Source organism: Juglans regia, chromosome 11, assembly GCF_001411555.2.
Source record: "Juglans regia cultivar Chandler chromosome 11, Walnut 2.0, whole genome shotgun sequence".
Lineage (NCBI taxonomy): Eukaryota > Viridiplantae > Streptophyta > Magnoliopsida > Fagales > Juglandaceae > Juglans > Juglans regia.
The window spans coordinates 27,929,160-27,985,641 of NC_049911.1; the positions used below are offsets into that span (position 1 = coordinate 27,929,160).

At 35.4% G+C, this 56,482-nt stretch overlaps 3 protein-coding genes across 8 annotated transcripts; 1 reads left to right on the forward strand and 2 right to left on the reverse strand.

The window, feature by feature from the left end:
* Positions 1-3,980: 3,980 nt before the first annotated feature.
* LOC108984517 (alcohol dehydrogenase-like 7) lies at positions 3,981-22,233 on the reverse strand. Of its 2 annotated transcripts, none has more exons than XM_035682667.1 (10): positions 22,051-22,205; positions 21,816-21,952; positions 21,663-21,709; positions 19,424-19,749; positions 19,184-19,266; positions 19,013-19,088; positions 18,684-18,748; positions 17,548-17,643; positions 17,099-17,263; positions 3,981-5,124 (listed from the first exon to the last, which is right to left on the reverse strand). In XM_035682667.1, the coding sequence occupies exons 1-10, from the start codon at positions 22,100-22,102 to the stop codon at positions 5,008-5,010; spliced, it is 1,164 nt and encodes a 387-aa protein (XP_035538560.1). In that variant the 5' UTR covers positions 22,103-22,205; the 3' UTR covers positions 3,981-5,007. The 2 variants fall into 2 exon arrangements, with proteins under 2 accessions (XP_035538560.1, XP_018812046.2); XM_018956501.2 differs by lacking the exon at positions 3,981-5,124 and adding an exon at positions 15,870-16,166 and having other exon boundaries at positions 22,051-22,233.
* Positions 5,504-14,621, reverse strand: LOC109021289 (alcohol dehydrogenase-like 7). 3 transcript variants are annotated; one of them, XM_035682683.1, is made up of 7 exons: positions 14,071-14,167; positions 13,910-13,961; positions 6,801-6,876; positions 6,472-6,536; positions 6,142-6,237; positions 5,787-5,898; positions 5,507-5,594 (listed from the first exon to the last, which is right to left on the reverse strand). In XM_035682683.1, exons 2-6 carry the CDS (start codon positions 13,958-13,960, stop codon positions 5,830-5,832), a joined length of 357 nt encoding a protein of 118 aa, XP_035538576.1. In that variant the 5' UTR covers position 13,961; positions 14,071-14,167; the 3' UTR covers positions 5,507-5,594; positions 5,787-5,829. The 3 variants fall into 3 exon arrangements, 2 of the variants coding, with proteins under 2 accessions (XP_035538575.1, XP_035538576.1); XM_035682682.1 differs by having other exon boundaries at positions 5,504-5,898; XR_001995032.2 differs by lacking the exons at positions 5,507-5,594; positions 5,787-5,898; positions 6,142-6,237; positions 6,472-6,536; positions 6,801-6,876 and adding exons at positions 12,308-12,741; positions 14,309-14,621 and having other exon boundaries at positions 14,071-14,207.
* A 5,228-nt stretch (positions 22,234-27,461) lies between the features above and the next one.
* LOC108984515 (large proline-rich protein BAG6-like) lies at positions 27,462-51,249 on the forward strand. Of its 3 annotated transcripts, none has more exons than XM_018956498.2 (18): positions 27,462-27,660; positions 28,915-29,059; positions 29,169-29,286; positions 29,769-29,876; positions 29,986-30,104; positions 30,260-30,343; positions 31,207-31,395; positions 31,478-31,547; positions 31,625-31,779; positions 33,606-33,770; positions 33,850-33,921; positions 34,155-34,275; positions 34,407-34,724; positions 34,837-34,997; positions 35,082-35,231; positions 49,379-49,972; positions 50,586-50,741; positions 50,908-51,249. In XM_018956498.2, the coding sequence occupies exons 2-18, from the start codon at positions 28,931-28,933 to the stop codon at positions 50,977-50,979; spliced, it is 2,781 nt and encodes a 926-aa protein (XP_018812043.1). In that variant the 5' UTR covers positions 27,462-27,660; positions 28,915-28,930; the 3' UTR covers positions 50,980-51,249. The 3 variants fall into 3 exon arrangements, with proteins under 3 accessions (XP_018812043.1, XP_035538544.1, XP_018812044.1); XM_035682651.1 differs by having other exon boundaries at positions 27,493-27,660; positions 31,225-31,395; XM_018956499.2 differs by having other exon boundaries at positions 27,493-27,660; positions 29,769-29,867.
* Positions 51,250-56,482: the final 5,233 nt, after the last annotated feature.

Below are 56,482 nucleotides of genomic sequence, written 5' to 3' on the forward strand. Positions count from 1 at the left end.
TGTTATTTGTGGAAGAATGAAAGGAATCGGTAGATTTCTTCCGTTTTCATGACTGAGTTTGATCCATATATCGTTCGAACGATGTTGTATTTGTTCAAACGATAGGAACTCAAATGTTGAACGTTTGATCGGTTCACCGTACGTTCAAATCGAATTTAATTTCTGCATTCGAACGTATATGATTCACATTCAAATGGTGATGTAAAAATTATAATGTTTGAACAGGTATGAATTCGATCAAACGGTATAACAAAAAACAATTTCTCATTGTTTTAATTAGTATATGATTTTGTGAATATTTATGTATTATATTTTATAACTGTTGAATATATATTTTATTTTTAAATTTCAGGTTGATAATATCTTATATGGGCCATAAGCATGGTAGACCAAGACAACCTTCCATCAAAATAGTTCGAGAGAGGACTATTTTATTAGAGCTTTAGGTGAAATTTTTTTACTTTCAGACTCTTATCTGAGAGGGTCATTTCTTGACATCAGTCTTCAATGATCGTGGTTAGACACCAATCCTCAATCAGAAGGACGAAGCATGAGACCTCGTGTCTTATATTGACATCGTCTCTGAGTTCTATAAAGAGGTCAGTAGTACCAGCCCAAACAACGGAGGGGCATACACAATTTTTATCCGAGAAGGTTCAGCTATATTTTTAGCGGACATACTCGCTGATTTTATTGATATTCCTATACTGCACACTGCATATCCGAACGTGGTGCCTAGAAAGTCTCCAGCTTCAGGTGATGGGGAGACGACTGAGGACGAGGGATCAACCTTATATAGATGAACTCAATGCCCTCGTTAATCATTAGGTGAAGGAGTTGATTATTGGTCCAGATGCTCCTCTATATGATAGAATGAAGAACATCAAACAGAGATATCTATATGCTTTCTTCAAGATCATGAACTTGATCATCGCCAACAATATTGATCATTGGCAACACAAGATAGAGGTTGGCATGGATCGGACGAAGTTTATGATACGCATTACTCGTGGCATTCCTATCAACCTAGTGGGTTATATATTCGATAGGATTCGATCAAAGGCCTGGTACATTATAACGAATATATTGCCATTCGAGATCCTGATCACCCAATTTCTGCTACATGCCAGGGTCGTGCCAGACATTACCGAGCATGTCCAGGGGCCAATGAGACCAATCAACAACTCCACCCAGTCACGAAGCACGAGACACTCGAGACTAATTCATCTTTGTGGTCCTATTCCAGACCTGGTCGATACTCAGAGAGATGGACACTTGGGAGATCATGGTGTATCGGCCGGTGAGATATTCACGCAGGTTGAGGCATCACGCATAACTACTTGTGAGGAGATGACTAATATAGTGCATGCAGAGATCAACAGACAAATATCAACGGTGATCAATGCGGTGCATACGGAGATCTGTACTACCACGTCTGACTTATGTACTAAGATTAATGCTAACGTTTATGACTTATGTATAGAGATTGATGTCAAGTCCTTGACTCAGGTCACGATTAGTACTCAACTGACACATCTAAAGACACACAGAGCTGCAGTCGAATATGTGTGCAGAGAGTTGAGATCTCAGTAGTTTATACTTTTTATTTACATTTCTTTTGTTTTTCGTATAGATAATATTTTGTGTTTTGTAAATTTAATTTAATTATGATTTAAATATTTTTGTCTCTTCTAAATTAATTATTGATTTATATTATTCATATTATTTAATTGCTAACTTTTATATAAATTAAATATTTATCCATAATTAAGTAAGATATTTTGTTTCCATCAATAATTGTAAAAATTTCGTAACCATTCGAACGTTTCTAATATTCGTTTGAACACTTTACTTTACGTTCAAATATTGATTAATTTATTAGTTTGAACGGTATAGTAATATGTTCGAATGTCAAGTCAATGTCCTGCTTAATTTATTGACTTAACCTGCCAATTTTCCGCTCGTTCATATATAATATGTGTTCAAACATTGATTATTTTTTACGTTCAAACATGATATATGTTGTTAGAAAGGTAAGTTACTGTCCCGCTAAATTTATTGACTTAATTCGTCAATTTCTTGTTCAATCATATATAATATCTGTTCGAATATTGATTAACCTTGACGTTCGAACGTTATTGTATGTTGTTCGAACGGTAAGTCAATGTCCTGCTAAATTTTGTCACTTAACGTGCCAAATTATCGTTCGACTATATATAATTTCCGTTCGAATGTTTATTTTATTGTGTTCGAACGTTTTTTGTAGATGTTAGAATGGCAAACACCTTTTATTATTTTTTAGGAATGAAATTTGAATTTTGTCCCTACATCTAATTTTTTTTTATAATTTTCATTTCATCACAAACAAAAATCTTACAAAAAACGAATTTTTATTGTAGTGATTCGTAACTTTATAATCTATTATTTTATGTCATGTTTATATATTTATTTAAATTATTTATCTTTTAATAATTATACATGCCAGCTTTGGCGTATCGATGAAGGTGCTCGTGATGATTATGCTTTCGACCCACTTTTATGCCAGATTTTTCTCAATGAATAATAGTAAAAGCAAATTAAGCAAGGTTATGCAAAACAAGTGGCCAATAAATTAAGTTGGATAAGGTCATGCCGACACATCAACGTCGTCGATAGACATGTTTATATATATATATCTGATGCTGAAATTTGATCAAGTTAAGATAATCATCGATAAAGATCTGAGAGTTATTGTAAGGCTTTTATTCTTTTCTAACGTATGCAATTGGTCCGTAATTTGGATGTTTCAATTTTCGTGGTATGCATTGCAATACAAGCTGAACTACTATTTCGACTTTACGTTTCGATGTGACATGGCATGTGCCTTTCAGTCTGTATAACGACTCTTTACAGCCCCCCCGTTCATTCAACTTGAAAGTGGTGTCGCATCCGCCACTGATTGGCAGCCAAATTCCGTCTATCGGACGATGAGAAATGATTTTTTTTTAGCTTTGCTACACAACCTCCAATACACTTTACACTCCACACTTTTTTAAATTTTTAATATTTTTTTTTAATTTTTTTTTAGTTTATTCTTTTTAAATTATTTCAAATTTTTTATTTATTATTCATATAATAAATATTTAATAAAAAAAATAATAAAAATTAAAAATAATGTGGAGTGTGGAGGTTGTATGAATAGTAAGAAGTTGAGTAGATTTTTTGATTTTTTTTACAGTTAATAAGTGTCTAAATATTATGTAATTATTTTATGAATAAATATAAAATTTATATAAAATAATAATAATTTTTTAATAATAAATTTTATTTATTTTTAAATAATTTTAAGTATTCTACGATTACATGTCACTTTTTCGTACCATTGGAGGATAAGCCCATGTCAATGTGATAGCTAGCCACTAAAGATGTTAATTACCTAATATTTTATGAAAAATATTAGTTTGTCCTTTTCGTATATTTAAATTTTTTTAAAAATTGTTTTATTTAATAATTAAGAAATTAATTTTTAGTATATTGATATTTTATTTATTTATTTTTTAAATATTTAAATATATTAAAAAATATGAAAATAAAAAAATAAGAATATAAGTTTATATTAGGCGACACGCCAAACAGTCATTACTCGGCAACAGTGACTCATATTTTATTAACATACTGTACACACGATTAATAGAAGTTTTCATTATCAAAATCTCTGTAAATAGAGAATTCTAAAATTAATATAAAATTAAATTTAGGGTCAAACTCTTTGATCCAAAAGCAACCTTGACTGATAAAATTGGCGAAAAGATAATAATTAGTACACCAAAAATAGAGTTATGCTAAAAAAAACTTAAGCGAATTCAAATCGAGCGTTCATCCTTTGAATGAAAATTCAAATCATTCCTTAAATGAAGGAATAGTTAATAGACAATGTCGGAGAAAGAGATCTCTTTCCTTAAATAGGGATAACTTGCCTAATATTTAAAGGGTCATTTTGGATTAAAATTGAAAGAGCAGAGAAAAATCAGACAGACAAGGAAAGCTTTGAACAATAATAATATTGAAGAAAGACAGAAGATGGCGGTAGCCGGTCAAAAACAGTTGTTGATCATTGCCCTTGTTCTGCTCGTTTTGGTTGCATTCCCTACAGAGGCCAGAAAGTTGGGTGGAAGCGGTTCTTTCTTTCAAGATTTTCATTTTGGTCGTATAAGAATGCTGTCCGAAGGTGCTCATGTCACCTCATATCAGAATTATCATATTCCTAGAATTCCTCTCTCTCCTCCCCCACCTCCTCAGGCCTCAGGAGGGCATTGATCTTCATGAGATTATTATCGGCTAACTTGTTCCTTATTCCAAAACGAAAAAATAAAAGACAATGAAGGGAATTGTTTCAACATTTAAGGAACAATATATATTAAATAGAAGATTGTAATAATTATGGTCATGTTGTGAAGTGTCAACAGTCTAATAATCGTTTTTGTGTTTTTTTTTTTGAGGGTGGGGGGGCATCTTTTTGTACTGTTGTTATAAATCTATGAAAGGTTGAATAAGAAAATATGAACAATTCCGATAGAAAGTTGTGTGATTTTGGGTTTTATTTTAATCTATGCCTCAAGGTCTAAAAGCCCATCCGTGGCCATAGTTACTATATATACAGAACCATACAAACTTCAGACATTGTCAGCATACATCCGAGAATTCAACAAGTCAGCTAAATGGAAATTAGATGACAATAGTTTGTATGGATTAGCAACCTTAATGGGGAAATCCAGTGCATTTGCAGTATCATAGAGAAGCATTCAGTATTTAGTTTTGTAACATTCTTGCAGAAAATAGAAAGTATCCAATGTTTAAGACAGCTGTTATTTGATCAAACTCTGAAACAAGCACACTGCTGCATTTGAATTCAGCAAAAGATATAACACCATGGTAAATGTAGAACTTCTTTATTGTTTCTGCCATCGTCGGAGGAGGAGGACCGGACCTTACCATAATCAAATTCCAAAAATTCCAGGGAAGCTTTACTTATTTGTCCATCCAAATTACACAACGAAGACTCTTTCCTTGAATGAGTAGATCAAAAGCTTTGTTGATGTCGTCAAACTTTACCTCGTGTGTTATAAATTCATCCAGCTGCAGTTCCTGATGTATTTTTTGTTTTGAGAAAAAAAAGAGAAAGAAATAAGAGAAATTTAAAACAAGAAAAAAGAAAAGAAAATCATCTTTATACTTATTTTTGCTCTATACCGCCTCAAAGGCTCAGACACAGCCAGGTGGTCAAACCTAATTATAAAGTTAATAAAAGAAAAGTAATGATCATGCTCTCCAGAGATACAAATAAAAATAAATATAGAGAGAGAGAGAGAGAGAGCCAAAAAATGGAATTGTGCATTAATTTATGAGCTAATTGACATTATCAAAGATAGACACGTTAACAGGTCAATCACCTTGTCCAAATAACGTTTGATAAGGATGGGAATATCAGTTTTAGCTTTGATTCCTCCAAATAAGCATCCCTTGAGGCTTTTACCACTATAAAGGACATCATAAGAGCTCAGGCTCAATGTTGACCCAGGCTTGTCCGCTCCTAAAACGATTGTCTTTCCCCAACCCTGGTACACAATTAGAGCAAGTTCTTGGGTTGAATTCTACTTAATATTATGTCACAAATTACTGTTTAGTCCACCATAGTTAACACAAACAGAGCAAGCATATTCCAAACATTTGAAGGAAAGAGGAAAGTAGGGCAGCAGGCATGTAGTACACAATCAATCGCCCAATTGAATGATTTTGATGCACTCCACCTTCTTGTGCTTGAGTTTTCTCTTCAAAACACCATAACTTTGACTAATGATCAGATAAGCACCATACTGCATGAACTTTATTCAGACTTGTGCTCAAGTCTACCAAGCTTATCTGTTCATCCACCCCACCCATGAATTAATTTCTTATAATGGGTAAAAGATCAATTTTGATCAGCACAATTCGAGCTACCCTGGTTTGTCTTGATTAAGTGAAGCAGTCACACAGTATCTCTATGATGGAGAGCAGATTCTTGAATTGAAATTCAAATGCAGAAAGACATCCAACAGAAGGTATGTTAATGATGCATCTACAACAGCATGCTAGTGTTTTTGTGTGCGTGTGAAAGAGAGAGACCTTTCGGCAGGAGGCATATGCTTCCTGCACCAAGGATGCCAATCCAACACATTCAAAGCAATAGTCTGCACCCCCACCAGTTATCTCCTTGATCACCTGTCGAATGAAACAAAAATGAACTGCAATATATTAATAACAGGAGTATGTAATTCATGAGCACTTCTGCCTTGAGTACATTGTCAACCCACCAAAAACATAATAACAAGTGTAAGAATAATTTATCTAAAGATGAATGATAAACATAAGTATAAAACTCAACAATAGAGTCCTTAAACAACTCTAAGAGCTAACTTGGCTCAATAGAGTCCTTAAACAACCATAAGAGCTAACCTGGCTCACAGTTTTATTTCCACAGTCTCCAGCATTGACAAATTCTGTGACTCCAAATTTTTTTCCTGCATTAACAAACCGTGTCATCAAACCCATGCCATCTAATGATTTGATTATGAAAGAAAATTATTTTTACTGGTATATTAATCGACTTTTGGTTAATCTGAGTCTCTGACTAATAGCTGACTAGAAACATGAACAACCTTAGTTGAATCAGCTTGACAGATAATATGAAGCATATGCATTTTACATAGAACACAGATGCTCCTTACTTCATTAAGATGATTCCAGAGTTCAATATTACTGTAGCTCAAATAGAATGCACTCACCAACTTCAAACTTATCTGGGTTCAAATCCACACCAATAATTTTAGTAGCTCCACATAGTCTGGCTCCTTCTGCAACCTAGAACATCAACTTATAACAATGAGCTTTTCCCCACTGCCTACCAAAGAGAAATACAAGAACAATTGTGATAAACACAAGCAGAGTCCCTTTTGTCTTAAAAGGAACTCAGTAACTTCGAAACAAACCCAGTCAAGAAATTTTCAAGAATCGGAGATATAAGTATCAAGAATAACAACAAGAAGTAAATCAACAAGAAATAATAAAAGAATAAAGAATAAGAAATACAAACAGAGATTACGTGGTTCGGCCCTAATGGCCTACATCCACGGCAGGAACAGCCTCAGAGATCATTCTTTATTGAGCAATCTTCAAAAGCCAATGTATATACACAGATCAAGCTAATACTGAGCCAAATACAAGCCTCAACACAGCTTTCATTTCTCCCTCAGCAAAACCCTAGCTTATCTCTCATTCTGTACAAAGCTCTCTGTCTCACTCGAAACGGCAGAAAACAAATTGCTCAAAGTGTAAAATTCCGTAACCCTAACACGGCTAAGAGTCATATATATATGTACTCAAGAGATGGCAGCACGTGTCTTTGATCCAACGGCTGTTATACCAAGAGTCAGAAGGCCAAAGGTTGCTCACGTGTGAAGCACATGTTCTCGCCTCTGTATATCAATATAAGTGCCACTGCTTATCACCAGGTGTCCCACCTTTTAATATCATGCATATACAAGGTGTTAGAGTAATACAGAGGGATGGAAAAAATAATTGACACAATATTCACAATTCTCCACTTTGACAATATTATACCCATCACTTCTATCCTACTCTCATCTTGGTTGTTCCTGCAATGTCCCTCTATTAGGGACCCTTAACAGTCTGCATGTTAATTAAGTTCAGACAGTGTCTGAACTTTGCCATTGGTAGGGATTTAGTCATCATGTCTGAGGGATTTTCCTCAGTTGGGATCTTTTCCACTCCAACTTCCCTAGACTCAATTACATCCCTTACAAAATGAAGTCTAATATCTATATGCTTAGTCCTTTCATGATATACTTGGTTTTTAGCCAAATATATTGAACTTTGGTTATCACAATGTACAATAATATTTTCTTTAAAAATATCTAATTCATGTGATATACCATTTAGCCATATGGCTTCCTTTATAGCCTCTGTCAAAGCTATATACTCAGCCTCAGTAGTTGACAAGGCCACAACAGATTGTAAGTTTGACTTCCAACTAATAGCCCCCCCATATGCAGTAAAAACATATCCTGTTAAAGATTTCCTGGTATCCACATTACCAGCATAATCAACATCTACAAAACCCTCCAACTCACAACCTTTTTTAACATTTGATCCATATTTCAAGCCCAAATTAATAGTTCTAGAAATATACCTTAATAACCATTTAATGGCTTGACAGTGTGCCTTACCAGGATTACTCATAAACCTACTAACAACACTGATAGCATATGTAAGATCTGGTCTTGTACAAACCATTGCATACATCACACTTCCCACCATGCTAGCATAAGGAATTTGTTGCATAAATTCTATTTCTGATTCTAATTATGGGGCCTGACTAGTGGACAACTTGTAATGCTGACCTAGAGGTGTGCTTGCAGGTTTAACTTGGTCCATACCAAATCTTTTTAGAATTTTTAAGAAATAATTCTTCTGAGATAGGTACAAACATCCCTTTGACCTATCTCTTATAATATCCATTCCTAAATTTCTACTAGCAGGTCCTAGTTCCTTCATATCAAATTCAGATTTCAACATACACTTAGCCTGTTTGATTAAATCAGGGTTTTTACAAGCCGCTAACATATCATCTACATACAGTAAAATTTATAATAATGTTCCATTAACATCTTTATAGTAAACACAACTGTCATAACAGCTTCTTTTAAAATCATTTTCAAGCATGTAATTATCAAATCTTTTATACCATTGTCTAGGAGATTGTTTTAGACCATATAAAGATTTTTTTAAGTAAACAAACTTGATTAGAGTTAATGTCTTTTATAAACCCTCCAGGGGGTTGCATGTAAGTAACCTCTTCTAATTCTCCATGTAAAAAAGCAGTTTTTACATCCAGTTGTTCTAAGTGCAGGTCATGATATGCAATGTAAGACAGAAGCAATCTAATGGAACTATGCTTAACCACATGAGAGAATATCTCATTAAAATCTATTCTCTCTCTTTGAGTGAAACCTTTAGCCACTAGCCTTGCCTTGAACCTAGTACCTTCTACCCCTGGTATGCCTTCCTTTCTTTTAAAGATCCACTTGGATCCCACTAGCCTAACCCCATTAGGTTTAGTAACTAGTTCCCAAGTTTTGTTTTTATTAAGAGACTCCATTTCATCATGCATAGCAAGTATCCACTTAGTGGCATCCTTGCTAGAGATAGCCTCTTTATAGGTTCTTGGTTCTTGATAAACAACCTCATCCGCAACAGTCAAAGTAAAAGCTGTAAATTCAGCTTGACCATACCTTAGAGGTGGTTTTATAATCCTTTTCTTTCTGTCTCTTACCAAAATGTAAGAGTCAGAACTTGGTTTATCTAAGTCCTCTGAAATAGAGTCCTCAAAGTTACTGTTTTGCCCAGTATTAGGATCTGTTGAGTTGTTTGCTCTCTCCACCTCAAAATGTACATTTTCCCCAGTGATACTAGGTCTTTGATCTACCTCTACCTTAGGTACTCGAGCCATTTGTGATTCATTAAAGATCACATCCCTGCTGATAATGCACTTATGTCTACCAGGTTCATCAAGCCACAATTTGTACCCCTTAAGAGCACCAGTTATGGGCTCAACAAAGCTAAATTATAGCTAAAGAATAGCTAAAGTGCAAGATAATGTGCTACAATTGGCTCAACAAATCAACAGTGATTTTAACTTCAAGTTAAATCACTAGCCAAATTTGTTGAGCCAAAGGAACTAGCCAAATAATTCTTTTAGACTAAAATATTCACTTGAGTTGAAGTGAATAAAATTATTGAAGAAATGTTTTGTTTTATAGTGGAATAATATAGCCGTTGAAGAAATATAGCTGCTGGAGAAATATAAGTTAAAAAAATATATCCGTTGAAGAAATGTAGTCATTGGAATAATATGAACGTTAGAAAATTAATAGGTAGTTTTTTAATAATGAATAAATATTTAAATTACAATTATAACTAAAATAAATGAAAAGTTCAAAATCAATATTTTATTAGAATAGTGAAAGATTTGTTGAGCCTGTTATTTGATGATGATGAAAAATGACTAGCTAAATTTGTAAAAGTGAATTTCTTAGTCAAATTTTGACTAAAGTTTGTTGAGGCCATAACTAATGCTATAACACCCTCAGGGTACCCCACAAAAATACACTTAAAAGCCCTAGGGTCTAACTTATCTTTTTTTAGTGTGTATAAGTTGTACACCCAAAAATTCTAAGATAATCATAACTAGGTGGTTTTCCAGTCCACATTTCTTATGGTGTTTTAAAACCTATGGCAAAAGATGGACACCTATTAATTAAGTGGACTGTTGTAGCAGAAGCTTCAGCCCAGAAAGTTTTAGGTAACCCAACATTAGATAAGATACATCTCACTCTCTCTAGAATTGTCATATTCATCCTTTCTGCAAGACCATTCTGTTGGGAGTTTCCCTCACAGTTTTGTGTCTTAGAATCCCCTCCTTTTGACAGAAAATATTAAACTTTGTTGACAAAAACTCTAACCCATTATCAGTTCTTAGGATTTTTAGTTTTCTGTCTACCTGATTCTCAACTAAGTCATCAATGATGAAAAGGAAATAATTCCTTCCACCATGAGAGGCTACTTTAGAAGGTCCCCAAAGGTTAGAGTGTACATAATCAAATGTCTGAGTAGTCATATGAGTTGCCCTTTTAAAACTAATCATTTTAGCCTTTCCATAGACACAGTCTTCACAGAAAGGTAAATTGTTCAGGCCAGCATCAATCAACAAGCCTCGTTTGTGTAATTCTGAAAGTCCTCTTTGACTAACATGCCCTAACCTCCTGTGCCAAAGCACAGATTTATTTTCAATGGCATTCTGCACAGGGGATGCTTCCCCTACAATGGTTTTTCCAACTAGAGTATAAAGGCCATTTTTAATTACCCCTTTCATAATTGTAAATGAACCTTTAGTAACTTTAAGGACCCCTGCTTCAAACTTAAAAGAATAACCTGAATTATCAAGTGTGCCAAGAGAAATCAAATTTCTCTTTAAGTCAGGTATAAATCTGACCTCCCTCAAAAGTCTCTCCATCCAATCATGTAATTTTAGTCTTATACACCTAATTCCCATGATTTTACAGGATTTATTATTCCCTAGAATTACATGTCCACCATCTAAATCAGAAAAGGTTTCAAACCAGTCCCTATTGGGACACATGTGAAAAGAGCAACCAGAATCTAAAATCCACTCTTTTCCAGACCCTACCTCATATACATTTAGTACCTCAGCACTTTCATACCCATCTAACACCATTGCCACATCCCCATCCTCTTTATTTTTGTTACCAGCCTGAGTTTTTCTATCAAGACAATCTCTTTTGAAATGTCCTTCTTTGTAACATAGAAAACATTTTAATTGTTTTCCTTTTGACTTAGACCTTCCTTTCTTAAAATCTAATTTATTTTTCTTGCCTCTCTTTTCTGGTCTTCCTCTAACAGACAAGCCCTCACCATGTTCTCGTTTGGTATCTTCTTGATTTTGTAATTCCTTAGCATGAAGAACAGACTGCACTTCATCTAGAGATAGAGTATCTCTACCATACATCATGGGTCTCCTTAAGATTCTGGTATGATGAGTCCAAAGAACTCAGCAAGAGGATTGCTTGATCCTCATCCTCCACCTTAATATCAATATTAGCTAGGTCTAATATAATTTTGTTAAAAGATGTTCCCCTATTTGGGTTCCAGGAGTCATCTTAAGAGTATATAACCTAATTTTCTTACAAAGTCTGTTAGCCAGGGATTTTGTCATATAGAGATGTTCTAGCTTAAGCCAAATACCAGCGGCAGTTTCCTCACTTGCTACTTCCCTCAATACTTTATCTCTTAAAGACAAAATAAGAACACTGTGGGCCTTTTGGAGAATGTCCTTTTGGACTTCTCCCTTTCCTTCCTCTTTCAAGGAAGAGCCCATTTTTTCATAGGTGAGAGCATCCTGTAAGCCCTGTTGGACTAACAGAGCTCTCATCTTTATTCTCCATAATCCGAAGTCATTAAGCCCTGTAAATTTCTCAACATCAAATTTCGTGGTCCCCATTTAACCTAAGCTCTTGATACCAATTGTGATAAACACAAGCAGAGTCCCTTTTGTCTTAAAAGGAACTCAGTAACTTCGAAACAAACCCAGTCAAGAAATTTTCAAGAATCGAAGATATAAGTATCAAGAATAACAACAACAAGTAAATCAACAAGAAATAATAAAAGAATAAAGAATAAGAAATACAAACAGAGATTACGTGGTTCGGCCCCAATGACCTACATCCACAGCAGGAACAGCCTCAGAGATCATTCTTTATTGAGCAATCTTCAAAAGCCAATGTATATACACAGATCAAGCTAATACTGGGCCAAATACAAGCCTTAACACAGCTTTCATTTCTCCCTCAGTAAAACCCTAGCTTATCTCTCATTCTGTACAAAGCTCTCTTGTCTCACTCAAAACGGTAGAAAACAAATTGCTCAAAGTGTAAAATCCCGTAACCCTAACAAGGCTAAGAGGCATATATATATGTACTCAAGAGATGGCAGCACGTGTCTTTGATCCAGCAGTTGTTATACCAAGAGTCAGAAGGCCAAAGGTTGCTCACGTGTGAAGCACATGTTCTCGTCTCTGCATATCAATATAAGTGCCACTGCTTATCACCAAGTGTCCCACCTTTTAATATGCTGCATATACAAGGTGTTAGAGTAATACAGAGGGATGGAAAAATAATTGACACAATATTCACAACAATAGGCAAAAGCAGATCAATAGAAGAAAAATTGGAAAGCTTGGTGAATGTTTATTTATATATTTTTTATGTGACAATGGCAAATGTAGCTCATACTGCATGCAAAGAGCTTGGCCAGGCTTATGCACAATGTTCTAAAAATCACCTCATCAGCGAACTCATACATATTCGAAAGCTAATCATGCGATCCAACAAGAAGCAAAGGACAACCATGAATTCTTGATTTGTTGTTGGATTTTGTGACAAAGATCTTTACTAAATTAAATTAGTTAGACATATGTGATTATTGAAAATTCTTCCCCCACCCCATAGGGGGAGGGGTGATATGAGTTACTGTTAGAAATACTAGATCAGAGTACAGCAAAAGCGTTTACCTCGAGCGGCAAATCTCAGATCGAGTGCGGTTGTTCCACGGACTTCCAAAGTCGTTGTTGTTTGTTTGGAATCATCCTCCTCAATAGTGGAGTACGTGATAAAAAAACAGAGCAACACTCACATGTTCCACAGCCTAAATGTCAGGACTAGAGAGACACACACTTGAGAGAGAGATTTTCACTTTTGTGCAGAAAGTTTTTCGTCCAAAGGGGGAAGGGGCTATATGTAGCCTCTACTTGTAACCCCCGGCTGGCCATTAAAGGCAATGGCCAGCCCCTCTTGTAATGAAGTGGCCAAATACTTCAATGTATGTAACTTCCGGACACAATTAGGCTGGACTTGAAAGACCAAGGGGTGTTCGCACTGTGGGCGCACCTCATTCCTAGAGTTACCAACTGCAATTCCTCATCGGCATTATTTACAATGCAAGATTGAAAAGAGGAAACAAATTACGTGAATTCACTTTTTCTAACTTAACCGAGAAAAGTGAATGTTAAACAGTGACGGAATAAACATTGTAATCTCTTAAACATTTCTTTGGAATCAACTGACTAAGAATATGAATGACAGGACCCTGAAGAATTAACTAAACATATTAAAAATTCAACACATGTCATCACGATAATAAGCATCCCCATGACATCATCCCTTGAAAAATTGCAGGACAATCCTATGAATTAGAAAAGCGATAACAAACGGAAGAATGTAACACTAAGTTATATACTAACCCCATAGCTTCGTGACCAAGAATTCTCTTCTTGGAAAATTTGCCGGCTCATCCTACAAATATCGACAATAACATTAATGAATGAGAAAATTTTCCAAGAATTTATAACATTAATATTGAAAGTTCGAGTTTTTCAGAAATAGCATGCTTCGGGATACCAACCTTCATTTCCCAGAAAGAAATATCGGTGCGACTGGGAGAGGTGCATATGATTCGAACCCGAACCTCACGAGCCACCGGCGGCGCCACCATGATCTCCTCGATCACCAATGGCTCTCCTGGTTGGCGAACAACCGCAGCTAATAAAATACATAAGATCACGAACAACTTAGTTTCAGACACTTGCATTATGGTTCAGAAAGAGCAATTCATATCAGAAGAGTTTTTACTCAAGAGGTACCTCTGCATTTGATGGGCTTCCCCCTAGTTTTACTCGACTGTTTTTCGTCCATGGCGACCAAAACCCACACAGTATCTGTGCGTGTCTCTGCCTCTCTCCCTCACTGGTTCGCTTGTTCACTCTTATGAAGTGAACTCGCAGCTGGAGTGGCTACGTGTGGTGGGCGTGACGATAAGGAGCCCAGTTCATGGAAATGCGTTTTTATAATCCAATGAATCAAAAACTTTTATGGGATAGGTACCCTTAAACCACTGAAATGGATCCGAAATTTGTTGATTAGGACATAGACATGGGTTGTTTGCCTGCCACATTCGAAGATTTTGAACGTTGCCTATTGGGGACGTTGCACCTTGTGAACCACATGGAGGCGGGGAGGTAGTTAGCTTTGCCCTTTCGTTAGTAAAAGCCGATGCTACATGGTAGTTGGTGATAACTTGTTAAGACGACCCTTTTTTTGGCTGCTAAAAATCTTAATAAAAATATAATTCATCGTTAATCCATTTTTATTGAAATAAACAAAGTCTTGACACCTACAAGAGAACTCTTAGCTTTTAACTCCTTTTTTTTTTTTTTTTTAATCTTTTAAAAATATTATAAATTATTTATTTTCTTAAAGGGTATGTATTTTAATGGCTTAGATCTTTTAAAAATATGATAAATTTGATTTTAAGCATTTATTTTTTTTTTTAAAAGAACTTAAATCTGTCATAACTATGATAAATTTAGTACTTCTAAAGGCCACATGGGCTATTTTAAAATTTGATTGGTGAACACAATTAATTTGTTCAACTTTTGATAAGCCAGACAACCCTGATGGTATTGGATCGAGTTCACTATAGCCTGTGTAGCGTGTGTAATTTTGTGTCTCATGCCTTTTTCTTTTTTCCCTCGATTTTTTTCTTACAGTTTTTATCTGATCCAAGTCAAATTTAAAGTACCAATCGGGTCAAATAAAAAAAAATCAAAAACAAAAATTTCATCTCTCGAATATTTATATGTAGAAATTAGGCCTTTTATTTTTATGAATTATAAAAAATTTAATTGAGTCTCTGTTTAAATAAAATATTATCTCTTAAATATTTATTTATAAAGAATATCAGTAATAATAAATAACAAACCAATCATAAAAAGAAAGAATATATTAGTAAAGTTTTAAATATATTATTTTAATTTATAATATCACGTACGACATGAGAACATTTCAAAATATATCTCGTCGTAGAGATAAATTTTTCTGATAAATTAGTGACGATAATTTATTTTTAAAAACACAAATGGGGTCAAATAAGAAGAAAAAATAAAAAATAAGCAGAGGTGGACCCTATGGGCCTATTGCGTTGATTATTGCTAGTGTACTGCAGCTTAATTTTCGTCCATGGATCTCTGCAACTTTTTTTTATTTTTGCCCTTTTTCAAGGCAATGAAGATTGGAGGAGTCCGACTTCGGATCTCATCCTTAAAATATGGAGATCGGTATAACTTATCGAAGGTTGCTGGCGTATATCTTTGCAATCCAATAGTTTTTTTTTTTTTTTTTTTTAAAGTTTAATATGCACTACATCGATTAATAATATGAACATGATTTGGTCGAGAGAGATTGAAAGCAATATGGAGTAGAGTCTCCAATGAAATTCATAAACTCATCAAATTAATACAGAAGAAGGTAAATAGAGAAATTATTTGTTGTTAATGTTGCTGCCCTCGTCGGACCTTGCCACTGCTAAATTCCATGGAAGCTTACTCATTTATCCATCCAAATTACACAACGAAGACTCTCCCCTTTAATGAGTAAATCAAAAGCTTTGTTGATGTCTTCAAACTTTACCTCGTGTGTTACAAATTCATCCAGCTGCAGTTCCTGATATTTTTTTATATTATTATATATTATTAAGAAAAGAGGAGAGAAAATCAGAAACAATAAATAAGAAAAGAAAAAAAAAATCATCTATGCATATCTATTTTTGCTCGATAACACCTCAGACACAGTCAGGTGCTCAAACCTAGTTATGAAGTGTGCATGTATATATTATATATATATTGATCATGCATGTTCGGTGCAAAACTGCAAGTGCACAATATCATAATTTTATAGTAAAGTGATGAGAAAAACGTCGTTCCCAAGGATTGGTATCTCACTTTTGAAAAGTACCGAAATCATACTAATCTCGACTTTATTTAAAAAAGTCACTATGGTTGTTTGTAATTGCAAATTGAAATAAAATCAATTCAAAGAAAAAGAAAGTTGTTGTTTGATGATCAAATCAATAAGAAAAAAAAAACTTCTAGGAAACCAATTTCACCTAATCTCTCATTATGTTTTTCTCATCTAACTAATTGAGTTTAATTCTCTCTGTTTGTTAGTAAATTTTTCAAAGTCATCCAAAAGCCTATTTCAATAGTCAGTTGGATTTATTCTTGATCGTCATTTTACACAAGAGTATGTAAATTAAGTCTTTCGATTTCTATATTTACCTATCCTGAAATATCCAAGGTCTATCCTATAATTCCCTCTTTCGAAAGCAAATCACAAGATCAAAATCATATAATTAATGGTCAGTCAATTAGAAGCAATAAGCTCAGAATAAATCAAACAAATATAAAAGAGAATTATTTCAAATTAGTATAGAATAGCAAGCATAGTTTGAAACTATTTAGAGAGAGAGAGAGAGAGAAAGAGCCAAAAAGATGGAATTGTGGAGTAATTTATGAGCTAATTGTTACGATAAAAAGTAGGCACCTTAAGAAAGATCAATTAGGACTATTTAAAAAAAATAGTAACGGATCAATCACCTTGTCCAAGTAGCGTTTGAGAAGGATGGGAATATCAGTTTTAGCTTTGAGGCCTCCAAATAAGGATCCCATGAGGGTTTTTCCGCTATGAAGAACATCAAAAGAGCTGAGGCTCAATTTTGACCCCGGCTTGTCCACCCCTACAACAATTGTTTTTCCCCAGCCCTGGTAAAGTGAGACGAGGATACGTCACAAATTATGTCTGGTGCACCGCCGTTTTTACACACAGCAAGCTATTCCAAACATTTGAAGGAAAAGGAATAGAACGAAAATGGGTATGTGGTATGCAATCGATTGCCCAACTGAATGGTTTTGATGCCCTGCACACTCTTGTGATCAAGTTTTCTCTTCAAAATACCATAACTTGAGAAAATCACCTAACAGAAGGTATATTAACAATGCATCTGCAACGGTATGTGAGTGTTTTTGTGTATAAGTAAGAGAGAGACCTTTCGGCAGCAGGCATATGCTTCCTGCACCAAGGATGCCAATCCTACACATTCAAAGCAATAGTCTGCACCCCCACCAGTTATCTCATTGATCACCTGTTGAATGCGATAAAAAGGAACCAAAATAAATAAAAAACGGGAGTATGTAATTCACGAGCACTTCTATCTTGTCAAATAATCAAGGCTTCCATCAATCCATTAAGTAATTTATGAATGAACATGCAAAAGATAGAGAAAATTGTTTGTTTCACCATAGACACCCACAAAAGCCTGGCAAACCTTGGTGTTGTATGCTCTTAATTATCGCTTTTGAAATTCCCTAATCACCCTAGATGAACCAAATATTATCATCTTTCATACTCGTATCAAAAGAAAGGTCAGCATCTCAAAGACTAGGGGCTAAACGGTCCGGTTTTAGAATAACTAGTTACCAATTACTTAGCTTAAAAATTACAATTAAATATTGTCAAATAGAAATAAACCAATCACACATGACTTAACCCGATCACTAGCAGCCACAGAATTACAAAAATAAAAATAAAAAATCAGCCCACGTGACTAACCCAGTGTAAAAATATACTTACATGTACTTATAAAAAAATGCATTTATCCTTTATATATATATAATGTACTCTTGTATTCTTATATATATATATATATATATATATATATATATATATGTAATTATAAATAATAACATGTTAATAACTTAATATTAATACTCATGCTTAAGAGTAAGTTTATATCGACGAAGCATAAATAATAGGATTATAATCTCATATTATATTAAGGTTATAATATGTATAATATATATAGCATAAAAAATTAAAAAATATATATTTTGGTTTGGTTCAGTTCGGTCCAATCCAATTCGGTTTTCAAATCTTGAAAACCAAGACCAAACAAGTTTTTAATCGGTTTTGAACCAACCGAACTGATATTGAACTGGTCGGTTCGGTCAATTTTTCAGATTTTTCTATCAAAAACACATTAAGCAAATAAGTCCAACTAGACCAAATATTATCAAGTATATGTTCAACCCACCAAGAACATATTAACTAGGTACGAACAATTTATCTGGAAATGAATGATAAACAGAAGTATAAAACTTAACAATAGAGACCTTAAGAGCTAACCTGGCTCACAGTTTTGTTTCCACATTCTCCAGCATTGACAAATTCTGTGACTCCAAATTTTTTTCCTGCGTTAAAGAAATATCATCAAAACACATGCAAGAGCTCACTCATGATTTGATTATGACAGAATTCTTCGTGCTGTTATATTAACTGACTGTTGGTTAATCTGACTAGCTAATAGCTGACTAGAAATGTGGACAAGCTTTGTTGGATCAGCTTCAGCAGATGATATGAAGCATATGCATTTTACATAGAACACAGATGCTCCTTACTTCATTAAGATGATTCCAGAGTTCAATATTTCTGTAGCTCAAATAAAATGTGCTCACCAATTTCAAATTTATCTGGGTTCAAATCCACACCAATAATTTTAGTAGCTCCACATAGTCTGGCTCCTTCTGCAACCTAGAACATCAACTTATAACAATGAGCTTTTCCCCACGGCCTACAAAAGAGAAATACAAGGAAGAAAAATAATGCTAAATCCTGCTGGTTCATACAGCTAATCCAATCGACCCCAGCCCAAATATAGCAACAGTTGATCCTGTCTCCACATTTGCTGTTCTCCAAGCAGCGCCAACCCCTGAAAAGCCAAAGTTAAAATTATAAGAAAGGCTCTCGTTCTCTACAAGTTAAATCTTAAATGCATTATTTCTCCTCTATAACTGTTTAGTTTATTCAAGTTGATATGCGTAAACTCAAGTGACAGTACCATACATAACATTTTGCATGACAATTACCTGTTGAGACTCCGCAGCTAAGGAGGCATTCCCTGTTTGGAGGGATTGACGGATCAATTTTTGTTACATGGGCAATATCTACCACTGTATACTCACTAAAGCTTGATACGAATAAAAAGTGATATAAAACCTCTCCTTTGAGGTCAGTGAATCTGCTGGTCTCGTGTCTGTGCATATAAGGAGACACCTTGAAAGGGAGGTTTGAACAAAGGTTGCTCTTTTTTGATCTGCAATCTATGCACTCTCCACAATCTGACATGAAAAAAGGGATGACGCTGTCTCCTTCAGTTACTTCATCTACGCCCTCCCCTACACTTTCTACAATCCTATCACATGTAAAAATTGGTGGGAACAAATATCAGTTCTCATCACCTTAGTGCCTGAACTCTAAATAAGTCTGAAAAAGTGATGGACCAATGCCATCTAATGCATGTGCATTAATAATTGATGCTAAAATATAGTATATCGCATTGGCTTAAATGTAAGGCCTGTTTAGGATCCTAAGATCAAGGAATGGTAAGACAAGGATATGATAGGAAAAACATCATCTGCATGGTAGCACTAACAACAGACAGAACAAGATTATGCTGAAAAAGATGATTTAGTGTCATGCAAATGTAATAAAGGCCATCTGCAGAAGTAGGATCATGACCATTCCACCAGCTATACATGACATCTTTGTCAAGGGAAACGGAATTTCAGGACATCTTATCTTATAGAACTAAAACAATAAGGAAAAGAAGAAAGAAGAAAAAATGAAAAGCTTGGTGAATATTTATTTTATTTATTTATTATAAGTGAAGAAACAGCAAATGTAACTCATACAGCATGCAGATAGCGTGACCAGGCCTATCCACAAGGTTCTGAAAATCACCTTATCAGCAAACTCGTACTTATTCATGAGCTAGTCTAGCAATCCAACAAGAAGCAAAGGAGAACCATGAATTCTTGATTGGTTGTTGGAAAAATGTGAAATGTATTTCAACATGTTTGAGTAAGAAAGGAAACAAATTGCGTGGATTCATCTTTTCTAACTCGACTAAGAAAAGTCAATCTTAAACAGTGTCGGAATACGTAATTTCATTAAATTTTATTCGAAATATATATTTATATATATAAAAAGTGGCTATCAAACGGCAATTCTTATTTTAACGGTTTTTGTTGTTTTTTCCGTTAAAGTTAACGACATTCGTCTAAATCCAAATGAAGCCATGAGAGAATAAACGAAAATGGAGAGAAACCGACAAAAATGTCAAAGATGAAGTGTGGGAGAGAGAACGTTTTTTGCTAAAATGGCGTCAGAGGTGGAAAGGCTCTGCTCAACGCACGCGTGGTGATGAGCCGTTGGTGGAGAGCGACGGTCGAGTAGGCAAAGCCTTCAGCACGAAGCAGGAAAAAAAAAAAAAAGGGATGGAAGGAAAAAAATAAAAATAAAAATAAAAATAAAAAAAGTGAGGTTGACGGCGCAATGAGGGAGAGGAGAAGAATAAGATGGAACCCTAGGGTTCCATTTGATTCTTAACCCCCCACCCCCTCCGAAACGACTTAGTTTTGGCGTGGGCCTCGAGGGGCCAGGCTTAAGAGGGTAAACGAGTTGGGCCCTAATTTACACACATATCCCAAACAAACAAAGACCCTACCAAAAATAAAATACAAGGTAAAACAAAATAAAATAGAATCTACATCGACCATAATAATGATAAAAATTAATACCACAAAAATAAATAGTAGTAATAAATAAAAACACATAAAACTAGGACTATCATCGGCTAGATTTAAAATAAAGATATTAGATTTAAAATTATTTTTTTTAAAGATATGTTATTCATCATCTTCATACCACACGCCAATATGTGATTTCTTTTTTTTTTTCTTTGTGTAAACACACATATTTAAACATCAATATATATATGTTTAAATTAAATGATAAAAATGAGAAATCACATGTTACTGTATAGTATAAGAGATGATTAGTTGAAATTTTTTTCTATAATTCATTATGTAAAATTATAGAAAACAAAAAATTGTGTAAAATTAAACTGGACAAACGTGCACGTTGTCCTTTCCTAGTTGACTAAAGATGTGGATGACAAGACTGAAGAATTAAATACACGTATCGAGAATTCAAGGCATATCGTCACAATATACACCCCCATAAAATTATACGTCATATGCAAAACTGCAGGTCAATCCTACGAATCAGGAAAATTAATAACAGATGGAAGAATGCAATACTAACCCCATAGCTTCGTGACCAAAAATTCTCGGAAAAATTGCAGGATAATCCTACAAACATCAAGAATCGGCATCCATGAATGATAAATATTTCAAAGAATTTATGACAGCAACGCAAGTTAGAGTTTTCAGAAAGAATACGCTTTGGGATAACAACCTTCATTTTCCAGAAAGTAACGTCGCTGTGACAGAGAGAGGTGCATACGATTCGAATCCGAACCTCACGAGCCATCGGCGGCGCCACCGTTATCTCCTCGATTACCAAAGGTTCACCCGGTTGGCGACTAACCGCAGCTAATAAAATACATAATATGAACAAATTAGTTTCAGACACTTGCATGAAAGTTGAGAAAATGCAATTCATATCAAAAGAGTTTTTACTAAAGAGGTACCTCTGCATTTGATGGGCTTCCCCCAAGTTTTACTCGAAGGTTGTTCGTCCATGGCGACCAGAACTCGTACAGTATTTGTATCTTTCTCTCTCTCGCTCGCTCGATTGTTCACTGTTTTAGTAAGTGCCAATATGTACTCGAAGTTGGAGGGGAGACTGCTGGTGGTGGTGAGGATAGCGTGAATACGATACGAAATTAACGAGTTTGAGTTTTATATAAATGGATTCGCGGATTCGGGTTAAACGGGGGTTGATCAGTTAAGGCACTGTTAATAAACGAGTGGATAACTTGCTTAGTTCGAAATAATTCGTTTAAATTTTATTTTAAAATTATAATTTTATTTTTGTTTGATTATAATATTGATATTTTTTAATATGTTTATGTTTGTTGTTGATGAAATTATGGTTTTAGATCTACGTTTATATTTGTTATGGTTACATTTGTAATATTAATTTTATTACAAGTTGAAATATGAAAAATATTGATATTTATGTTAATAGGTAGTCTTATATTTATGGGTTTTTTTTTTTTAAAGATATTTTGACTATTAATAAATATAAATTTAAACTTTAAAGTGAGATTATGTTATTCAAGTCAAATGGTATATGCAAGTTAGTTCAATTCATTTATATAAGATAGAATGAAATCGATCGTGTCATATTGATTTATTATTATTTAATTATTAAAATAATCAAAACGGATTGTATCGTATCACCTGTTATTTAAATAAATCGTATTATGATTTAAATATTTGATCCGTTTAATTTAATAGATTGTGTTTAAATTGATTCATATATTCAAATGTTCGTGATTTCACACGATTTGTAAACGCTAAAATTGCGTACCTAAATTTTAGATAGTGAAAGTATTTTATTTTATTTTATCTCATCATTCTAAATTTTTTAAGTTTTCACATCAAATATAATAAATAATTCAATTTTTTAAAATTTTAAATAATAATAATATTAAAAAGTAATATTTTAATTTTTAAATTTTATCTAAAATTATCTCATCTTACTATTTAAATCGTATTTAAATAATATGTGACATATTTATTATTATTAAATAATAATAAAATATATAATAAATAATTATTTAATTATGATAAATATGATATTAAGAAAGTAAAATAATAATACTATGTATTGAATTTTCCCGCACCTAATTGTCACGGTCACTGTGGTGAGTAAAGTAGGCAAGTCGTCTGCCACGTGGGAAGACTTGGAATGCTGGGACACAGTACATTGGAATCAAAGAAGGCGGCGTGGCAATTGAAGTTTACTTCTCTCTTTTTTTCCCTCAAATTAGTTAAAGTTTACTTGCAAGCAAAGATTTACCATTTATTATATTATCATCACTTCCCAGTGATCACCGATCAACACATTTGCTGTGAGGAAGATACGGAGAGACCGCAAATAAATTATAAAAAATTAATTCTCAAGTGGTGTATATAGTACATTTAATAAAATATTTATTTTATATAATTTAATATAAAAATTAAATTTGAATTTATAAATTAAATTTTACTATTTAAATTTTATAAATAATATATTCTACACACTTTTTTTTTAATGATAGAAAATCACCCCACAACAAGACCCTTGGGTACGTTTGGAAATTAAATCAAACTCAACTCATTTCAATTCATCATTATAATTTTTTCAAATTCTAATACAAAATATAATAAATAATTCAACTTTTTCAAATCTTAAAATAATAATAATATTTAAAAATAATATTCTAACAATATTTTATTATTTCAACTCAACTCAGTTCAATATCCAAACGCACTCTAAGACTCATCTATGAAACCTAAACTTGATTAAGAAAATAATAACTCATAAATATTGACAAAAACACAGTTCATGCCTTCAGCTTTTCTAACAAATAAATACATTTATAAATTAAAAAAATATATATTACAAATACTATGCAATCATTTGTGGAACTTACATCTATCTCTTATCTAACAACTTAAAACCATCTCATCTCACTTTTAATCCAAACACAAAATTTTAAAAAATCATTTCAACTCATATTCTCACAAATCTCACTACTATTGATAAACTGTTTCAATTCATCTCATCTCATATTTTAATCCAAACGGAATCTAAAAGTTGCTCGGACATTTTTATAATTATAGCTTTGATAAATTTACTACTTCTGAAGGTAAATACTAACCTTTAAACTTGATTTGTGAAACACAATTGATTTGTTAGAGTTTTCTTAATGGCTTGTCTAAATTTTTATCTATTTTAAATAATCAAGATCTACTTTTTCTATATATATTTTAGCTAATGGCTTTTGCAATATATCATATATTAGTTTATCCATTCTTTATTTATATAATTTAAATATTATTTGCTATTTGTATTAGAAAAAGTGTATATTTTTATTTATTATAACTCACACATTTGCAATATCTTTATATCTTTTAATATTCTTAATATCATCTATTAATGTGATTGTAATGTGTCCATCCACATTATAGATGATAAAAATAACATAAATAAAAACAAAATGAGCATATTATTAGTTTTTTTTTTTCACGCACTTGGCTTGTTATGCAATAATTTAGGATGCTACTATAGCAGGAAATAGTAAAAAAACCATAAAAAAATAGCATGAAATAAAAAATGAGAGAAATAGAGGGAAACAATGAAAAATAACTTTTAATAGATGAATAATTTATTCTACTTATAGCGGTTATTGTAGCTAAATGTATTTTAAATTTCCTTTTACTCGTATGGAGCTCTTTATTTTAACATTTCATTAGCTCATTTATATATCCATATAAAATACTTCATAAAAAAAATCCATATAAAATAAAAATAAAAACAGTTGAAATGCTCTAATAACTTTCGAGCAGCCCAACAACTTGATAATCTTCAAATTCACTTTTAAATTTTGTTTATTAAATAATACAATTATAATAAGTTTGAATGACATTGTATTTATTATTTATTATGGTATTATGTTTAATGTTAAGGGGATAATATCTTAGATATTTAAAAATATAAGAGATCACAATCATGTTGTTAATACTACATGTGTTGTTTAAATGCTTGTGAAAATAATCATTAAATATATATATAAACAATATAAATATATTTACTAGAACTAAAAGTTTGTGTGTCGAAACTTGTAGATAAACTTATGAGATCTAACTTAAATAATTCATCTTGTCACAATTAAGTAGTTCATGAATACTGGTATCGGGTAAAATCCTGATAACTAAGTTTTATATTTAAAAAATAAATTCATTTTATGCACAAATATACTTCGTTTTGGTCTCCAATATTATTTTATGCATGCAATCTATGCATGAATATTGGATATTATTTTGTGTTTTACGTGCATTTAGTTAAAAAATGCAACAAGTTGTTTCTACCTTTAGTTATTATCTTGACATAAAATTCAGTCTTTCATCTTGATATATTTTTATTATTACAGATAATGGACAATGTTCAATGTCTTGAGATGTATTTGATGTTTTGAGATTTATTTCATTGCTTTTTTATCATTTTTTTTATTATTATTTTCTTTATCAAGTTATATTTTTGAAAATTTTTGGATAGGTTATTGTTAATGCCTAAAATAAGCACAACAGACTGGAAGGAGACAAGTAATTATTATTGACTGGCTATGGCAATCTGGATCTCGATCGGTATCGTATGGAATCCCCGGTGGTAGTCTAGTGAGACTGTACAGTATCTGCACACACATCTATGACAGCGAAAGGTAAATAAGTACAAAAATATATCCTGAAGTCATCTCGTTTCCTCCTTTTTATATTCTATCCCTACTTTACGTCACTTATTTTTTGTTTTATGTCACTTTCTCTTTACTCTATGATGAATATTTAAATCGTATTACACATCTAAATACTTTAGGTCTCGTTTGTTTTCGCAGATGAAATGAAATGAGTTGAGATAAAATTTGAAAGTTAAATAAAATATTGTTAGAATATATGTTTTAATATTATTTTTATTTTAAGATTTGAAAAAATTGAATTGTTTATTTTATTTCGTGTAAAAATTTAAAAAAATTATAATGATTAAATAAAATGATATGAGATAAAAATGATTATAAAAATAAACGAGGCCATGTAAATTTAAATTAGGTCATTTACAGCTTATACCATCAAACAAATAACTATCACAATTTTTAAAGATCCCGGAAAACACTATACACAATCATAGATATTTAAATAAAGGATGTTAAAAAATAAGGGTTGACCAATAACCCAAATAATTCATGTCGACACCAACCACCCCACAAGACGACGAGAGAACCACACATATGGTTGGGAGGGTTCTCCACCCACATATTAATTAGATGTAGTGATTGGTTGGTCACTCGTGCAAGTGGTTAGGATAAACAGTCCGCCGCAATGAGTTTTGAGTCTTTTGACCAACCACTTTAAAATGAATGATTAGAAATTATATTTATAATAATAAATTATATAAATATCGTATAATTTATTTAAAAAAATAATAAATATTAGATTTATATGTAAAAAATAATTAATTTTTTAAAATAATTATATAATACTTACACATTTTATAAATGTACATAGCATTATCAAAGAGTAATGACACACAATACTCTTCACAATATTTTTTACATATAAATAATGTAAAGTGAGTATTTTTATAAAGTTGTGTTATTTTTATAAAAATATTTGTTTATTTTAAAATGTGATTGTGAAAAATATTGTGTGTTTATATTTTTCTTATTATAAAGTAGTGTTATTTTTATAAAGTATTTTATAATAATATTTTTTATTTTAAAATTGTGAAAAATATTGTGTGTTTATATTTTTCTTACTGAAAATAGTGTATATGCAATCTTTTGAAAAAGCTAAAAGGGTTATGTGTCGCTTGCCTATTGCATGGAACCAAAGCACCAAGCTTCACGTTACGACGTCGTATTCTGCCTTTTATTGTTTTATTATTGAGTTTTTTTGACAAAATTATTATTTATTATTAAAGAGTTTAGTACCAGCAATAGTATTAGGTTGTGTTTGGATGTTGAAGTGAGTTGAGTTAAGATGATAAAATATTATTAGAATAATATTTTTTAATATTATTATTATTTTGAAATTTAAAAAAATTGAATTGTTTATTATATTTTGTGTTGGAATTTGAAAAAATTGTAATAATGAGTTGAGATGAGTTGAGAGTAGTTAGATAACCAAACGAAGCCTTAAGAGTAATGTTAGAGAAAAGTTATTATAACAGTGTATACTTTATACTCATTGTATGATTACTTCTAGTTGATTATTCTCAACACTAATTTGGAGAGATGTGTGGTTTAGATGATGCCATATTATGTGTATAAAATAGATGCTTCTAATATTAACTTTTATCTATATTTATTTATAGTATTAAGATTCTAGATTGTTCTGGATTGGAATTGCGTTCGGAAAACGGGCCGGACTGCCAAACCTCCCTGCTTTTGTGCTCGAACCTTGCAAGCCCAAGGAAGCTCGTCTTGCTTACACACCAAGTTATCCCCTTTATTGGCGATCGAAATAAATTACAGCCCTTCTCATACTGCTCTCGTCTCCGCTCTCCGATTCATTTCCCGGCCGTCCACATCGACAAGGTTCGTCTGTATTCCTACCTCGTTTCTTGTTTGTATCATTACGCATAACGTGATACGCAGCGTGTTGACCTGGAAATTCTCACAGCTTAGATTGTTGCTGAGATTTCGAGGATTACTTTTCTTGATTTTCTCTATTGCGATATCTACCTTGTAGTTTGGGATTTTATTTATTGAATTATTTCCTGAAAAGCCCTAGGTAAGTAGTGATAGAGTTGGGTTTCTGGACTTAACGAATATTAGGCTGGGGATGTGTGCATTCGCTTGATTACTGGAGCCGTAGGGCTTGAAAATCTCTTTGTTTGCAAGGAAAAGAGTTGGGTGAGGCGTTTTATTGTAAATTGGAATTTATCTAAATCTAATACAAATGGAGTAAAATCTAATTGATATCCGGGATTAAAAATAAAATTAAAGCTTTCCCTCGCTTGCTTTGGTTAGTTCCATTCCCATAGGTCTTGGCATGTGGTTCCGGTAGTGGATGAGAGAAATTTTCGAACCTGTAAGTCTCTCAATATAAGATATGCCAGTTGCATTCCCGAGCATGGCAAAATATCACGTGGAATTGCAATTAAGTTGTGACTCGGGTATGAAACCCACGATTCATAATGGACATTAATGAGTCGTGGGTTTTGGTATGCGCACATCATATTGTGACTTCAATGTGATGAGCATGGTAGTGTTCATGGGAATTCATTATCCGGTGCAATATGTCAGTGTTTAGTCTAAGTATACCTTTATCTGCTCTTTTTCTCAATTTAAATGAGGAAAAAGGATGGTTGGCTATTAGCTACTAGAATGGAAAGTTGAAGGTTGGCATCTTAATCTGCTTGCTTATGCTGCCATGCAACCGCTTTTTCTATGCAAGAATTGTCGGATTGCACTCTTGCATTAGGAAGCAACTCCCTTAATGGACAGAAAAGGTGACCTGTTCTATAATCAGAACTTTTTGTTCTTATGGTTACTTGCAACAAATTTTTTTTTTGATCAGTAAAAAAATTAAAAATGTGTAAAGGGTTAATAAATGCCCTGTGCACTGTTAAGAATTCTTTTTTTATGGTGGGTCTCAATTTGAGACACCGAGGATTTTGGTTTTCTGTAAAGCTTTTTTTGCCTTCCTTTCCAGGCATTTTTGCTTATCGAGATTAGGCAGTAAAGTGTCATTTATGTAGTATGCCTCCTATGCTGTGTATTTTGTGCTGCATCTTAAAGAATTATCTGGGTAGTATTGACCGAGTACATTCTGTGTGTTTTGGACAGTTTCTGTTGATATAGCATGGCAAATCAATTCTCTAATGAAGGTTCCAGTACTGCAAAAGTTTCAGGGGAAAGCTCAGACTCGACTGTTCAGCTGAACATCAAGACACTTGATTCCCGGATTTACAGTTTCCAAGTGGAAAAAAATGTGAGCGCCACTCTACCTTATTTCTTGTTATTTCCAGATATATGAATGGATTATATGTCCATTGGATAGTTCTTATGTCTAATCTTTTTCCATTTTTGAGTTATTTCAGATGCCTGTTTCATCATTCAAGGAGAAAATAGCTAATGAAATTGGCGTCCCAGTTGGTCAGCAAAGGTTGATTTTCAGGGGAAGGGTCTTAAAGGATGACCATCTTCTTTCTGAATATCGTATCCAGCCACAGTATTAGTGTTCTAAACTGAATGTTTTTGGAGATTTACATCATTCCATATTATTTTTTACTATATTTTCTTTAACATTATGATGTATTATTTTGCCGATGTTTAAGTGGTTTGATCCCAGATCTTCCTATGCCATTCGAGTGTTCAGCTGCTATATGGATAATGGTACCAGTTAACTAAGCATTTAACATCAAGTAAATCGTAACAAGCAAAATTCTTATTTACTGATAAAAAAAATCAAGTAAACCATAATAGATTGAAGTAAAAACTTGTCAAGTTATGTGCGAATACACACAGAGTTAACTTGGCTTTTATTATTTTTAATTGGTCAACTCCTTATTATATGGTTTATAGAAGGCTTGGTTGATCTCTGATTGTCACTGATATTTATTGTCTCTAGAATGGGTTCATGTTAAGCAAACAAACACTATACCCATAAATTTCAGCAGTAGTTCCTTAATCGGATGTAGACGTGGAGAATGGGCATACATTGCATTTAGTAGAGAGGCAACCAGCACAGGTGCAACCTTCATCTGGTGCTGGTTCTGGAGAGACAGCTGGGAGTAATGGTAATAGAGGTTGGCTTTGGGACCATGTTGCTTTTCCAGTAATATTAGACTAAAGAAAAATATGAAAATAGCTCAGTTGTAAGATAAACTGATAGTGGTTTTTTACATGCGTTGGCAGGAAGTGATGCCAGTATTGGCAACCCCCGTAATCGTGTGGGGCAAATCTCACACAGTGTAGTTCTTGGAACCTTTAATGTTGGGGATCAAGGTGAAGGAGTTGTACCTGACCTTTCCCGGGTGCGGCATTTTGCTTTTCGTTTGTGAAATCTATACTTTAATTTGTTATTAGAGGGCTACCTATAAAGAAAAATTTGTTAGTAGAGGGCTGCAGGGGTGAGGTAGGTTTATGTTGATTAGCATTGCCACAAGTCATTATGCCTTTTTGTTTGTAGGTTATTGGGGCAGTTCTGAATTCTATAGGAATTGGTGGCCAGCCTACAAGCGTTGGCACTAGCGGCACACAGACTTCTACTTTGGTAAGTAGAGCATCATGCTCCTTGAAAATGGTGGTCATTACATCGTGAGCATATTTCATCTCAGTTCTCCCATATTATGCATTTTTAACACATCTATCTAGTCAACTGCTAGAATTATAACTATGGGATTGGCTTCATAAATCAAGCTAATCATTTCATTCTTCTGAGGATGTAGATGAATTAGTTTTTATTGCTTCAGCTTTTTTGTCTCCTTTGTGGAATAGTTTTTTCAAAATAAAATTATTTCTTCCTCACATTGTTGTTTGAACCAAATCATTTTTTTCCTCTTTGGTTGCTGTAAATATTATGCTGTGACATTCATGACTTATTTTAACACCTTGAAAAAAAAAACTCATCTCAAATTACACTTTTACATGTTTTTTGCGCAGCACTGTTGAAGTAAAGGATTGCTGAATTTATAGCTTTCGTATCACCTCCCTTCAGTTTGATGGGTGTAAATAAGCTTTTGCAAAACATGTCTTTTCTCTTATCTTGTCTGCATTTGTATTGGCTGTAGAATGCTGTTTAAACCTTTCTCGGCTTGTGTGATTGGATCTTGACAATGGATATGCTATTGGGCATGTCCACTCGGATTTTAACTACAACTAGTTGGGATTTACCTGTGACTGCAATAGATTAAGCATATTTAGGGGCTCATGATTTCGATGGCACATAGTGTGTGATCAATTTAAGACACATTTGCATCGGGGCTCATGAGAAGAAACTGAATCTGTTAATGGTCTCAACAAAGCCTGTTTTTCATCAGGGGTTTGAGTTGGTAAAGAACATTTGACTCAGAGAGAATGTGAGTCTAATTTTCATGTGGATAAACATTTATATGTTTTTTTCCCCTCTTGTCATAGCCAAATGCTCCTATTCAGGCTCCTCGAGGAAATGAAACAGAAGGGATACGTGGTAATGTTGGAATTCAGACCCAAACAGGAAATCAAGTGCAGTCTGGACAGGCATTTTCTGGGCAACCATTCCAATCTGTACATCAAGTTGTGCAAATCCCTCTGGCTGCAGCAGCAGTACCTGTTCCTTCCATTCATGTTGTGATATATTCTCTTCTTGATGTCTTACTTGTGCTTCACATTTAATTCTTCTTTAATGTCATTTTCTTTCCCATTTCAGCCTATTCCTGATTCTTTGAGTACACTTTCTGAGTTTATGAATCGCATGGAGCAAACACTATCACAAAATGGTGATTATTTCGAAATTCCTTTTTAATCTTGTAGTTGCCAATAACTGCATAAAATTATCCAGTTCTCCTTGATGCAGGATACCAGCCGAATTCATCTTCAATAAATGCTGGTGATCTCCCGAGGGTGGAATTACCCTCCATTGCCCATGGGTTGCATACTCCTGAAGCATTGAGCATTGTGCTGCGTCGTGCACAACGTCTTCTCAGCGGTCATGCAGTTGCTGCACTATCTGTAATCACTATGTTCAGAATACTAATACTTTTCTTTGTTTTCACTCAGCGTTTGATTATATTTGTTCTCTCTGAAAAATGCTTTCCCTCTTTTTTAGCAGAAGAGAATAACTTTTGGTTTTGCTACTTTCAGAGGAATTTATCATGAAGAAAATAGGGGACTGTCTTTCGCCAGTTCTCTATTTTTTTCATTCACCCTCCCTGGCCTTATTTATGGAAATGTGTTGTTTATAAGGATTCTAGATAAATAAATGAATTTCTCCGTTGTATTTTTCCTGATATAACATAAAGAGTGATGTGTTTAGTTTGCTAGGCAAAGTTGGGGGTTGTTTGGGAAACACATCCCATCTCAAAATTTCTCAAAATTTCATTCCCAAATATAACTCAAATACAAACACTTTTCAATTTCAAATTTTCAACTTTTTCATCTAATAATTACTACTTTCCCAAACTTCCAAACAAAATACAAAAAATAATTCACAAATCCCAAAACAAATTATATTCTAACAATATTTTAACTTTATAATATTTTTATTCAACTTTTTCTCTCATTTCCCAAAACCCCATAAAACATCTTAACTCAAACCATTTTACCACTGTTCACAGATTTCTCTTCTCATTTCATTCCCCAAGCATCCCCTTAATGTTTATAGTGAAGATGAAACATGTGACAGTATGTAGTCCACTCCTTGAAAAATAGAAAATATAAATAAGACGCATACCCTGTTTGATATGTAATTATGGTCATGCTCTCTTGTAGATTCACCACTTTTTTCCTGTTTCATTTTTAATAGATACAGGAAATTAACGATAGGCCAAGAAACCTGCGATCTTGTTTGGGATTTTAGATAAATGATTTCAAGTGGATAGTTTGAAGATAGATCATAGAAGGCTTCTGAGTTAGCAAGATGAAGAATGCTGAAGAATTACATTAAAGCATTTTCTGGATAATCCCAAGTTAAAGGTGGTTGATTTTAACAAATTGGGCCAAATTCTAGTGGCTTGGGCTATAGGCTAAGTTCTTTTGGCTTCAAGGGAGACACTATTTCAAAAGGAATGCTTGGCTGTGGATCTGTATAAATATGAATCTATAGAAACCAACATATGACAAGTCAGGATGTAGAAACCACCGATATCCTTTTAAGGCCAAACTATAGAATGTCTTCAAATCTTTGGAATGTTTTTTTTAATAATTGTATGGCTAAAATTAAATTTTAGTAAATAGCTGCTGATTCTTGCTATGTGCTAGTTTCCTATTCAAAAGATAGGAGAGCACCCATCCCCCGAAGTCACATGTCATTTTGCCAAGTTCTTTCAACATGATTCTCTTAAGTGTCCTAGTATAACTATACTTGTTCACCTATGTCAATTTGGGGTACGACCAGTTCATTCAGAGTCCCTGAAATTGATGTTTCTTTTTTTCCCTGGAAATTTCAACCCTGTTGACTATGAAAAAATGTCATGACTATAAACAGACTCTGTTACAAAAGACAAAGCATGAGAAGGCCCCATGGAACATGTTTTAATCTCTTGGAGTCTCTTTATGGTTTTGAGTCATCCACCCACTGGGTCAATCTAAACATTTATCAAATGAATTCAGCGGATTATATAGAGCATATTGTTATTTGCTACTGTGCCATACATGTTTCACCACAATGCCGACGGGGATACTTATGAATTACAGCATTTATTTTGTTTTTCAAATTCTTATTGATGTACAGTGAGATTAATGAAGCTGGGATGTACTCGGATGTGCCAATTTTACATTCTTTACATTTTCCTTTTTGTCTGATTATGTGTTATTTGTAACTTGCTGCAACTTCGTAGCATACTGCAGGATCCTTGGAGCAAGGGGGATCTTCTTCTGATTCTGCCACAAGGGGCCAGATACAGACAGAATCAATGCAATTAGGTCTTGCAATGCAACATTTAGGTGCTTTGCTTCTTGAGCTTGGTCGCACAATTTTGACTCTGCGGATGGGACAGTCTCCTGTATGGTCTTATCCTTCCTAAATCCCTTGGTTCTTTTGTGAGTAAAAGGCATTTGATATACTTGTGGTCCAATTTGCAGACAGAATATGTTTTGAATGCTGGACCTGCAGTTTACATATCTCCATCTGGGCCTAATCCTATAATGGTTCAGGTTTGTCCCTGAATTTTGATGTGGTTTAGTTAGTACACTGAATATGGATATGACATATTCTAGTCTCCAATTAGAGAACAAGTAGAACAATCTAACAAGTGCAGTGGAATAAGTCGATCATGCTATAGATTAGAAAAGAGAGTGGATTAGCTTGGCTAACCTGGTAGTATGGTTACATATGATTGTGTTGATTTTGATGTCAATATATATTGGTGATCTTGTACCATTTGCAGCCCTTTCCTCTTCAAACCAGCTCTCTCTTTGGTGGTTCTGTTCCTCAATCAAATCCTATGACTTTTGGTCCTGTTGGTATAGGGAGTGCTCCAAGGCACATAAACATTCATATACATGCCGGTAATAGATTGCTTATATGCATAAGGTTTCTGATTTTTTTTCCCTAATGGAATTTATTCAGAAAAAAAATTGTTTGTACTGACCTGAACCATGTACCTTCTATTCGGTGATTTAGTGCTGTTTAATATCAGGTACTTCACTTGCACCAATTGTTTCTGCGGTTGGTACAAGGGCCAGTAATGCCGAAGGAATGCAGGGAGAACGTCGTAATGGTGCTGGTTCTGGTGATTCAGGTGCAGCAAGGGTGTTACCTATGAGAAATGTAATTGCAACCACTGTCCCATCACGACCTAGTAGTGTTGCAAGTTCTGGGGTAGCACAGCCTGGTCTTGGTGTTTCTGTTGCAGAACCACCTTCTGACTCTGTTTCACTACCATCTATATCTGAAGTTAATTCACGAATTAGGAATTTTTTTGGTAACTTGCAAGGAGATGGCATGGTTTCATCAGGTAGCTGGTTAAATATATAGTTGTTTGTTTACATAATACTGAAGCCATTTACTTTTTGTATGAAAATTAATATAATGCTACCCAACTCATTAACCTATCTTTCTGTACACAGGTGGCCAAACAGAATCAACTGTTCAAAGTTCTTCTGTTGCTACTGCAAGTAATGATGTGGGGAATGAACAGAAAAACACCACGACATTCAGCTCGGTCAACAGAGTTGGGGAATCTGGGGCATCCATACCTGGGTGCACAACTGAAAGTGAAGGTCAGAAGGTATATATTGTTGTGTGCAATATGGGGCTCCTATTTCTCTTTTAATTGTCGTTTGAATCTTGTGCTGATTCATTAATTAAACAGCTCGACCAATTGAGTAACAGCGATGCTTTAAGTGGAGGAACTGCAGCCAAGTCTGAAGATTTTCAGGGCAATGCTCTGGGATCTGACCAGAAACATGAGGATGCCAAAGCTGTTCCACTAGGTTTAGGGCTGGGAGGTCTGGAACTTAAGGTAAGCTAATTATATTTTCTATTAGTATTCTTTTAAATAACTTAGTGTAAGTTATATCTAAATTCTCTGTAAAAAGCGGATATATATATCTAAGTTTGCACGGATGTGGTACTTGGTGTAGTGTTTCAGCATCTAATGAAAGTATACGTATTGAGGGTTTTTTAATAATACTGGTAAAGTGGTCATAATAACTGAAAAAGGAACATCACCTGCAAGACTTAAATATATAGAAACTAAAAATGTTCTTTATTTACTTTTAGTATGTTGTTTTATATTAGTTTGCTTGTGTTCTTGCTTTATTGGTGCCGTTTTCCACTTAATGTTCATTGCTCGGAGATGTATGGGTGGCAACAAATCAACTAATAGAAGTTTATAAAGCCATGGAGCTGGAGCCTTGGACTGATAATTTCATTTCTAATTTAAACTTTGCAAAATATTATATAACATTATTTCCTAAACATTTCTTATAATCATGCCTTGCATTCTTAGAGCATTGGCAATGGCTAGAATGGCCTAGCCATTGCCAATTCCAAAGTTTGGCTAGAATCTCAACTTTTGGCTAGGTGAATCCAGATTGGACTAGCAATCTTAAAGTCAAAATAATAATATTATATTATATTATTTTAATATAATATTATATTATTTTGTCTAGGGGGGATGACAGCTTCTTGGGTGGCTGGCTGGCTGGCTAAGGGGATTGATGATTGTTTAGAACTTATCTGTCATGAAGGTTTCTTTAGAGAGTTAAAGATGAGTAGTTGAGTTTTTATCATTCAACATCATGCTAACGTAAGGGGCAGCTTTCTGCAACTCTTAGAATTCTGGAATGGAAGGAGGAAATGATTGTTGGTGATTCCGGAGGGTGCTAATGGCATTGGATGGAAAGGCTTTTTGTAGTCCATTCGAAGTGTTATTAGGGAGTTTGGAAAAACAGTGGGAAGGCTGTCCTCAGTCAAAGGTGCTTCGTACGTTGTGGTGTTGAGGTCATTGGTGGATAGTTTGGTCAAGAACAGTTCAGTGGCAAAAGGAAAGAGTAAGGCACTTTTAGGAGATAAAGGCCATCAGGTGACATTAGGAGAGGTGGAGGGGGTCTTGTGGGATGTCAAAGCTCAATTGAAGGGAGTTATGGAGTATGTGAGAAATCTGATGATTAAAGTGGATAAGGGGCTGGACTTAGTCATGGGTTTTGGCGGTGGGCCGAGCATGGATGAGGGATGGCGGGGGGTAGATCCTTTGGGTTTGAAGGCCACAAGTGTGCCGGTAAAGGGCGTTTCAACGCCGTCACAGATAGGTTTGTTGGACGCTGGCATCTTTGTCCATGCTAGTGTCACTACGCCTCTTGAGGGAGCTGTAGGACTTCAATCACCATATGCAGATGGGGTTGGTACTTCTATCCAGGGTTCATCCTTAGTTGAAGACGGGGGACCCTTCATGGTCTTGAATATTTTGGAAGAAACAGTCAAACCTCTTTTGGAAGATGCAAACGGGGTTATAGAAGGTATTGCTTCCCCTTCCTGTGTTACGGAGGGAATAATAGGGCAAACAAAGCAACATGACAAGGATCGTTGGGGGGCGGTGCAAAGTCAAGCAATGTTGGTGGAGGGGAGGAACCTGTAATGGTGACAGAAATAATGGACACTAGCGGTTTGTCGTTGGTGCCTCATGTGGGGGAAGGTTTGGAATTGGGAGTGCAGTTGGGTACCGTGGCTGGGGATAATGTCGTTCCCTTAGTTTCTATCCCTCCATTAAACGATATAGCGGGTTCACCATCGGATTGAGTTCTGGATAAAGTTAACGGACTTCAACAAATCCTGGGGCTTTCATATGGAGAACAGGGAGAATATGAAGATCAATTTAAAGCTCTACTCACTGCGATTGAGGCGAGTCACACGCTTGAAACCAAATCTCATTTTAAGAAAAGCAGGGAGTTAAAGCACCTTCTATGTTCAATCAACTACGATGCTAAGAGAGGTAGCTCAAGTCGAGGGAAGAATAAATGGAGGGCATTGTGAAGGCGATCTCATTGTGGGATGTTCGGGTAGAGGTAGTTTTATGGAAACAAGGGGTTGGGGTTGGGGTTGGGGAGGTGTGTTACATTCCAATTCAGGCTTGGGGTAGTTTGGGTAGGTTTCATGAGATTTTTGGGTCATTAAGGGCTCTCTTGTATGTGCTAGGTGTTTTCTTGTATACATCTAGTGTACTTGGTTACTCCTATTGATTTATATTTATAATATTTTTATTTGTAAAAAAAAATATATATTTGACATTTTTTTATTTTATATATCTTGCAAATATACTTCATATATTAATTAATAATTTCATTTTAATGAGAGAATTCTTCCTCATCCCGAAACCAATTACGAACTACATGTACAAGAAATCCTAGGCAAAACCCAACAGCTCCCAGAACAACAACTATTCAAACCCATAAACTGGAATCAAATGCTTGTAGAACAAAAGCATCCCAAGACCATAACCACAAAATACAGAAGATGGATCCCAAGACAGCACCCGCAACAACTTGGCTAACTGTGTGGAATTGTTGCGAGACCCGCAGCCATGTCTGCAAACAACAATGCAACAGAGCCTCCACTGTTGCTTGTTTGCAGGCTTCCAAAACTGTCAATGGACATGTTGGATCCCTCATCAAGTTTATGGTAATATCCTTGCGATAGATCATCGTAGTTGCTGTCATTCTTGTTCAGGCCTATCATTCTAGTGAATCTTGCACCACCTTCCAATATTCATTCCAGTGTACTTGGTTACTCCTATTGATTTATATATATAATATTTCTACTTATAAAAAAAAAAAAAAAAATCCTGCCTGGGCAGTAAAATCTTCAAATCTCCTTAATTCTTCAACATTAGAAATCCCAAACTCAAAACCCCCTCAGCAGCACCCTAAAACTACAGCATCCTACAAGATTTCAGCATCAAGCCTTGTTTGTAATAAACAAAAACTTATTTTGCAAGTAACTTCTGGTTTAAAGGTCTTCTCAATTATTACTTTCACTGGCAAATTTGAAATTTTTACAAAAAGGAAAACACTCACTTTGATTGCTGGGACAGAAACAATAAGGACAGGAAAGAAAAAGAAAATACATAAGTTGAATTAGGCACCTCCATCCAAACCTCATATCAAACTCAACGGAAAATACCTCTACGAACTGTTATCTAATTATAAACACACCATGCCGCTTTTAAAGCCCTTTATGCAGTCACTTAGAGAACTGTCCCAGAGAAATATAAACAGTGTGCAGAAAATGATTCTTCAATTAGTTTCAGACAATACATTGAGTACATCTTATATCAACCATTTACAACCAGCCAACCAAATGTAGTTGAGATTAACAATCTAGATGGATCCAGGGGAAAATCTTTAGCAGAGTTATGCACATCAATATTTTGAGATAAGGAAATTTTCCATTTTGCACAAAGTCCAGGAACCAAAAAGAGCCTCTCACTAGCCCAGTAATATACAGCTATTGGATGCCTCAGTCAACATGAACTACTTTTAACATATACCAAAAAACGAAACAACATAAACCGCATGACCCATAATGTCAATCTTAGCTATATTACTCCATTTTCAAAGAAACCAAACGCAGAGCCAAAGAAAAATAAATATTAGAGAAGACAAGAACCACAAAGCTTCCCAGTAATGACTGACAAAACCACAAAAACAAACGCCTGGGTAAACAAAAACACAAATAAAAAATAAAAAACAGATTCTGATAAAAGAGTTCAAATTTCTAGGACTTAATTCGAGTTAGAGAGAGAGAGAGAGAGAGAGAGAGAGAGAGAGTACCCATGGATTCAAGATGAGCCGCCAGGCGTAGTCACAGTGTAGGTTTCAGCAGAGTGTTAGGTTTTCGGTGGACGGAGAGAATGAGAGAGAGCGAGTCTCGGTATGGTGAAAACGGAGAGAATGAGAGAGATGAAGGCCGGTCTGGTGTAGAGGGAAGAGAACGAGAGAGAGGAAAGCTACCTGTAGAGGAAACTGAGAAAAAGAAAAGAAAAAATCGAGAGAATGAGAGAGAGGGAGTCTTGGTCTGGTGTAGAGGGAAGAGAGAAAGGGAGAGGGAAGAGAAAAACAGAGAGAAAAAATAGAAAGGGGATTCGGTGAAGGGAGAAAGGGAGAGGAAGGTGGGCGTTGAGCAGAATGGAGGGAAGAAAACAAACAACAAATTATTTTTGTTAAAATAATGCTTTGTTAAAAAAAAAAAACAGTTACACGCCAAAGATGACTTTATCTTTGGCTTTACTGTAGCTCAAAGCCTCAACTCCTTTATCTTAGCTTGTCCAATGCCAGGCGTTTTAAGTGATAGCTAGTCAAATTTTGCATTTTCCTTGTGAGCGTGTTGGAGATTCGGTTATTTCTAAAGCTATATTTGAATTTTCAAAACTTATTTCTGAGATGCAGTTGATCAATTTACCTATGGCGGGAGGAGTTTACACTCAAAACGAGAGCTTGGTCCCGTATTGACAGATTTCTGGTCTCAGCATCTTGGGAAGCTCTTTTTCCGGAATTAAATCAGAAAAGGTTACAACGAGTAGTTTCTGACCACTATCCTATTCTGTTGGACTGTGGGGGCATTGTTAGGGGAAAAATACACTTTAAATTTGGAAATATGTGGTTGACGGAGGAAGGTTTTGTTGAAAGAGTAAGAAGGTGGTGGGCCTCTTATCACTTTAATGGCACTCTCAGCTTTATCTTGGCAGGAAAATTTAAGGAGCTCAAAAAAGATTTGAAGAAATGGAATGTGGAGACTTTTGGCAATGTTAAAAAACGTTAGACTATCCCTTATGGAACAGCTGAACAGTTTGGAGGATAAGGAGTTGAGGGGTACAATTTCTAATGAGGAAAAGGAGCTGAAGAAAAGGGTGCTGGCAGATATTGACAAATTTATGCTTATGGAAGAAATTTCATGGAGACAAAAATCTAGAATTTTATGGCTTAAGGAAGGAAACAAATGCATGAAATTTTTCCATAAAATGGCTAATTCTCATCGTATAAATAACGCCATTGATGTCCTCCATGTTGGTGACAATGTGATTTGTGATAAGGAGGAGATTGAAGATCATATTGTGAATTTCTATGAAAAACTTTTTCGGGAAGAATTTTTATGGAGGCCTAAGATAGATGGGCTGGTTTGTGACTACTCCATTGATCACTCTACTGCAGTTTGGTTAGAGAGACCTTTTGAGGAAGATGAAGTTCTTGATGTGGTTAGGGGCATGTCCAAGGATGAGGCTCCGGGTCCCGATGGCTTTTCCATGGCATTTTTCCAAGCTTGCTAGGTTATTGTGAAGGATGATATTATGAAAGTTTTTGATGAATTTCATTCCTTCAGGAAATTTGAAAAAAGTTTTAATTCAATTTTTTTTTTATCAGTAAAAAGTAATTTTCATTAATATGAATGAAGATAGACATAGCCTATGTACACAGGGAGAATACAATAGAAAACACCTAAATACATTCTTAATAAACTAAATTAGAGCTAAGAACTCTTGTACGCTAATTCCATTAAGAACAATAGCTGAAAACCATAAGAGTAAAGTGTGCAGAAAAAAATTATGTAGCTCCTCCATTGTTCGCTCCTTATCTTCCAAACATCGTGCATACCTTTCCATCCAAAAACACCACAGTATGCATAACGGGATCATTTTCCAAGCTGCTGCTACCTGAGAACAACCTTTTAGACCCTTCCAACAAGCAAGTAGGTCAACCATCTTTGCCGGCATAACCCACGCAACATCGACTCTACTAAATATCCCATTCCACAACTCTCTCGTCACCTCACAATGCAATAATAGATGGTCCACTGATTCGCCATGTTTTTTGCACAAATAACACCAATCCATCACAATGAGACCCCTCTTCCTTAAATTATCCGTGGTTAGAATTTTTCCAAGTGCAACAGTCCACACAAAGAAAGCCACTTTGGAAGGTACTCACGACCTCCAAACACTTTTCCACGGGAAATGTACATTACCTTGCGATGCCAGAATTTTATAATATGTTTTGATTGAGAACTTCTTATTGTCCTTGCACCTCCATTGTAATCTGTCATCCTGTGCCGTTAAACTTTCTGATGAGTATATCAAGCTAAAAAATTCAGAAACAGTAGTCAACTCCCAATCATGGTTGGCCCGAGTGAATAAGATATTCCACTGATACGAGTCTTGGGCAAACACAAATAGATCCGCTATCGAAGCCTCCCTATTAGCCGCAATGTTATAAAGAGCTGGGAAGGCTCTCTCCAAAGTCCACTCTCCACACCAGATATCCTGCCAAAACTTGATGCGGGTGCCCTGTCCGACCACACATCTAATGTTATTTTTAAAGCATTGCCATCCCCCCCATATATATCTCCACAAACCCACACCATACTCTCCCCCTCACTTCATTAGTGCACCAACCCCCCCAAGCACCTCCATGTCTAGAGTCTACAACTTCCTTCCACAAAGACTCCCCTTCTTCTTGATACCTCCATAGCCACTTCCCCAAAGAGCTTTATTGAAAGTCCTCAAATTGCGCAAAACCCAAACCTCCACTCGAAACTGGGGAACAAACTTTATTCCAATGAACAAGGTGGAATATGGTTTCTTCCCCTAGACCTCCCCACAAGAAAGCTCGGAATAACTTCTCGATACGATGCGCCACCCCTGCCGGCAGCGGGAATAAAGATAGAAAATAAGTTGGGAGATTAGATAAAGTACTAGTGATCAATGTAAGTCGCCCTCCCTTTGATAGATACAATCGTTTCCACCTAGCCAACCGTTTCTCCACTCTTTCAATAATACCTTCCCAAATACCTCTAGCTTTGAAAGTGGCCCCCAAAGGAAGGCCCAAATATTTCATAGGCAAAGAACCCACTTCACACCCCAACGTTTCTGCTAGTATATTGATATGGGGCACCACACCCACTGCCACCATCTCAAATTTGCCCAAGTTAACCTTGAGACCTGTCACAGCCTCAAAGCACAACAAGAGTGCTCTTATGGCTTGGATTTGACCCAAATCCACTTCACAAAAGAGCAGTGTAGCATCTGCAAATAAAAGATGTGAGATCATAACACAGCCATAAGTACCATTGCCTGCTGAAAAACCCGCTATAAAACCTCCATCTACAACTGCCCTTTAGCATCCGACCTAGTGCCTCCATAACAATTACGAATAGAAATGGAGACAACGGGTCCTCTTGTCTCAACCCATGGGAACTATTGAAGAAACCCACCGAAGTACCATTAACTAGCACTGAGAAACGCACAGTAGTTATGCAGTATCGAATCCATGAAATCCACCTGTTCCCGAAACCACATCTCCCAAGTAAGTAAAGGACAAAATTTCAATTTACATGATCATAGGCTTTCTCCATATCAAGCTTACAAAGTATGCCTGATTTACCCTCCTTTAGCCTTTGATCCAAACACTCATTGGCAATAAGAACTGAGTCAAGTATCTGCCTCCCCCGAACGAAGGCATTTTGAGGTTTCGAAATGATTTGCTCCATTACCACACTTAATCGATTAGCCAGAACCTTCGAGATGATTTTGTACACCCCACTTACTAGGCTAATGGGACGAAAATCATCAACTTCCATCACTCCCTGTTTTTTCAGAACAAGGGCTATGAACGTCGCATTGAAGCACTTTTCAAATTTTTGGAAAGCATGGAATTCAATAAAGACCCGCATAATATCACCTTTCACAATCTCCCAACAATGCTGGAAAACCCCATAAAAAACCCATCCGGCCCTGGAGCTTTGTCTTTGGCCATATTTCTAATGACCTTATGTACCTCATCTTCTTCAAAAGGTCTTTCCAACCAACTCGCACTCTGCATATCAATGGACTCAAAAGGCAAACCATCGAGCTTTGGCCTCCAACAAGTTGGCTCTGTGAGGAAATTCTCATAGTAGTTCACAATGTGATTCTCTAAATCAGGGGAAGAAGAGAGAACTTGATTACCTGCCTTAAGAGTCTCAATAGTGTTGTTGCGCCTATGAGAATTGGCCACTCTATGAAAAAATTTCGTACATTTATCTCCTTCTTTTAACCAAAGGGCCCTAGATTTTTGATGCCACGATGTTTCCTCTATCAACAAGACCCTCTCCAATTCAGTCACCACCACACTCTTCCTCAATAATGCCTCTTCAGAGGCATTTCCCAACAATAATTGTTCCTCCAATTCCTAAAGCTCCTCCAAAAGGATAGTCTTCTGGTTGTCAATATTGCCAAAAACTTCAATGTTCCACCTCCTTAAGTCTTGCTTTAAGGCCTTTAGCTTACCTGCAAGGATGAAACTAGGGGTACCCGAGAACTGATAAGAAGACCACCAGGTACGAGCTTTCTCAGCAAAACCATCCACTGCTAACCACATATTTTCGAACTTGAAATACTGGCGACCCCTATTAATGCCTCTAAAATGTAACATAATAGGAAAATGATCCGAGCAACACCGAGCCAGCCTCTTTTGATACAACTCCGAATAGCGGGCTTCCCAAGAAGGAGAGACAAGAAACCTATCCATCTCGACCACCCCCTACTATTGGACCATATGAACTCACCCCCAGCAAGTGGAAGATCTATTAGATCCAAATTAAACATGAACTCGGAAAACTCCTCCATGGCTATTGCGTGGCGAGTATTCCCTGATCACTCGCTTGGAAAACGAGTGATATTGAAATCCCTGCCCATACACCACGGCACATCCTATAGATAATATACCCCCGCCAACTCCTCCCACAACCTTCTCCTTTTTCTATCTAGATTTGGCCCATAAATGTTTGCATATGCCCATTCCCACCCATCTACTACATTTTTGAATAAACAAGCCACCGAAAAAGTCCCAACACACTCCTCCACCTCCTCCACAACTCTTTTATCCCACATCAAAAGCACCCCATCCGATGCTCCTTTCGACGCCAAGTATGACCAGTCCACATAAGAACAACCCCATAAACTAAGGATAAGTCTTCGATCAACGATCCTTAACTTTGTTTCTTGAAGACACACCATATCCACCTTCCACATTCGTAACAAGGATTTCATGTGAAGGCGCTTGTTGCGATCATTAAGCCCCCGCACATTCCATGAGAGGATCTTAGGTTTCATGGACAATGGTCATCCCCCTCCCTTTCGTTCTATCCCTACCGCCATTTCCCTCATTCACATCATAATTTATAGAGCATTGTAGTCTTTTAAGTTCCCTATTTCTCTTTACAGCCGACTTCAATCTACTCTCTTCAATGGCAATAATGAGAGCCCTAAACTGCTCTTCAAAACCTGTACAGGACACCCCAACCCAAACTTGCAACTCCTCCACTTTCTTGAAAACCCAATCTGGAATTTCAGAGTTTTGGCTAGGAGGGAGCAGTCGTAATGGTTCAACATCTCTTCTATCTATGCATTCCCCTTCGCATATGACCAACTGCATATCTTCATCTTCTGACTCCTTCGTAAAAGAGTCCTCTGATGTCTTATTTGAACTTGCTTCTCCATGCTCCCGAAAGGGTGGGTCATCACTGTTTGGGCCCACTACTTCACCAGCCACCACTTGTAACGAGCCTAAGGGGTCGCTATCGAACCTGGGAAGGTTCTGAGCATCCCCCATGGTTGACTCTTGTAGCAACCCACTCGTGGGAATGGCACCAATGATAGTAATCTCCTCAATCGCACAAACTTCCAGCCCCAATGGTGAGGTGTCGCCAGCCTCCATTGCACCTATTTGTGCTAGATCCGAGACATTTTGCCTCAACGACGGCCGCGTTATTGCTCTTTCTTAGGACATAAGACTCTGTTACAGTTTCAGCACGCGCCATCACCACTGCCATATGGGCAACTGACCCTGTTACGGTAACGCCGTCCTCTGTCGCACCTTTTTGTGCAAGGTCCGAGACATTTGCCTCAACGTCAGTCGTGTTTTTGCTCTTTCTTAGGGCATCAGACACTGTTACGGTCTCTACTAGCGCCATTGCCTCCGCCGTATGGGCTCCCACCTTCGGCAAGGTTGTCTGAGACAACACTGGGAGCGGTGGCTCGGCCTCACCCCCCGATGGGCCAGCTTCCTCCTCTTGGAAGCGATGGCTCGTCTTCCTCCAAAAAGGGCCAACTCTCTTTTGGTCCTTGATGGGTTGAGGCCCAAACTCAAGACCTGTGGCCCAATCCCTGGCCCGATGGTCTTCAGCTTCCCATCCTTGGCCCACTCTCTTTCCTTTCCCCTTACCTATGGGCTACCTGGCCCAATCCCTGGCCCGTTGGCCTTCAGCTTCCCATCCCTGGCCCAGGCCCAGCTCCCTCATCCCATTTGATTCAACGCATCGTTTTAGCCATCCCACTTTATTTGTTAGCTCTCCCAATTGCACCTCCATATCGCATAGAGCCTTCAACACGTTTTCCTCTTTCAGCGCAATAGAAACTCTGCCATCTCCATACCGCAACTGATCATTACCCAAAGAAGTGACAGGACCTTGCTTCAACAGACCTACTTTCTTTGCCCAGTTCACGTCTCGAGGCCTCTCCACCTTTCTGCTACCTCGAAGAACATCATTGTACGATTGGAAATTTGAGTTCTGCGAAGTCGTGGCTGGTGGAAACAGTCATGAACTACCACCATTTCCAACTTCCTTCAGCACCACCACGAGTTTTTTCCAAGCCACTCTGTCCCTATCCCCTGGTATGAAGATGAAGTTCCGACGTCCACCTCCACCATACTCCACCAACGCCATATATTCTCCCCTAGAGCTGGTGCAACGTTGAGCAATATAACCCCTATCCCCATCCATGTGGGCAGTGTAGGAACCCTTTTCCTCCCCCTTCAAGCACTCCTCCAGTGCCTTGTAAAACCAACGTACTGTCCCCAACCCCAATATCATCTTTTTTACCACTTTCCACCCCTTCTCTGTAAGGATCACGAACCTCCCATCCCATGACACCTCGAACAGTTTTAATTCAATACTAATCCCTTTTATGAAAGACATATTTTACCAGTGAAAATAGTCTTCAAATGCACCATCAAACGCCGGAAGGCACCATCGGAATCAATGCATAGGATAGCAAACCGGCAAATTTGAATATTTAAGTCAGCAAAACACCATAGGATGAACGTTGAATGAGATGAACACTTCTTGTTGTTCACAAGTAGCAGTTCTAAAGAAAATAAGAGAAAAAAAAAAAAAACAGGAAAAGAGACATAAAACTAGTTCCTTTAATACAACCTTTATAACTCTTATTCCTAAAAAGGCGGGTGCTGTTGATATGAGGGATTTTCACCCTATTAGCTTGGTTAATGGGGTTTATAAGATCATCTTTAAGGTGCTAGCTAACCGCCTTTGCGTGGTTTTGGATAAGATTATAAAAAAGCCTGCAAAAAATCCTTGATTCGATGTTAATTGCTCATGAGTGTTTGGACAGTAGAATAAGGATGGGACAATCTGGAATTTTTGTCAAATTGGACATGGAAAAGGCTTTTGATCATGTCAATTGGGATTTCCTTCTCTACTTGCTTGGGAGATTTGGATTTGGAGAGAAATGGTGCTTGTGGATAAGACATTGCATTTCGACGGCAAAGTTCTCTATTTTGGTGAATGGCTCTCCGGCTGGTTTTTCAGTAGCTCCCATGGATTAAGGCAAGGAGACTCATGATCTCCTTTCCTTTTTATCTTAGTCATGGATGCCTTGAGCCGTATGATTGAAATGGCAGTTGCAAGAGGTTTTATGTCAGGCTTTAAGGTGGGAGACGCTTCTAGGGGATGCATCACAGTTTCTCACCTTCTCTTCACGGATGATACTCTAATTTTCAGTGATGCTAACAAGGATCATCTTCGTGCTTTTAAGAGCTTTATTGTTATGCTTTGAAGCTGTCTCCAGGCTTAGAATCAATTTAACTAAGTCTGAAGTTGTTCCAGTGCGTTCAGTCAGCAATATTTATGATCTGGCTAATATTCTGGATTGTAAAGTATCTTCTCTTCCCATGAAATATCTTGGGTTACCTTTGGGGGCTCCTCATAAATCTGTGGCTGTTTGGTATGGGGTGATTGAGAAGATCGAAAGGAGACTAGCTGGTTGGAAAAAGTTATATTTGTCCAAAGGGGGAAGAGTTACATTAATTAAAAGCACCTTGTCTAATTTACCTACTTATTACCTCTCTCTTTTCTCTATTCCAGCAGGGGCGGTAAAAAAAATTGGGGAGGAACGAAAATTCCATTTGGTGAGTTGGAATAAGGTTTGTACTCCGGTGTCTTGTGGAGGTTTAGGTGTGCAGAATTTAAAGCTTTTTAATAAAGCTCTTCTTGAGAAGTGGCTTTGGAGATACAACAATGAGAGAAATGCATTGTGGAAACAGATTTGGGATGTTAAATATGTAAGGATGTGGGGGAATTGGTGTTCTAATGAAATAAAAGGGGTATTTGGGGTGGGATTATGGAAGTCCATTCGGTTGGGATGTGGGGATTTTGTTAAAAACATTAACTTCAAAGTGGGGATCGGGACAAATATTCTCTTTTGGCACGATGTTTGGTGTGGTGATTTACCTCTTAAAATAGCATCTCCTAGTCTTTTCAGGATTGTTAAAAATAAAGTGGCTGCTGTGGCTGATTCTTACTTGTTCTCTAATAACATGCTGAATTGGAATGTGGAATTTACTAGAGATTTACAGGACTGGGAAGTGAGTAAAGCTGCTGATTTCTTTGTAAAGCTTTATGACTCGAAGATTGATCTGATCAGGGAGGACATGATGCAGTGGGCTCATGATAATAAATCCAGATTCTCGGTGAATTTCTTTTACAAGGTGTTAAATAGACATGATAATAAAACATACCCTGGAAATGCATTTGGAAAGCTAGAGTGCCCTGTAAAGTTGCATTTTTCTGCTAGTTGGTGTCGTTGGAGAAAGTTTTAACTACTGATTATTTGAGGAAAAGGGGTTTCTATGTGATGGATTGGTGTTTCTTGTGCCAAAAAGATGGAGAATCAGTTAACCACCTGTTTCTTCATTGCGAAATGGTGACTGCTTTATGGAATGAGTTACTTAGGCATTGCTTGGGTAATGCCTTTTCAAGTGGTGGATTTCTTGGCTAGTTGGCAAGGCACTGTGGGATGTGGAGGCAATAAAGCTGAATGGAGGATGATTCCTTTGTGTTTGTCGTGGTGTATATGGCTGGAGAGAAATGGGAGGTGTTTCGAAGATTGTGAACCCACAATGGGGGAATTTAGGGATTTTTTCTTTAGCACTTTAAATTTTTGGGTGAACAATCTAGTGAAGGACATGAATATTTGTAATGCTTTATCTTAATTCTATTTTTCTTTAGTTTGTATTTAGGTGTATTCTCATCCTATTACCTATCAAAAAATATTTTGCATTTAGCCAGGCCGATGCCAGTGCTCTAAATGCCTGTTGTATGTTCATTCTAGATTGTTTTAAAGCCTAGTTTGGATAGCAAGATAGAGCATTGCTATTCATAAGCCCATACACCACACACCAAAAAAATTATATTTTTTTAAAGTTTTTTTTGGTTTTATTATTCTTAAAATAATTAAATTATTCTACTCATAATCTATATACCACATATTTGGTAAGAGAATAAAATTAAAGAAATCATAAAAATGATGGTGTGTGGTGTATGAGGTTTAAGAATATAATTTTTCTTTCATCTAATCATTTACCTAATCATTATAACTTTTCCAAATTTCCAAACAAAACACAAAAAATAAAATAACTTTTTTCAAATCTCAAAACAAAAATTATATTCTAATAATATTTTAATTTTCTGAAATTTCTATTCAACTTTTTCTCTCACATTTCTTAAAACTCCATAAATATCTTAACTCAAACCATTTCACTACTATTTACAGAAAATTTCATCCTATCTTACTATCCAAACCAGCCCTTAGTCAAAAGTTGACCTGTTGGCTTGAGTTCCTATATTTTCAAATTATTACTTAAGGATTCTCCCTCAGGTTTGGTTCTCTCTGTTGAACGACTATGCAAGCCTTGTGCCACTTAGCTTAGTTTCTAGTTTCTTCTATTTTTTGTTCAAATGAAGTGTCGGCTATTGGTACATTGCTGAGTTTTTTTTTACGTGACATTTTTTACCATCATATATTTCATAGATACTAAATTCATGTAATACTAATGTAATCAGAGGCGAGGTATACAGCAAAAGTCGAAGGTTGTTGGTGGTGATGGTGGAACTACCAGCGCTTCTTCTGATCAAAATCAGCAGATGAGAACAAGCAGCCAACAGATTTTGCAAACTCTGGGATCTCGTAGCTCTGTTGTAAATAGTGTGAATGTGAATGCGAATGAGCGGTCCCCAGAGCAACCACCCCCTGCAGTTGATATGGCAAGTCTTATGTCTCAGGTCCTGCAAACTCCTGCTTTGAATGGTTTGTTGGCTGGTGTTTCAGAGCAAACTGGGGTTGGCTCTCCTGATTTTTTGAGAAATACGCTGCAACAGCTGACTCAGAGCCCACAGATGAGGAATGCAGTTGGTCAAATTGTTCAACAGGTTGATAGCCAAGATCTTGGAAACATGTTTGCAGGGCTCGGAAGAGGCCAGGGTGGTGGCCTTGATTTGTCTAGGATGTTCCAACAGATGATGCCGATTGTATCCCAAGCCCTCGGTGGTGGGTCAACTCCCCCTCAGCTTTTTCCTCCCATGGAAGCCGAACCCCAATCACAGTATAATGAGCTGAATCTGAGCAGTGATGACAAACAACATGAACAAAACTTACAGGTTTTCATACGCACACATCCATAAAGGATTTTTATTTGTTGTTTCTTTTGTTTTTTAGCATCTGTTGCTCCTTGTGGGCTGTTAGTCAAATCTACCATAGTGCTTTTATTGGAAGAAGTAAATCTTTTTGCCATGGCTTTGCCAAGAAACTCTACTGAAATACCTTGATGCTTTTGATACTGTTGCCTCATCAAACTGCTTCATGTTGTTGGAGGACTTTTTTTGAACTTTTGAGCACTTCCATTGACAAACTAAGTTTTGGAAACTAAATCTATGAATTTTTTTGTTAACATGGAAAGTCTGTAGAGTTATACTATATGAACATCGCTTCTGATAGTTGATTATGTAGTTCTGAACTATTTTTGTCGCGATTGGTATCTTGTGGGATCTGGTGCTTGATAGTAAATCGTGTCCTTTGGCTATAAAAAAATACACTTAATATCCTCCTCCTTTCCGTCAATTTGGAGCATCTGTTACCATAACTGCTAGTTATATGAAACTGATACTTCTCTGTCTGGGCGGATAATTGATCTCTCTTAAACGTTAGACACTTTTGTTTTGTGTTACTACCATCTTCTGCTGTAATTTTATCTTTATCTGTTTTGTTTTTCAGACCAACCTCCAAGAACTGGCTCAGCAGATTGAACAACTGAATCCACCCGAAAATATTTTCCATTCTGTAGTCGAAAATGCAGTTATGTTATCTGGCAGCGGAAGTGGTTCTGAAGAGCTTGTTGATGAACTGTGGGGCGATGAAGGTCTTGCTAATGTAAGCGTCCAAATGTTATGAATTCTTATTGTGTCGTGAATGCTGTCTGTTTTATAATTTGATTGAACTGAGTGCAAGACATTTCATTTGACAGCTTCAAAAGTTCTGAGTTTTTATGGTTTGCATGATGTTCACGGGGACGCTATATTTATGTTGGCTTGTGCAGGAATATATGGAGATGTTACGGCGAGATATTCATCGACGACTTCAGGGTGAGTCTGGGCAGGATAACTGCTGAACAGAAGTGGGCATGTTTGTGACTCTTATGAGTTATCATTATGAGCATTATGACGGGGGTATTATTCACTTGGCCAGGGCTTTTCAGTTTGTTTTACAGTTTCTCAGTGTCCTTGTACAGTGTAGGTTTGCGGCATGTTTTGCTTTTAAGTTATAGTTGGTATGCGTGTTGCAGGCCCCACTTGTTGTCTGATTCAGTGTATAAAAATTATTGTCACTTATCAGAAATGATTTATGATCATTGCAACTATCCGTGTCTAAATTTTCCAAACTGTTTCGGCCTCGAGATAAATTTTATTTTGGGTGCACTGATGCAACCTTGCCTGCAGCTGCCTGCTATGAAGCCGGAGCAGATTGCATTCTTTTTGTTTTTTCCATGTTATATTTCGTGGATTTTTAAAACTGAAACAATTTGTAATTTTTGAAAAGCAAAATTTATTTTTCAAGTGACAGACACTTGGCACTGAGGATTAAGGCCGGGTATGATACACAAATTTTCTTATCTTATCTCATCGTTATAATTTTATCAAATTTTTATACAAAAATATAATATATAATTTAATTTTTTCAAATCTTAAAATAAAAATGATAATAATAAACATCTCATTCTGTCCAAACCCAACCTAAGACTTGATGAGCAAGGCATGCTTTGATTAAAACTTTAAAAAAAAAAAAAAAACATGGTTTAGTACAAACCATTGAGAATGCTGTAATAGTTATTTTATGGGGGAGAAAAATGCACTAACAGTAATTCTGTATGCTTTAAAACTCTACTAACCACTGGGATTAGAGTTTCATCTAATTACAAATGGAACGATGTGATTGAATTGATTGGTTGGTTGGTTTATCTTTAAGGCCCTTGATCGAGGACATAATTCCAAGATGCAAACCTGTTTTAAGTACGTGTACACACGCACATATGAGAAGGAAGGATATTGTTATATATCCTTGTGATTTAAATTCTTGATTGTTCCGAAAGTCTTATAATGTACGTGTTTTCATTCTATTCTTTGTTGGTTTTTTATGCATAACCTTGGCCAGATATTTTCATGTTTGCATAAATACTTGGTGTTATTTGATTGGTGTGCTGGTTTTTATATATAATATACTTTGATACTTGGATCAAGGTCAATAGAGATCGATAGGCCAAGTACAATATTTAAATACATCTATACTCGTTAACAAACTATATCAAGAATGTGTCATGAACATAAAACATAATTCGGTTATCAATCTAAACTCGACTCATATTCGAATAAAAATTAAATTAATTAACTACATATTTGTTTGAATTCGACTCTTTCATAGTCTATATGTCGATATAGGGAAAAAAAATTATAAAGAGAGAAATAAAAAGACGGCTAATCAAGAGAAATAAAATAGTGCACTAACATTGGTTTTTTTAGCCAATGTTTAGCTAATATGTCACATTTTATTTCTTGACCATCCACTCAAAACATAAATACCACATTGAAATTAGTCATTTTACTTTCTATAATAATAAAATATTATTATTTATTATTATTTATCTACTTTTTTAATGCTTATTTATTTATTATTATTTTCATAATATTTCATAACCTGTACATCAAAATGGGTCATGGATGAATGCAAAGAGATGAAAACGAGGGTAGGGAGAAATATTATGGTTTTATATGGAGAGAGAAAATAATAGTTTTAAATTTATGGCTAGAGACGTAATTAATTCCATACAAATATGGCCAATTACTGTATATGAAAGTTATTACTATTTTTTCTTATTAAAAAAAAAATAGTAATAACTTTCATCTACATTTGAGTTTACCTCTTTCAATGCACTATGCAGGATAAAATATGATGTTGTTAGACAAACTTTGAATAAAATTGCTAACGAGGATGCTCTGAGAAAATAATACTCGCACTTCTTTCTTTCTTCTTTTCAATAATTCGCTGAGCTGCGACAGCTGTGTGCTGTGTTGTAACATGTTCAATATCGCTGTCCTACATGGTTGGTTGGAACATGTATATTTGATTTGCCCACTGATTGCGGAGGGATGGTTCCTGTGAAACAACAAATTAACACACCTAAGAGCGTCTTTATTGGTTTGGTCAAAATCTAATAATAGCTCAATTTTAGCTAATATGTGCAAAAAAATACCACATTAGATTGGACATCTGTATAAAATTTTAGACATCTGATACAATGATTCTTCAAATTTGTAGATGAATATTAAAATATTCATTTCTCACTTCTCTCACAAAATATGTAGGTATTTTTTGTAATTAAGAAATTGGGTTCGATTTATTATTATTAAATATAAAACGTGATAAAAATAAATTAATTAGAATATTAATTATTAAGTTAATTATAATATTAATATTAATATTAATATTTAATAAATGTAATCATTATTAATTTAATTTAATTAGAATATAATTATTATTAATGTTAAATTGGTAGAATTATAAAATGTGATACAAATAAATTAAATAAAAAAATTATTAAATTAATAATATTTTATTACTATATAAAGAGTAAATGACTAATTCAATGTGAAAATTGAATTTAAATAGAATAGATAAATGTAAAAAAAATATGATATTAATTAACTTTTAAAGATGAATTTAACCGAACCAATTAAGATACTCCAAGAAGTAAGTACTATATATACCATGATACCAGCAGACACATCCCCTCATGTACCTTCTAATTAGGCGCTTCTTGTTTGAATTTCGGACCGCGTAACAATACATACATATATATATATAAATTATTAATATAATATGTTATTTTTCCTTTTATTTGCCGCGTTTTAGGTCCTTATATTTCCTTAAATTTAATGAACCGAAATTACTCACCTAACAAAGTCTTCGTCCACGATGGCACATGTTATAAAGACGTGATTATTGACTGTGGGGACGCCCATGATCAACATATATGAGGACCCCAAGTAATTTTAATTTTTTATGTATGTGTTGGAAAAATATGGCCAGTCCTAATCCATATGAAACTTTAGTGGGACTTTTTCTTTTTTAAAGAAAAAAAGGAAAGAAAATGATTTGTCATTAACTCGTCCCTATATAGATTGGTTCGTGGTTGTGTGTGAATTAGAAAATGATTTGTCCTTGCTTTTCGACAACCAAACAATATTCCATTATTTTCTGTTCATATATTTGCTTTTCACCAAAATAGATAAAAAGGAATATAATCATTTTCTGTGGGAATATTGTCCTCGACGAATCGACGACGGTGGCATTCAAAATACTTGTCTCGCTATCCAAATGCTGATTTTTATTTATTTATTTATTTATTGAAAATAGACTTTATTTATAAAAATGAAGTTACAATTGTAATCTGTTACGTACAGAAAAAAATCTCAAATTATAAGTCAATTACTCATAATTGGAACTTCACTAGTACACAAATTACTTTTGTGTCTAGGATAGTCTTAATTTCTATAACTCTCTGCACACAAACCGTCTGAGAGACCACATTATTCCTAAATCAGAGATTTTAAACCCTACCTCTAGTCTTAGGCCGATCATTTTTTATTTACTCTTGTCATCTCCACCAACATTACTCTTATTCTTGTTTATGTTGATAATATCTTGATTACTGGTAACGATATCTCTCAGGTCGAAATTTTCAAAAGACTCCTCTTCACCCCTTTCAAAATCAAAGATCTTGGTTCTTTGAAATATTTCTTTGGACTTGAAGTTGCTTGCTCTCACAAATGTATCTTTCTTAATCAATGCAGATATGCTCTTGATATTCTTTCCAACAGTGGACAATTCGGTGCCCGAACTATCCATTTTCATATGGAACAACACTTGAAACTCGACACTGAAGACATTGATCTCCTCCCTGATCCTTGCACTTACAGACGCCTAGTTGAACAACTCATCTATTTGACCATCACCCGACTTGACATTGTCTATGTAGTCAATATTCTTAGTCAGTTCATACATGCTACTCGAGTTCCTCACATGACTATCGCTACAGATGTTCTTCGTTACATCAAAGGTAGTACAAACAAAGGCATGTTCTTCTCTTCCTTTAGCAGTATGCATGTCACAGCATACGTTGATTTTGATTGGGCTAGCTGTCCCACCATCCGTCGTTCCACCATCGGATATTTCATTCAGTTAGGGACCAGTCCAATCTCATGGCATACAGAGAAACATATTACAGTAGCAAGGTCTTTCGTTGAAGCTGAATATCGAGTTATGACCGTCACCACCTGTGAACTCACCTGGTTGAAGCAACTTCTCACTAATTTTGGAATTTCTCATCTCGAGTCATTTACCTTACATTGTGACAACCAATCCGCTCTCTATATTGCGCACAACCCAATGTTCTATGAGCGTATCAAACACACTGAGATTGATTGTCACATTGTTCGTGATAAAATTCACTTGGCCTTCCTTACAGCCGTTCACACTTTTTTCACTTAACAAGTTATTGATATTTTCACCAAAGTCTTAAAATGAAAACTTTTTTATCATTTTGCACGCAAGTTAGGCATTATGGATTTCCATGCGTCAACTTGAGGGGGGGAGTATTGACAGTTGCCATATTTTATAAATTTTTCATCTCCAGAAAATCAGTCAACTTAATTATAGGAATCTGTCTAATTTATATAATTAGTCTATTTACCTTTTATACATATTTCCATACTTAGTCTCCTGTATATTTATATATTTGTAATGTGATACACAAATAAATATATAGTTTTGAATGAAAATCACTATCCATCTTAATTTTAACAAAATAGTTTAAAATGTGTTTAATTTTTTTTTATAAAAAGTTAAAAAATAATAATTCTAATCAGCGATTAATTTGCGATGAATTGAGGTGTCACGTAACTTTCTCATAGTTTCGGCTGAATGTTTTGAACTTTTGACTATCCGTTTCTAGCAATTGCACGTATAAAGAACTGTCAAACTGTTATTTAAAAATAAAAAATATTATACCCACCATCCTTTCAATATTTTTTTACATGACGTCAATATAAACTATAAAGGATAGGTGAAAATCAAGAAATAGTTTTTTAATTATTTAATATCCGACCATGACAACAATATAAAAAACCCTATGGGCGGGTGCACTTATGTATAAGTTGATAGCAGGAAACAAGACAGCTATGCAAGATCTTGAACAGTTCTAAAGCTTTTAATTGTTTGGCGGCGTCCATGTTTGACGAACCCCTCCACCCCCCACAACTCCCAATAATATATATATATATATATATATATATGAAACTCACATGCAACTACTACCTAGCTTCATCTCTAAACTGTTAACCTGCGAACATTAACAATGCCATAATTTGCATCTTTCTGCTTTTGCGTAACCATCTCTCAAAATGGGCTTAATTAGCAACTCCACCACATACCATGTATCTTCAAAAGACCATCTCTCATCCCCCCAATGCCGCCCATTACCGACCCTAAATGCGTATATATTTTGCACACAACAAACAAACAAACAATATTAATTTCTCAAAAAAAAAAAAATAAAAGTG

Excerpts from the sequence above, each read along its gene's own strand:
- LOC109021289 (XM_035682682.1), bottom strand. The coding sequence starts at position 13,960 with ATGAGCCGGCAAATTTTCCAAGAAGAGAATTCTTGGTCACGAAGCTAT. Across the intron at positions 6,877-13,909 it reads CTTGGTCACGAAGCTATGGG|GTTGCAGAAGGAGCCAGACT; the intron begins GTTAGTATATAA and ends TTGATGTTCTAG. Across the intron at positions 6,537-6,800 it reads CCCAGATAAGTTTGAAGTTG|GAAAAAAATTTGGAGTCACA; the intron begins GTGAGTGCATTC and ends TTGTTAATGCAG.
- LOC108984517 (XM_035682667.1), bottom strand. The coding sequence starts at position 22,102 with ATGGACGAACAACCTTCGAGTAAAACTTGGGGGAAGCCCATCAAATGC. Across the intron at positions 19,267-19,423 it reads TAGCTGCGGAGTCTCAACAG|GGGTTGGCGCTGCTTGGAGA; the intron begins GTAATTGTCATG and ends TTGGCTTTTCAG. Across the intron at positions 18,749-19,012 it reads CCCAGATAAATTTGAAATTG|GAAAAAAATTTGGAGTCACA; the intron begins GTGAGCACATTT and ends TCTTTAACGCAG.
- LOC108984515 (XM_018956498.2), top strand. The coding sequence starts at position 28,931 with ATGGCAAATCAATTCTCTAATGAAGGTTCCAGTACTGCAAAAGTTTCA. Across the intron at positions 30,344-31,206 it reads GCACACAGACTTCTACTTTG|CCAAATGCTCCTATTCAGGC; the intron begins GTAAGTAGAGCA and ends CTCTTGTCATAG. Across the intron at positions 50,742-50,907 it reads GCGATGAAGGTCTTGCTAAT|GAATATATGGAGATGTTACG; the intron begins GTAAGCGTCCAA and ends TGGCTTGTGCAG.